Consider the following 72,089-nt stretch of genomic DNA (forward strand, 5'->3'; position numbering starts at 1 on the left):
CAGAGAACATGAGGCCGAGGGCATTCCCACCAATAAGGAGCTTGTCAGTTTACATCACTGAAGGACTAACTCTTTGATCTGTGATGACCTGCTGAATCAGCAGTGAAAAGGCTGCACCTCTCTTAAACCTGTCATACAGCATGACTTTAAATCACAGAACAGAACATGAAGTCACACAGTTCACCACTAAATCAGTAACGCACTCACCCGGACAGTAACAGGAATGACACTTACAGTGCCACATTTCACCTGCACAAAAGGATAATCATAATTATTCTTCTAATATCTAATCCAGATATTGTAGTGTACATCAATAACACATGAATTCAGATTAATATCAGCTCAACAGTAGGGGAAATCGTCGACTTTATTTCTTGTTTGAAAACAAAGCTCATGCCTTTGTGCTTTGTTGACACATAAATGGAGCCTGTGTGAATTTCAAGACCAGCTTGAAGTTTGGTCAAAATCCTTTCCACACCTTCTGTGGTCACCATTTCCCCACTCTGATTCTATTAAATTGGGTTCATAACATTTGCATAAAACTTAAATTCACTACTTGAAGCTTTAACCTATGACATAGATTGGGTTCTTCTGCTAGTTTCCAGCCTCAACAAAAAACATTAAATACGTGATCAGATGCTGATACTACTGGTCCCGGTTTTGAGCACACCGTCACAAAAAATACACATCAACAATGAATCATGGGTCAGAAATTTGCAATGCCAAAACACCACAAGATGACAAAAAGAATGACTGATCGTTAGATCGTTAAAGGTTTAAATTTCCATGTGCTAAATTTGAAAACCTCTGCACAGACTGATAGCAACTAGGCAAACAGTAATGCTAGCAATGCAAAATGGATAGCTGATGTTTAATGTGTTACTCGTGTCACCATTCGAAACATTTATCTATTTATCTAAGTTTTCTACTAGTACTGAAGGAGTCTGCAGACCAGTAACAACACTAACTTGACAATTCAAAGGATCCCAGTGCTCTTTAATCTTGATGTCAAGTCTGAACGGCTATTAAATGCTACAATATCACAATGCAGATTACAGTACACTCCAATAAGCTGGACTTTACTAAAGTGGATGACAACAGTAAAACGTTCATTTGATTTTCCATTTGAATGCTGCAAGGAAAGAGCAGTGCTCCTGAGTACACACTGCAAGGTGATCTACCGGGTACATACTCTCTGGTTTGCAGATGACATTGCAATGCATCATAGGATATTTAGAGCTAGAACAAACTTTTAGAATGGCTGACGAAACACCGAATCAACAGATTTGAGTCTTCCTATCTTAAATATTCCCCAGGGTGAAAGGTCATGTAAGGTAGGTAATACCCTTATTTGATCTGTGTATAAAATCAGTGTGTAGTTGTGTCTCCAGGCTTTTACTTATGTAATTGATCTTAATTCTTCCAACATTAGTATACAATTTGTACTACATTGATTGTCACAATACACTGAGTTTGAATATTGTAAACAAGAAATTAGAATAGTTTACTATTTAGTAATGGGAAATGGTACAGCTTTATCATGACCATTTCGCAATTTATTTGAACTTTTTTTAGAAGCCAACAGTCCCTTCTTGTAAACATTGCACATATCGCAAGGGTTTTGTAGTGTTATGCCTGTTGATACTTATCTCCAGCAGATGTGGACTAAATCTCATTAGTGTGCAAGAGAGGACTGACTGCTAATGTGTCTGTAATGGTTTCATCCAAAGCTGATTTTGTCTGAGTTATTCATTGTCCAGGTATTGACGTGGTCCACAGAGCTGGCAGCAGAGTCCGTGAGGGAGGGGTGAGGACATTTGCTGTTATAAGGGACCTGAGAAGTTTTTGAGGTCATATGTGAACACTGGTAACTTCTGTCTCTCAGTCTGTCTGTTTGTCCATCAGCCGATCATGCTTCGACTACTGAACTGTCTGCTTCTAGCCACTGCTATGCTGCTCTGCAACACCGCCCCCACGGTCAGTGTTTGTGTCTGTGTCCAATTGTGTTGAGTGTGTGTTACAAAAATGATTATAAAAGTGATTATTAACATTTTAAGACCTATACTATGTTTTTATAAGAAAATTGTGCTCTTTACATACATACTGTAGATCTCATTCTCAGTCTGTTGCAATAGCTTTTGATTATTTATTTCAAACTGACCTAATTCTGCCAACAAAATTAAAATAACAGAAACTGACTTTTGGGACTTTTGGGGTGCAGAGCGTGGAGGTTCTGGAAGAAAATAAATAATCTCTATACACAGTATGTGAGAGTAATTAATTTAAATTGAGCTCAATTTTAAGCTTTCATTAAATATTCTTGGGCAGTCAGTCAATTCTTATTTGTTATGATCCACTTTGAAGGCAGAGGGTCACTGTAAAGTCACAATCCCTCACCAGATGTTTACCAACTCCCTGCAGAACATCTGAATCTTCTGGTACACCACAGTTGACAAACTGCTGCCTTATAGCCAACTGCAGCTATTGCTTTCTTTTTTAAAACTCAGCGTAACAGCACGAATGACTAGGCAGCACAGGCCAGTAGACCAAATCGATTTGTGAAGCAGATGTCAGTTCAGTGACCTGCCTGTAGGTGGTTCACTCACATAATGTACCTGCTGCTCTACTTCATCTTGAACCGTACTGTAAACACAAGAGTTGCAGCTCGGAGAGTGAGTGGCAGGACAGACAGCTCACAGAAATTTCTCTCAATTATTTGAGCTGAATAAATAATGCAAAATAAAATCAAATTAAATGTAAAGATACAATCTGAAGTTGACTTGAACCAAAGACCTTTACAGTTAAAAGTAATTTTCACTAATAATCATGTCTAATGTCAAATTTAGTTCCTTCAGTTCAAATAATGTGTAAATGAATAATGTCTCTATATCCATGAACTATAAAGGAAAAATGCAGGCATTCAAATTTAACCAAAAAGTTAGTTAAGAACTGTGTTTATATTCTTAGCTGCACTCTCATCACCAGTATTTTGTCACAAACCAGACACAGCATTTAGCAGCTTTAAGCCAAGTAGGAGTAATAACTTTAACAATTTTTTGGAACAAAAAAGTATTTTATTCATATTTTTGAAGCCTGACTATATTTCCATCAGTATAACCATTTTGTACTTTTACTATTGTTGTCTATCATTTTTGTTATGTCTTATATCTTTTAAGATATATTCTGTGGTGCTGTCACGTTGTTTTCTTGTACAGAGCTCTTTTGGACTTTTCACTTGCTGCTGTTTATAAGAGAGCACTGAATGTCCTCAGTTGTGATTGACCTTTAAATTTAACAAGTGAAATACAAAAGTTTTGTTTTGCTGACTCAGCTGTCACGGCACTTTGAATTCTTGACATGAAGACTGAAAACTGCTCACATATGCTTTTATGTTGACTCGGTAGTTTGTCATGAATGAATTTAGCTTGAAAAAGAAAAGTCAACATTGAAAGCCTATTAATGAAAGCTTACTGTAGCTAATGGTAGGTTTTAAACTTTCAATGATAACGCTCTTGGGCAGGGGGACATTAAAGTGGTTACCTCAGTGAAATGCCTTGTATAGTGCTTTGTTAGTGTATTACTACTGCTACTAATAAAGAGCATTGTGTGGTGATAATTTGATTCCCTATTAAGCTCTAACTTTAAAATGTTGAGTGGCCATTCTCAGATATCCTCTTTAAGACTACATTACAGTTATCATATTTAAGTATTTGTAGTATTTTACAGGATATTAGATGGGCTGAACACTGGACAGTCTGGGTAATATCATGTGTGGATGTGTGAAAATTGATGTTGTGACAATGTGCAGTGGAGGATTAAGTGTAGTCCTGGCTTGTGTCTGCTGAAGGAAAAACATGGGGGCTCAGATACAAAGTGTCCTCTGATGGTGAAAATCCTGGATGCAGTAAAAGGGACTCCAGCTGGATCCGTGCCCCTCAAGGTGTCTCAGAAGGCTGCTGATGGGGCATGGATGCAGATTGCTAATGGGTATGTACACTGTGAAGTATAATGTATATGTCTCTGCCAGCTATATTTTTAATAAGTGCAAACCATTCAGACAGATTTCCTTGTTCATCACTGCAGAGCGACAGATAGCACCGGCGAGATCCATAATCTGATCACAGAGGAGCAGTTCCCAGCAGGGGTGTATAGTGTTGAGTTCGATACCAAAGCTTACTGGAAGAATGAAGGGAGCATGCCATTCCATGAAGTAGCTGATGTGAGTATGAATTAGGTGTCACAGCTCCACATCACCACATGAAGAATTCATGTTAATATGACATTAAATTAGACCACATACCTTTTCAGTGTGCTTACTCCACCCTTGATCTAAGATTCATCTCCAGATCAGGCTGTATTCCAGTAATGACCACGCAGCAGGAAATGTTATATATATATATAATACTGTACTGGACACAAAGGCTGAATTGGCTAAACAGACAGGCCACGAGAGGTAACTCAACACAGAAGAGATCAGTAAACAAAGATGGGCCAACAGAAACAGGCCAAAAAAGAAAAGCCTCAGAGAGTCAGAAATGCACCAACAGACATACACCAAAAGAGACAGCCCAGCCAATATACACCAACAGACACAGGCCAGCAGTCCGAGGTAAGTCAACACAGGCCAAAAGACATAGACTGCCAAAGACAGCAACCAGATAGGCCAAAAGAGATGACCAAGATACTCTAGTGGACATAGACCAACAGAGAGGTAGACCAGTGGAGAAAGACCAACACAGACAAGCCAACAGAGATAACTAAACAGAGACTGGCCATCAGAGATGTTCCAACAGAGATAGGCCAACAGAGACGGGCTAACAGAGATAGAACAAAAGAGAAAAGCCAAGAGAGTTTGACTACAATTAGACAGTAATTAGACCAAACGACACAGCCCAAAACAGATAGGATAAAATAGGGAGAGCAACAGGGAAACATCACATTGGATAGATTAACAGAGAGAAGGCCAACAGAGAAAAACCACTGGAGAAAGGCCAAAGGTACAGGCCAGAATAGTTAGACCAAGGGAAATAGATCAGCAAAGAAAGACCAACAGAGAGAAACAAACAGAGGTAGGCCACGAGAGAAAGCCCAACAGGGACAGGCAAATACAGGAAAGACGAGAACAGGAAACGGGGAACAGGAAAAAAACAACAGAGAGAAGCTAATACAGACAGGTCAACAGAAACAGTCCAGTAGTGATGGCCCACAAACAAAGGCCAGAATAAACAGACCAACAGAGGTATGCTAACAGAAAAAGACCAGAGGTAGGACAACAGACATTGACCCCTGTTGGGCTACCAACATTGATACAAAAACATAGACAGGCCAAAGGACATAAGTAATCAGAGATAAAACAACACATGGACCAACAGAAATAGGTCACAGAAATTGGTGAATGTACTGTGGGGTTCAAAAGTGTGAGACCACTTTCCAATTCAAGAGAGCTGGGCAAACAGAGATAGGACAAAAAACAGACCAACCAGGATAGGCCAACACAGACAGAACAAATGAACTAGACCAACTGAAATGGCCCAACAAAGATAGGTCAAGAGAGGTAGGCCAATACATATAAGCCAAGAGAGACAGGGCAACAGAGTGAGGTCAACAGAGATAGCCCAAAAGGGACAAGCTATCAGAAGAAGGCCAAAAAAGATAGAACAAAAGAGAAAAGCCAAGCGAGTTAGACCGACAGTTAGACCAAACAACACAGGGCGATACAGATAGGACAAAAGATGGAGAGCAAGGAAAACACCGAAAGGGTTAGACCAATATAGATTATGCCAACAGAGAAAAGGTAGTGGAGAAAGACCAAAGACACTAGTTAGACTAAAACAGATTAACCAACAGGGAAAGGACACCAGAGTTAGGCCAACACAGAAGGGCAAAGGGAAAATGACCAACAGAGAAAGACCAGCAGAGATGTGCCAATAGAGACTGACCAACAGACATAAGCTAACAGTCGGATTAAAAAGAAAAAAACATTATGACACATACTAACACACAGAAGAGGCCAGTCCATCTGCAAGTGACCTGCCATTAGCCCGCCAACCCCTGGTAATGAGCCCAAAAGTCTGCTATGGGTTAGGTTACCTGTCCTTTTAAACCAAATCACTCTCTACATCACTCTTCAAACCGTTGGCCTGTCAGCAAACAGCTTGCTGCCCTGCCATTCATTCCCAGGAGACTGTTTCACGAATGACCAGTCTATGGGCAGTAACTTAGGAGTTTCTGGAGAAATGTATACATAGCTGTATATAATACAAAAGGATTAACCCAGGGTAAATTTTGTAGCCTCATATTCAACCTCTGCAGTCTGCTTGTGTGCTGTGAGAGCCTGAATGATTATCAGCTAAAAGAGAACTCTTGTAAATAAGTCTATACGAGACCGAACAACTGACTCTGGTGTTGTAATTAGAAGATGGATTTTGTGATTTGCACACTGCTTGAATAGTACACTGCGGTTTCTGCTTTTCTGCTTGCTTATATTTTGGAGGTTCTGGTCATTAGTTTCTGGGTATTAGAAGGGGCTTTTATTTGTGCAAGTATCCTTTGTAGGGTGTGCTGACAGAAAACAGTGACCGTCTGGAACCCCACCTGACTCAGTCTGACTGGCTGCTCAGCTATACAGCTAGTAAATCACAGCCAACAGAGATGTGTTTGATTGGATCCCATATTCAGCTTACACACATTCTTGCAAGGTTTTGCTGCTGAGGTTGTTATCAAAAGTCATCAACCCAAAGTAATGTCAGGTACTGATTTTTCAAAATTGTTTCAGAAGAGCCAATAATGAATGTCTCATGAAGGGTAGCCTGCCACTTAAAGATGGGACTTTTCCTTATATCACTTGTGTTGCACTGTTGACCCATCTCTTGTCGCTCTCTGTGATTAAAAACATGGCAGGCACGGCACCACAGCACACTACTGATTTCAGGTCAAACATCACAGTGTCAGAATATATGTTTACCATTGGCAAAAGTATCAGACAAACACATACACAGCATATTTGACTCACTTTATATAATGTCAAAATCCATTCTTGTTTCTTTGATGGAGATGAATCATGTCCTATAATGTCCCACTGTAACTACTGCTGTGATAGCTGCTGTGATGGCCAGTTTGCTTGGTTTTTCAAATAACTCAATCACTGCTAGCTAATTAGAAAAACCTGCTATACCCAACATTAGCCAACAATCTCTCCCTGTCTTTCTATTTAAATCCATCCATCCACCTTTGTTTTTTGTGCCTTCTGCTTATCCGGAGTCAGGTGACAGCAAGTTAAGCAAGGTAGTCCAGATGTCCCTCTCCCCAGCAACATCTTCTTGTTCCTCCTGAGACGTTCACAAGCCAGATTAAATATTTAAGCTCTCCAGCATTTTCTGGGCCTAGCTCAGGGCCTCCCACCAGTTGGACATGCCCTGAAAATCCCTAATGGATTGTGCCCAGGAAGTATCCTGGGCACGCCCAAACCACCTTAACTGGTTCCTTTTGACATGAAGGAGCAGCGGCTCTACTCCAAGCTCCCTCCGGATGTCTGAGATCTTTACCTTGTCTATAAGGGTGAGTCCTGCCACCTCAGGGAGGAAAATCATTTCAGCTGCTCATTTCTTGTGGTCTCTACCCAAAATTTATGATCATAGGTGAGAGCTTTGTCTTCCGGCTCAGCTCCCTCTTCACCACAACAGGTATAATGCCTGCATTACTGTGCACCAATCCGTGTATGAATTTCATGCTCCCTTTTACCCTCACCGTGAACAAGATAAATAAATTTGGTCATGTGAGGTAGCAACTTGCAGAGAACCATGGCTTCAGATTGAAGGTGCTGACTCTAATCCCAATTACATCATACAAATAAATAAATGTTATTAACTAGCTACTGTTTGTTGGGAGGCCAGAGAATGACTAACTTCATTCACTTTAGAGATTCTTATCCATTCAGAGTTTCACATGACAGTAAAAGCATCTGGTGGTTTGCTTTTTTTTTTTTTAAATAAAAGGAAACCAGTTTTCCAAGACCTCATCAGTATTGCTACAATATTGTACCTGTTTAAATATGGGGATAACTTCTCACATTTGCATAAGGTAACTCATATTCATGAAAGAAATAGTTACGTGAAGAATTTAAAAAGAGCTGAGACACAGGTTCATACAGAGCCCCTCTAGTGACATGGTCAAAAAAAAAAAATTGTGGCCACAAAGTAGCTATAACATGCGCACGAAATACTAATTCATTCGCACGAAATACTAATTTGTGGCCACGAATTAGGTATAACGTGTGCAGGAAATACTGATACGATTAACATCATTCCTAGACAACTGGGTAAGCAAATCGAGCGCATCCTCTCTAGGGTCAAAGGTAGAGGCATTAGAGGGGCTAAAGCGACATGATGGACAGGGACGGTCTGATAGAATTTTATTTTAGGCTGGGAATGAGCTACAAAATTTGTGGCCACGAAATAGGTATAATAAGCGCGTGAAATACTAACTAAAACTATTAATATCATTCCTGGACAACTGGGTAAGCAAATCGAGTGCACAGTCACTACAACCTACCCCATGCGCAGATTATTGCAGGTTGTAGAAACTGGGTAAGCTCGATTTGCTTACCCAGTTGTCCAGGAATGATACTAATAGTATTACTTAGTATTTCGCGCGCATATTATACTTATTTCATGGCCACAAATTAGTATTTCGTGCGCACGTTATACCTATATTGTGGCCACAAATTTGTATTTCGTGTGCACGAAATACTAATTCGTTATATCACGTTATAGCTACTTTGTGGCCACAATTTAATTTTTTTTTTTACCATGTCACTAGAGGGGCTCCGTAGGTTCAAACTCTTCTGATGTCAGAAAGGTGTGGAGGGGTTTCAGTTCTTAAGGAGTATACTGGCCCTTTAAGACACACTGTGTAACTTGTGTGAAGGATTATCTTCTGTTTTCTTCTGTGATCTTATCTTGAAGCCTGACAGTAGTACATCAAGACAGCTGTGTAGTTAAGAAAGCAGCAGTATTCACATTTGCATGTTCAAGCAGCTGTTTGCTATTTTTCGGCACACTGGGGAATAGCAAACAGAAAAATAGCAAAAAGCAACTGCTGGCCAAAAGTTGCCATTGTTTAACAGCCTCTTTCTCTTCATTATTCACTTTGACTGAATTATCTTAATTGTCCATTTTTATTACATTATCTTGATTCAGTGTTTCTGTATTCAACCATGGCGTCTTTTACCTTCAAATGCTGTTGCAGCAAACTGTATTTTAAATTAAACTGAATTCTTTCAAACCTTTCAGTTAACCTTCATTCACATCAGTTATGTTGCTTCTAACTTCAGTTTAATTTCTGCTCAGACATGGTTTTCATAGATGTATGCATTATGAGATGGGTGGAGTCAGATAACCAGAAGGATTCAACTCCACTGTTTTTTTTAGTTCTGGACTTTGAAGGTTAAATTATCATCTGACTTGTATTTCTCAGTGGCATTATGTTCCACTGTATAGGTTATACTAAGTGTAAATGTTTCTGTCTCTGAGCCTATGGTATCGTGTCTGTGTATGTGTGTGTGTGCAGGTGGTGTTCGAGGCCCATGCTGAAGGTCATCGTCACTATACCCTTGCCTTACTCCTTAGCCCGTACTCCTACACCACCACAGCTGTGGTCACGGATGCACACCAGTGAGACACATCAACACCATGGATATTTATAGTCTGGTTGAGGTGTCAGGAGAGTGAGCTGCATTAGACAGGAGATTGTTTTTTTCCTCTTGTCAGTACATCTTGTGTGCTGATCCAAACCAACACTTTATGTCTCCTACTAACAAATATTGTGTGTATCAGAGCCTGATATATCTTACTCCTCTCTGCCATAGAGGTCCATTGTTGTCCAAAAACCATTAAAAAAAACATCAATGAGCAACTCTGTTGCAGTGGGTGACATGCTCCTTCATTACCATGAATACAAACACTGTACATTATTCTGACTCAGTCCCCCACACACCACCCCACTGCCCAAAATACACACTAAAGCAGGAAAGGTGGATTCATCCACCACTGAAAATAGTCCCCAACAAATGTGCTCCAGTTTGAAATAGTTTAGTTAAAAACTACAGTGCACAGCTGTTTGAGGAAATTACTGAGCCTTCTTAAAAATGAAATTATGTATTTGTGAGGTGTTTTTAAAGATTTATTTATTTAACATTGTTGCTGTTGTTGGTGTTTTTTATGGGATTTGTTGACAGTGAAAAAAAAATACAGAAAGCCAGTCTTGCACCATTTAACACTGACTTGAGCTTCAAAGCTACAGTATCATTCCTTTCATGTGAATCTGTATTTTATATAAATAGTTGTGTGTTACAGTATTTGTTTTCCTACACAGACTGAAGCAAATCAAGCTGTTTTTCTCTGGGAGATGTTTTTAAAAACAAACAAAAAAACAAAACAAAACAAAAAACAAAACAAAACAAAAACAAAACAAAACAAAACAAAACAAAACAAAAAAAACAAACAAACAAACTGAAAATGTCCTCCAGTACCCTATAACCTATAACATCACTGAATTTCATGCAGGTCAAGGTTGTCAAGAAAAATGTGAGGGGTGGGTTGTGAGTGGTTGGTTGGGGAGTGGGGTTCGGCTTACAGAGGATCAACATCCTACTGTGATGGAAGTGATGTGGTCAAACATCCAGGGGAAAATACCTCTGTGATTTCTTCTGTTTCACTACCATTTTTAGGTTTCATGAAGCACTCAGGACATTGCTAAGAAAATGTCTCTGCTATTGGTCAGCCATCAAAAAATACCAAACACTGTGGCCAAAAGCAACACCTTGGCAGCCTTTTATTTGGTAACAGCCTGATGGAGACTGGATGTTTAATGCCTATTCCGAGATCAGTAAAAAAAAATCTGATAACAATATATCAGCTGATTTTCCACCTTGTAATGGAGCTTGAGAGTTCATTATTGACCTTGGAAAGAGCAGTTTGACAAAAACTATTTCTTAGCCCAAGGTCAACTTGCTGGGAACTTTCTGGGGTTTTCAGCCATATCTTGTGGCCTTCATCAGTGGATGGTATTTGTTCAGCTGAAATGAAGATGGTTCAGTTGTTTTGAAGAATCCAACTGATACTAGAATTTGACACCCCTAATGGGGAGTTAGAAATTTTGATAATATAAAATTATTTAAATTTTACATAAACGGGCAATGATCATTTAATAAACACTGGAAGCTCCAGAACAACTGTTAATGGACGTTGTGGTGCAATGTTTTTCCAAATTTCTTGAAACATATCTTTGGTATTTCAGTTAGGCCAGTTCTTGTTATTTGTTGGCTGCCGTTTAAAGCAATGCCAGAATATCTGCAATATACTAATATCTGCTGATTTATCCTAGTGTGTATCTCTGCAGACAGGCACCAGCACTTAGTGGACGGGGTATTTCCAAACTGGATGGGATAATAAATCATGGATGAATCAGGAGAACTGGATAGCGGACTCAAAGCTACTGACCACTGACTTGAATGAAAATTGCTCACCTAGCACATGAGCCATAATAGTTTTCTAGTGTTTCTAGTTTTTTGTTGTTATTATTTTTTTTTTTTTAGATTTTACATTGATAGGACCTCACACAAATAGAATCACTTTTAAGAGCTCCAGAAATGTATAATCTCTCCTAATATTAAAAATTCAGAATATAAAGTCATAATCCATCCTATGGAGTTGGAGGTGTGTTTTGTTGTTTTTTTGTTAGAATACCACAAGTGTGGCAGCAAATTGACAGCAAGGCTCAGTGGCGGTGCCATATCCAGTTCTCTTAATAAATATTTGCCCTTAAAAGGAAGTTCTTCCAAGGATAATCATTTAGTTTAAAGAAAAACAGAAGTTTGTCTATCATCCATAATGTACATATTTCAGCAGCATGAAACAACATATGTGGACGGGGCTTTATTTACTATCAGAATTTAAATTAAATGCCTTAAATGTTATTGCAAGTGGCCATAGTTTAGGGAATAGGTGATGCAATACAAAGCTTAAGACAAATATGGAGATGGGGAGCTGCAGAGGACTGCAGAGATATCCCTTCTGATTTATCATTTCTACTGTTATCATGTTACAAGCAATCTCCATCTGCAGATGAAAAGGCCACAGGATATGGCTGAATGTTCTGGTATATTTAAAGTATTTTGTTTAAAAAAAAGTATTTTAATACAGATTCCTTAAGTGTGGTTCATAAGGAATTGTATCGAGAAGAGAATTCTGCAGTCGATAAATAAACGTGTCACTGTCTTTAATGGACAAACTATGCAACATCAGCACTGTTTCTAAGAGACTCCAAACATCTTTGGTATTTCTGAATCCACATTATTGTCTGCCAGCATATATGTTGATACTGATGTATCTGTGATATGTAACTGGTATACTTTACATTGACTTACCAGTCACATTGTAATTATTAACATATTTGAGAGTCAAAGACATTTTCATAGTGTCAGAAGTGCCTGATGAACATGGAAAAAAAGACCACAGTGCTGCACATGATAATGAAAAACATTGTGGAAACATCCTTTTCACAGGGATACATATGTCATAACATCAGCATAAACACATCACATCATCTCTCTGATCAGTAACTCCTCACCAGTGGAAAGCTGCCTGCAGCACTGTTCATAAAAGTAAAGCCTCTGTGTATCTGCTCTGGTCATTGGTGACCAGGGCCATGGTGACTCAAGGCTATAGAAGAGGTTTAAGGATGCAGTTCTTTGTGGATTAGCCTCGTAGCTTCAGCTCCAAGTGAGTGGGGCACCTGCAAATTGGATGGGGCTAGCATGGATTTCTTAGTAAATGAGATGAAATCTCAACTTCTGACATGCAAGAAATGGAAAATCCTATACCTCATTGCTTGTGTATGTGGGCAAAAACTTCGTTGAACATGATCTGCAGGCAGTCAACAGTGGATCATGACACATGATCTCAAGGCAGCCATAAACACTGGAGTGGACAGACTGAGCAGGTTTCATCACGTCTTGCAAATTCATATCATGAACATACTTCACACTCCTATTTGACTCGATATTAATATGAAGGGGCAAAACATTGACAATTTAGGAAAACAAAACTATTTTTAATGTCTTCAGTTTGAATGTAAAGAGAAGGGAAAGAAAGAAAGAGCTCAAGGCACAAATAAATACTGCAAAATGGAATACAGTTGTCTAAAGATGAACAAATCATTGGAGCTGTCTTAGATATTTCTGACAGCCGTGTGATACAAAGGGCTGATGAGATGAGTGGAGTCGACCTCAGCTAGCACCAGGAACCCACTGACGCTGACACCCAACACACCCAAAGCAAAGGACGAATTTAGAAAACTGATCACAAAGATTATTTTCCCAGTTTAGAACTTGGCAATTTGGACCAGAGTTTTGGCTTTGGCCATGCAAGACAGATACTAAGCAGATCCAAGTGGATCCATAATGGCATATGCAGAAGGTTGATGTCAGGTGTTACATGCTTACTGCCCTCTCCCATCATTTCTGAACTCCTCATGATGATGGGAAAAACAAACTCTCTACATTTACTTTGACACTGCTCGCTGCATAAAGCAGAGAGAAGAAAGATAAAGCACAACATGTAAAAGAAGTATGTAAAAGAAGCCTCTGTTAGATATAGTCAGTTTGTCGCATTTTTGGTGAACCCCTTGACTGGCATGCCTCATCATGCTAAGTGTACCTGTCAAGTACTACTCTGCCTGTGACAAATGATGATGTATGTCTTCTGTGGCTCTGGGGGACAAAATAACACTGATGATGTCATAATGATGTAATCAGGCTTGGGCTTCAGTTGGAAATCTACATTAATCGGGCATAGAGGGTCAGACAAAAGATTCTTTGAGTTGCATTATGGCAAGTGCAGGTTTCAGTGCTTTCAGAGTTTGGTGCCAATATTCTTCAGTTCGAAGCCTTTATTATAGTCATCTGCACAGAGTAATACTGGATCACAGTTGGCAAAGAAACTTACTAAGAGACTACAAGTCAGGGTACTGAAACCTGTGATAATTTAATTTTCACATTTTTTTTAAAAAAATTGTTTGTTGTAAGTTGCCCAACTTTTACTGAAACACAAGACTAAATTGCTGGGCTGCTGCTTTATACCTTTTAAAAATGCTAAATTATTCTGTGCTATCAAACTGCACTGTAAATACTGGGAACAGTCACATCTAAATTCAGGTGGTTGCAAAGAAAAATAAGATACCTCAGAAAATGGGCATGGAAATACAGAGTACACCATGGTTTGTAATGTCCATTTTTCTAAGAGCATTATTAAGGGTTCATGTGGGAGACAGGTGCAGAACTGTAGAGGCCAGGTCCCCATGGACTGAAACGTGGGGCAGGGGATGGTATATGTTTTTTGACAGGTGATGCGAATCAAAAAAAAAGAAAAAAAAATGTTAGGGGAGACTGTGTAAACCCTAAACTCTGTCATTACATGGCTCTGTATACTCCCTAGCCAGCTGACTGCCAAGAAGCCAGGTGAGTGGTCAGGTTATGTGAGCCACCTCTTAACAACCCTGCAGGTTACTTGCATCACAGCCCGATCATAGCTACTCACCCATAAACAAACCTGATTTCTTCTCTTGTGCAAAAAAAAATGTGGTACTACACTAGGAAAGCATAGCACAAGATAATCATTAGATAAACCAACATTGTTGAGAGTAGTACCCAGTTCACGCACAGGACAGACCATGTCTAAAAGAGGTTAACTTTGACACAGTGTCAGAATGACTCCGGTCTTCTGGTGAACATAAGATAAATTCTATTGGAGCGCAGGGTTTAGCTGCATCTGCTATTGAGGAGGACAAAAAAAAAATTCTGTAAACATACAGGCTACTCCAACCATCACTGCTGCAAGGGCTTTTGGGAGGGGGAGGCTTTGGGGGTTAGGGTATATCATTGGTTATATCCACCGTGGCTTGACAAAGGGCCATTCTCAGAAGACATCATCTGTGTGGGGAATCCCGGGTGTACTGACTGACAAGTAATGCTTTTAAATCTATGGAAAAGAAATTTGAAACATTACTCTGGCCATTTCATACCTGTGCCATATTTGCCATCTGACCTATCCATCTGCTGTCAACAAAACTGCATGCATAATTTGCCTGTGTCATACATCCAAGTGTGCCCCTCCAAATATTAACAGTATACACGTTTTCAACACACTTGTTCTGTAATGGCAAGTCATCAAAGTCAAAAACCCAAAAGCTGCTCTGTGAAAAGTGGTGCAAAATGAATACTAATGGTTCTGAGACCTTGGGTGAACTCAAAATCAAGACACTTGTACATGTCTCATTACAAAAACTTTGAACTTTGAAACAAGACGCGTTTTTAGTAGCCCACTAGTACTGACAGGAAACACACAATGAACAGTATTACCGCAAACTGTATACTGTGTGATATTAGCCATCATAGAGGTTCACTGTATAGCACATCAGATGCATCTAATAAAGTCTAGGTCACCAATATCGTGACTGTATCAAACCTTGAGGCACACAAGAATACTCAAAGAACTACAATGTAAATAGAAAACAATTTTGCTTTCAGGTTATCTTCTGATTCTTTTCTCTATCAACTGGTTTATTATTTGGCCAATAATGTTACAATTTTCCAAAGAAATTACTTCAAATTGGGGTTTTTTCTGTCTGACAATGTAAAACAAGCAGAGCCATATCACTACAAGAGTCGTCCATCTGCTGCCAGTCTTTTTAGCAGCTGCTCTGGAGCTTTTGATCACATGATCTTCATCAGCAGACACATTTTTTCCCAGTTGTCTGTCTGCTAATATCTATCCATCTATAATTCCACGGAAACAAGGCAAATTTGTGGTGAGTTGGTTTGCAACATTTTTTTTACTCTTTTTAAAAAATGAGACCATTTGGTTCTAAAGTTCTTACACCTTTTTGGTCACCGAAGCCCAAGTGGACCACCAGTGGATGTGTCTCACAGTGAGATGTAGAACCACCATTTGGACTGAAGACCAAATCACACAGTGTACAGGAGAGCCTCTGAGGGACTCACCATGAAGCAACTTAACAAGATGAAATAGTCTGATGAATAGTTTGATGGAACAGAAAATACAGTCCAGAGCAAAAATGGAGTTACGATTTAACATCACAGGGCATACAGTAAAAGAAAATGTCCAAACATACAATTCATGGTCAAATTCAAAATCTGGAGATATAGAAGATCATCTTAACAGTGAATATCTGGTCAAAATAAATCTGCCTAAACATTTTTCTCCAAACTTTATAGTATTCAGAGATTTAAGAAATGAAACTTTTGACATTTTGTGCCATTCAAGAACAGCAATAGTTTCAGCTGTGAAGAGCTGACACCAAGGTTCTCTCATTCTGGCCCTTCTTACTGCCTCACAATTTTAGAGGAAAAAAAAATCATAACACTATAGTCCAGCCACACACAGCATCCAGCCCAAATCGCCATGCTTCAGTGCATGGTACAGTACAATGAAGAGCTTTATCACATGGTCCAGCACTAAATCATTAGAATAAAAATAATTTTAAAAAATGTAAAAATAAAAATACATCTGAGACAAAAAAATATACTCACAAGAGACGATGAACCTGCAATAAAGGATGTTGTGTGAAGACACTCCTGCTGTAATGGCTGACCCTCCTCCTTGTACAAAGTCAAGGAGGATGACTCAGTCAAGTCCTCCTACTGAGGAGCAGCTCTATTTTTTCACACAGTGCAACTCAAAGAAAAAAAAAAACAAAGCAAAACAAAAGGCAAAATTAGAACTATACACATTTCCAAATGATGAAATAATTTATGTTGTTTGAAAAGAACAAAATCTGATAAACGTAATAAATTAAGGCATGCAAAAGATAATGCCAAATCTTGAGATTTGGATACTTGTTTTTTTTCTTTTTTTTTTCTTTTAAAGCCAAACATCCTATAGAAGATCTTCCAGTTAGGAAGAAACCACTCTCTCTTATTAAATCCTCTGAAAGAAGGTAGCTGCCAAAATAAAATTTCAAACCCACTGGAATATCACTGTAATTTGCCCAAGCATTTAAAAGGCCCATATTTACATATTTGTGTTCTGTGTTCAAGCTTTTTAGAGCCCAGTATTTACATACATGTTCATGCGGATTCAGCAGCAGTGCAGCAAAACAAACGGAAATACTTGAGTGACATAGACAGGAGTGCTTCTTCAAACATCCCGAATCAGAGAAAATAAATAGCACGTATCAAAAAAAAAAAAAAAAAAAAAAAGTACGTCACAAATATTAATGTTGACCTTGCTCAGATTCCTCCTTTTAGGAATACTGTGGCCTAACAAAATGATATGTATAAAACAAGTGATAGTAGAAATTGAGACAAGAACTTGTCTGTTGGCTTGTAAGGTGGCGGTGATACATCAGAAGTGAAGCAGTGCGGAGCCGAGCAGAGGGAGCTGTGGTTCTGCCACATTAAGGCTTTGCAGTAAACATGAGAGCTGAGATGCTGCTGCTCCCTCCAGCCTAAACCAAGACTCATGTCAACTGTGTTTAAACCAGCACGGACATAAAGACATGCAGCCCCCCACCCCAAACCACCAAAAACACACACACACACACACACACGTACTTTTATCTTTGTGAGGACACCCACTGACATTCCCAAGCCCCTTTACCCTAACATTAACCATCAAGACCAAGTCTTAACCCTCAAGCAGCCCTTTGAAGGTGTGTCAGAAAGTGAGGACTGGCCAAAATGTCCTCATGCCGTCATGTCTAACACTCAAACTGGTTCCTCACAAATATAGAAGTACACACGCAGAGACACAAAATATCAACAGGTCACTTTGAGAGACTTGCCACTGCCTCTTCATTTTTTCGGTTTCTATTTTCTTCTTTTCTTTTTCCTCATCAGGATTTCTTGGCAGCATTACATGTTGCGCCTCTTCACCCCTCCCAGCTTGTGCCCCCCCCATATAAGCCGTGCCGCACCACCACTCTGCCTGTGAATAGTTGAAAGGGGTGCGAGGAGGCCAGGGCCGAAGGGGAGCTCTTTCAGTTGGGGATGTGGAGGAGGGGGTGGGTGGGGGTAGTTCAGTAGTCTGTGATAGGGGCAAGCTCAGGATACAGGTCCACCGTGATGTTCTTGTAGAGGCTGCTGAGGGAGACGTGGGGGCTGTAATGGAGGTTGTTGAGGCCGTCCAAGTGTTGCCGCTCTTTGGAATACCTCAGCAGTTTATATCTACAAACACAGAGTCACACAGGTTTTATTATATTTATCCACTCCACCAGCCCTGCCCCTACTCCCCTCCCACAGGACATACAGCTATGGCTGCTTTGATGTGCAGCTTTCTGTGGGATTTATGACACTCTGCACTCATACACAAGCAAGTTTCAGAAAATTCAAGCTCTGGATTACCACTACTACTGTCTGTGGCACTAGGGTCCTGGTGGTTCCTACTGAAGATGTAAATCTTTGGCGAAAAAAAAACCCAAAACATGTATGTCTTAAAAAAAAGGTTCAGTAATTTCCTAAAAGATTTGACACTGTAGTTTTTAATCAAAGAAAAAGGAGTAAATCTAATCAAGTCTTGTTGATGTATTGCGTGGGACAAAGAGTCAAAGTCAAGTGCTGTGTCTGCATGTTCATAGTAATGAAGGAACATGTCACCCAGTGCAACAGTGTGGTTCACTGATGTGTTTTAATAGTTTTGGGACAACAATGGAGCTCAAAACACAACTCAAGATGCCTTTCAGCAATCCTTGCTGCTGCTCACGCACACTTTAATTTTGGCCAAATTAGCTCACGCCTTCTGTTGAGTGCAAAAGGTCCTGAACCTGGAACAGCTGATTTGGCTATATTTGCCCTCATACACCAATATTATCATTAAAGTTCCAGATGACACACCACAGCTTTAGGTTATCTCCACTCACATGCACAGTACGGAGATAATCTGATATTTAATGCCTCAACCATGCCACAATCATGGCAAAACATCACTGATAAATTATCTTCCCTGAAACTGGAATTAAGTTCCATGCACCCTATTTAATGAAGAGATTATTTTTTGTGGAAAAAAGGGTGTCTGGTTAAATGCAGTGTGTAAATGACATAGCTCAAGTGAAAGAATAGACCTTAACATAGATTCTTACCTCCCAAGGAACTGCACCTCTCCTCTGTGGTGGTGGGGAATTGACTTGTACTTGCCGATCTCTCCCTCTGGTCGCGTGACATTCAGACCAGCATAGTGAACCCTGAGGAGAAACCAGGATGCATTACTACGTACAGCATTGGCCCAACATGTTCCAACCTTGACTGATTGCGCCTCTCTCAACCCAGAGAGAGACAGAGAGATGGGAAGGGGGAGAGGGAGAGAGAGAAGTAGACAGAGAGAGAGAGGGGGGATGGGGGCAAGGGGGGAGGGGGGCAAGAGGGGAGGAGAGAGAACTTGGGACAATGCAGGATTAAAGACAGCAGGATTAAAAGTAATGAGAGGACAATAGCATGATTAGTAATAGGACTAATAGCAATACAAACAACAACAATAAAAGAACTAATTGATGGTAAGGCTAATAATAGGAATAATAATAATAATAATTAATGAGACTAGTAATGGGGACAGTAGATCCACAGCAGCAGATCCAGATTCTACAGCCCCGAGGGCAGGTGAACCTGCAGAGAATGACAGCAGAAGAGAAGAGAGGGGAGAAAGAACAGAACTACGGGAAAGGGAAGAAGTTCAGTTAGTAACATGTATTAAAGGGACATTAATACATGTTACTAACTCAACTTTCACATGCTTTGGTTGGTCTGATGCTGTGAGCATGGTTAACAGTCACCAGTCACCAGTTAAAATGGATCCTCACATGGGTCTCAAGAGACTGATTGTGATCAGATCTCTCTTCCCAGCAAATAAATGCAAATAAATCCATACATCATTTATGTTGGTGGTGGTATGTTTTAACTGGTCGGGAGGAAGAAATGCATTTCCCGTGCCTAGTCTCCCGGAATTTAAAGAAGAAAGACAGAAAAAGACAGAAAAAACAGTACTATTTGCTGTGGTGTATCGTCCACCTGCTGCTTACTCAGAGTTTTTGTCTGAATTCACTGAATTTTTATCTGATTTAGTGCTTAGTACGGATAAAGCAACTATAGTGGGCGACTTTAATATTCATGTCGATACCCACAATGACAGCCTTAAGACTGCATTCTATTCAGTATTAGACTCAATTGGCTTTTTACAAAATGTCAACAAACCAACTCACTGTTTCAATCACACCCTTGATCTTGTACTGACCTATGGCATAGAAGCTGAATATTTGACAGTATTCCCTCAGAACCCTGTTTTATCTGATCATTCTTTAGTAACATTTGAACTTACAATAATGAACTGCACAGCATCTGGGAAAAAAATTAGCTACTGTAGATATTTGTCTGATAATGCTGTTATCAAATATAAGGAAGTTATTCCATCTTTATTATCTCCGTTGCCATGTGCCAGTTTTACAGAGGGCAATGGCCTAAACTTTACTCCAGCAGATATAGACTATCTAGTTGATAGGACTGCTGCTTCATTGCGTTCAACCCTTGACTCTGTTGCCCCTTTGAAAAAGAAGGTCAGTAATCAGAGGAAGCTAAGTCCATGGTACAATTCACAAATACGTACTTTAAAGCAGATATCACGAAAGCTGGAAAGGAAATGGTTATCCACTAATTTAGAGGAATTCCGCCTAGCCTGGAAAGACAGCTTCATAACGTATAAAAAAGCCCTTCGTAAGGCAAGAACTGCCTATTACTCATCATTAATAGAGGAAAACAAGAACAACCCTAGGTTTCTTTTCAGCACTGTAGCCAGGCTGACAAAGAGCCATAGCTCTGTTGAACCATGCACCCCCCTAGCTCTTACTAGTAATGACTTTATGAGCTTCTTTAGCAACAAAATAGTAGACATTAGAGACAGAATCCATCTTATCCTGCCTACAACTGTTAATGATGTAGGTATGTCTAGAACAGAATCTTTAGAAATGTCTGCCAGTCCTGATTTGTCCTTAGACTGTTTCTCTCCCATAGATCTCGCTGAATTGACTTCAATAGTTTCTAAATCTAAATCATCAACATGTCTTTTGGATCCTATCCCGGACTTCTTAAAGATGTTTTGCCTTTGATTGGCACTAACATATTAGATCAGATAAATCTCTCTTTGGTAACAGGATATGTTCCACAGGCTTTTAAGGTTGCAGTTATCAAACCTTTACTTAAAAAGCCTTCTCTGGACTCTGACATTTTGGCAAACTATAGACCTATATCCAATCTCCCCTTTAATTCTAAAATTCTTGAAAAGGCTGTTGCAACTCAGTTGTGTGACCATCTACATAGGAACGGTTTGTTTGAAGTTTTTCAGTCAGGATTTAGAGTTCATCATAGCACAGAAACAGCACTGGTGAAAGTTATCAACGACCTTCTCATAGCATCAGACAATGGACTCGTCTCTATACTTGTCCTGCTAGATCTTAGTGCTGCATTTGACAATATTGATCATAGTATCCTATTGGAAAGATTGGAACATGTTATTGGGATTAAAGGAAGAGCACTAGGCTGGTTTAAATCATATCTATCAGATAGATACCAGTTTGTTCATGTTAATGATGATCCCTCCATATATACCAGAGTAAGTCATGGAGTTCCACAGGGTTCTGTGCTTGAACCGATATTGTTCACCTTATACATGCTTCCCCTAGGCAATATTATCAGGAAGCATGGAATAAATTTCCATTGCTATGCATATAGTTACTCTGGATTGCATTAATTCAGCCTCCAGTACGACTGTGAGAAACCTTGGAGTTATTTTTGATCAGGATTTGTCCTTTAACTCACACATAAAACAAGTCTCTAGGACCGCCTTCTTTCACCTGCGCAATATCAGTAAGATTAGGAACATTCTGTTGCGTGATGCTGAAAATTAGTCCATGCTTTTGTTACTTCTAGACTGGACTACTGTAATTCCCTATTATCAGGATGTCCAGTTAACTCTCTAAAAAGCCTCCAGGTGATCCAAAATGCTGCAGCGAGAGTACTGACTGGAATTAGCAAGAGAGATCATATTACTCCTGTACTAACTTCTCTTCATTGGCTTCCTGTAAAATCCAGAATTGATTTTAAAATCCTTCTCCTTACATATAAGGCCCTCAATGGCCAGGGTCCTTCATATCTTAAAGAGCTGATAGTACCATATCATCCCAACAGATTGCTTCGTTCTCAGAATGCAGGTTTGCTTATGGTTCCCAAAATCTCTAAAAGTAGAATGGGAGGCCGAGCCTTTAGTTATCAGGCCCCTCTCCTATGGAACCCACTGCCAGTTTGGGTTCGGGAAGCAGACACCCTCTCTAATTTTAAAACTAAGCTTAAAACCTTCTTGTTTGACAAAGCTTATAATTAGTTCTAGTTACAGTTTTAGTTATTATGACTAAACATACAGTTAGTCACAATTATCTCTATAGACACTGTTACAGTTAAGGATATAGCCCTTAGTAGGGCTGGCCAGGCAACTGAATCATCCCCTAGTTATGCTGCTATAGGCCTAGGCTGCTGGGGGACATCCCATGATCTACTGCGCACTTCTTCTTCTCTCCCTTTCTCTCCTCAGACCCACTCTCAAATTTATTAGCCTTTATTACATGTCATTAACTCTGTGTCCTCTCTGTCCCGTAGTCCTGTGTTTGTTTCTCTCTGGTCGCTCTGTCTCTGTACCTTTCTGCAGGTATCTCTGGCTCCGGAGCTGCATGTTCTGTGGTCCTGGCTCCACCCACCTGCTGCTGTTTATTGTTTACAATGATCCATTTCTTACACGTTTAATGTTCCATTCTGCTACAGATAAATATTGGATTAATATTCTTTGCAGACTGTAATGTAAATAATTACCAGTCATGACAGCTTTTTGCCTCTGTGCTCTGTTTCCTATTATAACTGTAATCTGCTGAGCATACATTATCCAATAACTGTTCACTAACTGTAATGTAAATGCTGACCCACTAATATTGTCCATTGTCTGCATTATGCTGCATGTCCTTCTCCCCCTCTCCTCCATTCCTAGCTGTCCTGTCTTCCTCCTTTTCCTCCTTTCACCCAGCCCGGCCATCGGCAGGAGGGTCCCCCATCTGAGCCAGGTTCTGCTCAAGGTTTCTTCCGGTTAAAGGGGAGTTTTTCCTTGTCGCTGTCGCCTTAAGTGCTTGCTCTGGGGTCGGGCTCTGGGTCTCTGTAAAGCGCTTACATTCACACCTGTACTTAGAGTTGGCCAGTTGTGATTGGATTACCCAAGTACCTGTAGACAAACACTAAGGAAAATCTCAGGATTTCACCTTTAACCTTTGAGACTGACACCTTCAAAAAAAAACACTTAGGTACACCGTTTTTTAGTAAGACTATGTTTCAAGTCCATTTCCAGTCTTTTCTTTACCATCAAGTCTGGGAAAAAAGCTGCTGTTGACTGCATCAGTTTATGTGGGGAAATCAACTCTTTTCCTCAATGGCTTTCCACACAAAAACACAATCTACTGGACAATTAAATTAAGTGGTCCAAATACATTCTGAATCCACCGTACACTCCCCTTTTGTACACTAACCTGTTCCACAAGTCGTCGTCTTCTCCTCCCCAGCCCCAGAATGCATTGGGAAAGCCATTAATTTTGCGGAACTGCTCCACGGTGAGTCCACTCACACCGCCAAAGAATTCGCTGTATGGAAGACTGGAAATGACAACAAGCATGTGTTAAACATAGATCTACATGATCTGGACTGTTCACCACATATCCAAATTTTGAACAGCATCCCTAACAGCTTTCAAAGTTTGTCAATGCCATAACGCCATGGGACAGTAGAAAACAGTAGAGTAGAAATTTGTACTTGTTTCACTATTACATCTACAGTTGCTTTGCAGTTTACATATTCTTAAAAAATATCTATATTCTGATGACACACTCACATGTACATGTATTTGTCCAGCTTGGCAGCAAAGTGGCGTGGCATCTGACCACAGCCATAGTAGTTTCGGTCATTCTCAGGGATGTGGTCAACATCATGGAAGATCAAGCAGTCCCAGTCCAAGTCCTTCATGGCCTCGAGGAATCCCACATTAAACAGCATGGCTCTATTAAAGGGCTGGCTCCCACTCTAAGCACATAAATACGCACACAAATGCATACATTCAATGAGTCAATGAGCCTGTGCAGCTATTAAAGAAATATTTAAATAAATATATACAATATTTAAATAATTCATATGAAGCCTTGTTGAACGTCAGGGACTTGCCTTTGGTATCCAAAATGCTTTCGAAACTTTATTCATAATATACACAGAGCATGAGCTTCAGCTGAATTTTAGAGCTGTAGGAGGTCAAAATGCTTGACCATACACTGCAGTAAATCACATCGTACACCAACAGACTGTACCTGTTCAATGACGTAAAAGGCAAACTGCAACCGCTGTCTCTGCAACATGGGGATAAGGTGTTGGAAGAGGATGGGGAGATGTTCATGGCGGTTTCTAAATGGAATCAGGATGGCCACCTACAGCACAAATACTGGAGTAAGAATCAACTCATACTTACTAAATCCATCTGGAATCCATTCTCTATCACTAACATTATGTTTAAAAACAAGGTACTCTGTTTGTAAGACCTGTAAAATACATAAACCCACCTTCCAGCGAGGTCTGCAGTCCTGTGGTTTCCAATGGCCTCCAAACTCAATGTCAAAAAACTTGGAGAACTTCAGTTCTATCTCCTCCATAGGGATCTCTGTCATGTTCACTTCCATAAGGCCCTCTTTGGAGAGTTTTTTATTTTCCATGAAGAAGATATTCCATCGATACATCAGCATCACCAAAAAAAATAAATAAATAAATGAATGAATGAATGAATAAATAATCCACTGCACAGGAAAACACACAACTGTTTCAAGAAAAGGCACAGGCCTTCCGTTTTTGGCTTCTGAGGATGCTGTGAGCACTGTGCACTGTGTCTGGTGTAAGAATCAAGGAGCATGTTGCTTTATCTGCCTGTGTCAACTATCAACTTATATCAGTGTAAAATCAGCTACTGCAGCTTAATGTGCTTGCTGCAACTGCTGTTTGGTCACTTAAAAGACAGGGCTTAAATATGACATTTAGAAATGTATTTTATTTACCACAACAACAGATAGAAAAACTGTTATATGGTTATTTCAATTCATTCTCTGTCATCTTCAGTGAGCAAGCAATATAATTACGCTAAAGTAACAAGCATACTGTTGACCTACATCATACGTTGGTCCATTTCAGCTAAATATCTCCACTGTTGTCTAATGAATTAGTCCCTTATTCCAAAACTAATTCTAAAGCAAATTGTTTAATTATGCTGTGGTTATGATGGTATTAGCCTTAAATTAACATAAAAAACGGGTTAATGTTAACATTAGCTTCTTTGGCTGCAGAGCTCAACTCAACATTGTAATCAGCAGCAAAATGGTTATATAGAAAATAGTAACGCAAAAAAACTCAACCTTAATCAGGCTAATTAACAGTCCTGAGCTTGACATATCATCATTTAAGCCATTTAAGATTATATAATTAAGAGATTCTTAAGTCTGCCCTCGTGACTTGAGACTGCTTCTTCCAGAAGCTTTTTTGTTTTGACGTTTTTTAAACTAAGCAATGAAGCAGTAACATCTGGCATGCAGTAAATGCCTCTTAAATGAAAAGAGTCTGAATGAACGATTCACTGAACCCCCTGAAATGTTCCTAGTGTTAGGTACCAGTTTACTTACTCATAGAAGGTAATCGCTCCGGGCAGGGGAGGTTCTGGGCATAGGTGAAGTTCTCTGGAAGATACGTAGTTGGCTGAACCAGGTATTCACTGGAGTTACTGCCATCAGGATAGTCTGCAGCAAAAACAACCAACATCAGTCACGACAGCAGAATACTCTCACACATACTCAGAAAACATTACTATCACACCAGTTTAATGCCTTCAAACTAGGACCTTTAATACTGTATGTGATTTTTGTTATTTTCTCATGACATACCATAAACGTCATTAATGACATTTTATGATCTTATTTGTAACTCAATGTACATAATTCCATGTATGTAGAAGGCATATTGTCATGCAGTTTTACCATACACTTGCAAAATGCCCTGGTGGAAAACACATTTATTCAAAATTTGTATTTAAGTACAGATTTGAGACATGTTAGAGGCCAACCTCTGGCATTTTAAGATACTCTGTGCCAGCAAATGCCTGCACTCATGAGGCTGGGTTGCAAAAAAATGCAGACACATCTGCAAGCAGCCTTGTCAGTGTGGCTGTGGTGGAATGCTTAGGGCTCGAGTTAGTGCTCCCCCTTGTGTTGATTTCACTATTCCACAATCAAGATACTTTGAGCAAACCTGCTTTCCCAGAATGAAGGGAGGCAGCAGTGCACTTGCGTAGAGGAAAAATAAAAACAATAAGCATCGACATTATTACTTTGATGTTTTTTAGAAGATGGTTTAGTTGTACCTACAGTTGTTGTTCTATCTTTTAAATGTTTATATCACTGAAAAGATAAGACTCTCAGCTTTCACATGCTGTGCTGAATGTGCACCACCTTAAATGTAGTAGTTATGTAGGTACGATAAAACACAGAAGTGTCCGAGAAATAGCATGATGGCCAGCCGTGGGGCCATCGGAATTTTAACGGGTTAATATGACCCAGGAAACATTTGCCTTCACACTCGAAAAAGAAACATGACCATATGCAGTCCTGACCTAATCTCAAATGTGTCCTCAATGCATCTTGTGTGCATTCACACCTGTACTTGAGCTATCCACCTTTGATCAGATCACCCAGGATATTCTAAGGGGTGGGTATTGTACTGTTTTTTTTTTTCATTCTATTTTTATTTTAGAAACATTTTCATCTGACCTCTATCTTCCAACTCTTCTGTATACTACGTTTCATTTTCTTTATTCTCCATTGGGAGTTTGACTGTAACCGAAGAATTTCCCTCCGGGGATTAATAAAGTTACTCTGATCTGATCTGATGCATGTTAATGCCGGGTCTGAACAGGGATTTCTAGAGCATCTATTAAGGTTCTAATTAAAATGAATTATTATGATCACTGTCAATGTGACTGGCATTGCTGCTAACCTTGAACTTCTACCATCCCACCACACACAATGGTCAGAGTAGTTGCACATTTGGGAGAGAAAGCAGAAATATAAGCTTTTGAATGTGCCTGAATGTGTTAGCTGAAAGCCACTTGCCAACCTGGGTCTGTGTGATGTCTGTTAATCTTGTGTACAATGCATATGGTTGCATGTAGGCAGTGTGGGCCAGGCTCTCTGGGCAGGATTCACCAGAGTGGCTGCGGACAGCAAGTCCGAGTCCAAGACAACTGCACATACAGTAAAAAGTGTAAGTGTGTATCACTTACCCGTCCCATTGACTGTACTGTTCTTGTTGGTATACAACCGGATCATCTGGCCGATGGTCCTTACATTGTCCCTTAACATGATGCCCTGAGCCTGCACCATGAAAAAGTATGTGTTGGCTGAAAGGAAGACAGGAAAAAAAATTTTTAGTCTCCTTGACTTTTTCCATACTCCCATCAGCTTTATGCAGCATTGTAACAACAATCAGGTGCCCACCCTTACTGCAAAACAAACCTTTACATGTAGATGATGTAAGCTTCAGCTAGAAACACTGAAACAGTAAATGTTTAAACCATTTATAAAAACTACAGTGCAACTAAAAAGAAGGGATGCTGGAACCAGCTGGAACAAAATCAGCAACAGTTAACACTACAACAATAAAATAAATATTAGACAGTTAATAAGCACGAGAACCGACATACTAAATTGCAGAAAAAGATGTGATTTGCAAAAGCTTGTACTGTCTGTCCTTCATTTTGGACTTCTCAGTTTTCTTTGTGGCTCTAAGTTGTTCTGACTTTGGTTGTTACGCTAAGTGGGCAAATAATCCAGATGCTGCTGTTCTATTGGTATGATGAACTATCAGTAATAAATTATGTTCACAGACAGTTTTCAGAACTGATGAAATCTCACTACTTTCTAGTACTTTATTATGGGCAGATGCTAACTAGCATGTTAGCAACATCCACGCTAAGCAAGCTAAATCTGGAAACACAATTTTGTGGCATTTTGGTCTTCAACCACACTGAAACACCTTATCAGTGTAACGGTTGAGGACAGCCAACTTCCGTTGAACAGTGTGGAAGATAGTCTCAGCTGTCCATTCAGTCCTGCCCTGATCTCCAACATCACCCATAACGTTATGTTTTTTTTAAATTCAGTCTTCCTGCAATGCTGCATTCTGCCCACCATTATTGAGAATCTGACAAAAACAACACAAATGCAGCTTAATAACAGCACCTGCATTGCTACACAGCCCTTAGACCCTGTCTGAGCAGGCATACAACACTGTATTTTGTACATGAATTTAAACCAATCTGGAAGTTGTGCAGGAAAAGCTCCAGTTTCAGGTGTAGAAAAATGCTGGTTTAAAATACTGGTGTTGACATATAGCACAGTGACTGATAGCAAACACTTTCAGCAAGACTCATAGTAATCCAACAATACTATTCAGTTATCCTTTAGGCTTCAGGATTAAGATTTTATTCACTGATGAGCTCTCAAACTGGATTTCAAAGACTAAAGAACTGCTAAGGTTTCTGTACATTTAATGTAATTTGATTTTCTGCTAAGTATTCCTTAATGGAGGAGACTTCTGTATAGCCGCAGGATAATGTAACTGACTTGGTAGGCCTTCTGTTTCACCATTCAGCTCTCCCCGATCAATACGTACAAAAATGCACACTAATAGCTAATAATCTTTCTCCTGTTATTCTTTGTGTAAGTAAACAGATTGATAAGAAAAGATTTGTTCTTAATTAATGTAAAGAACAACTGCATAATTTAACTAGTGTCTTAGCACTGGGAAACAGTGAAATCACCACTGTTTCAATGGTCTAACAACAGAAACGGCATACTATCGCATACTGTATAACAACATTTTCCCCCACAAATATATATATGTGTGTGTGTGTGTATGGATGTGTGTGTATCGTGTTACACAACTCTGGTGTCACCCTTCCAACTGACCAGTAGACCAGTGTCTGTGTCAGTGTCTGTGTAATGTGAATGTGAAAATAAGTAAACAGGACAGTGTTTGGGGACGATAAAAGTCTTATCACAGAGCAGCCAGGCAGCCTTGGTTGGCAAACGGGCGACAGGGTTAAGACGACAAGCAGGTCAAAGCAGGCTGAATAGCAGATGCTGCTAGTCCATTTGTGTCCATCAAAGACAAACATTAAACTATTGAATTACAGTAAAATAAAATATTGCCATAATTCCTGAAACCAAAATAGTGTCATACTCACTTCAGAGTCAAAGAAAAAAAGGCCAGGTATTTTTTAAGCATTCTATATCTGCTGGCAGGCTAAAACACTTCAACACATCAATATGTACTCAGCTTTGTCACACTTAAGCCAGAACAAGCAAAGCAAGAAGTTATGTTTCTGAGTCCTCACATTAATTTCTGAGCTGGATGCTGAATGGAACATGGAACGGAACAATCCCAGACTGGCTGAGAATCCCCACAAGCCTATCAGCTGCACACAAGCAGAAAACCCAGGACATAACATACACAAAGCTGCAAAACATTTTGAGCAATGTAACAAGCTAACCTTCAGAGAGGAGACCTGCACCCACAGAGCCCCATATTCACACCTGATGCTGTTTCACAACCAGCTCAGGAAAAAGAATTTTTAAAACTTTCTCCTGCTTACTCTATGATTTGCATACCTGCACCATAACTAACTACAGCCATGAACTCCCTGTAATTTCAAAAAACCTGTTTCAAAACCAACATACATAGTGGTAGTAAGGTGTTGGGCCAGCATGAGCCTCCAGAACAGCTTCAGCAAGTCCTTGTGTCCTGTATGGAAGCATTCACATTTGTAATACTCCTCCACTCATTTCTTTCGTTTCTTCCTTTCTTTTGTCACTCATCTGTATCCTTATTATACTGGGTAGCGGTAAGGCAGCATGGATGCTGTCAATAATTCATACCTGTGGATTCATGCTGGTATGTGGAAAATGTCAACAGTGAATGTCTCACTAGGAGTTATTGTCTTTTGTCAGTTATTTTCTAACTTTAAAAAAGATAGGGCCTATAAACCATGGCTTAAATGCTGATTCCTTAACCCCTTAACATTCCTGCCAAATTTGCAAAAAATGCCTGTCAACTTTCAAAACAAAACAAAGGCGACAAAACGAAACGAAGGAGAAATAGTGGGATATATTTTCAAACTGGAACGATCCAATTGCAATTCTTTGGACATTTCCGGACAAAACAAGACCATTTTTGTTGTTGTTGCTATGCGTGTTGGAACCACATAAAAATAAGCGTTGACATTATTACTTTGATGTATTTTAGAAGATGGTTTAGTTGTACCTACAGTTGTTGTATCTTGTAAATGTTTATATCACTGAAAAGATAAGACTCTCAGCTTTCACATGCTGTGCTGCATGTGCACCACCTTAAATGTAGTAGTAGTTATGTAGGTACGATAAAACACAGAAATGTCCGAGAGCATGTTAAAGCCCCAATTAACCTTGCTAAGTGTAAATGTCCAAGAGTTCATACAGAAAACAGGTGATAACTGCATCTTTGTGATATTTTTACTTCAGTAGCATGTGGCATATTTTTTCCAAATAACTACAATTAGCAGTGAGTACACATATGCAGTGTAATTACCATACATACATTTGTACCTGTGATTATGAGTTTGAAGCCTTTTTAACATTAGACTTCATCACATAATAAGGATAGATGTATTTCGCTACTTCATTACATGAGCACCTTACCTTTACTTTATACAATGCAATTTAGTACAACAAAACAAGCAAAAAGACAAAAGCCAACTCCCACACACACCAAATAAAACAGCCTAAATCTAGAACACAAAACCATCCTGTCTTGGCCATCTTATTTCTTTGCATCCACACCCATGGTGCTAGACTTCATGCCAACTTATGTATTCAGTGAATTTTCCCAGAACTGCCTCCTAAGCATGACCACCACTGATCACCAGTAACAGCCTGCACTACGAGCATACAGTTCCTACTTCCGTACTTTCCTCCAGCACATGAATACCACAGCAACTACCTGAAAAAACATTAAATCACCTTGCATGACAAAAAGCAAACAGAAACATACCCAGCCTACCATGTACAAACATAGCATCTGCATTGATGCCCAAGAGAATTTAAATATTAGCACTCAAAAGCTTTTTTTCTCAATATTTTTGTGGCAGTTGCAGTTGGGAAAATGTCTGTAGCCATATCTGACTGCTCAAACATCAGGATCTTGTCAACGGTCGTATCATACGCATCACATTGAGCTTATGTGTGTACAACCAGTATATGATGTACTTGGAGAGTTTGACCAGAGTCCCAAGATTGCTATGATATCGTTTCAGAAACTCAAAACTCTGTGGTATATATGGAGTAATTCAACTCAAAATGTGTCCAAGAAACTGAACACATTTGGAGATGGTGAATACTGGGACATTTTGACCGGCTCTTCAGTACATGTAAACATGTAAATTCCAGTCATGGACTGACTGAAATCGCCCATGTTGCTGTGTAGCCACTATTCGCCTGGGTAGAACCCCTGTAATAACATTAGCAGTAATGCACACAGTTCATTCATTCACAAGTCTGCTGTCAAACACCAGGTGAAATGCAAATCACGCATAAATACAATACAAGAAAGAAACATTTCGGTAATATTTCAATCTGCTTGCCACTTGGAGACTCAAATTTGCTCTTTAACATCGCAAAATACATGGTCTGGGGTGTACTTTTTAGCTGAGTGCTAGTTAGCCTGTTAGCAAATAGTTTGCAGCGCTAGCATGGACTGTGACAGCAGCTAGAGCTTGCTGAGTTGGAGGAAATAATCCTGGCGTAATCACATTAACTGTTACCTTGTAAAGTGTTTAATGTAAACCTCTGTTTACTAACCTATTCCAGGAGCCACATAAATGAAGTACAGACAAGTGGTGGACATGGAGAAGAAGAATATGAAGGCCAGAAACGATCGGTTGGACATTCGCAACAGCCGCCTCCAGTTCACCATTTTGGCTTAGGCCCGCTTCCCCTCCGGCGATATGAATCCCATAAAATACTTTTTGTAGTTAAAACGTCCTTGAATTGATAGACAACAATGTCAGTGGTGCGGTCATGGAACAACCCGCACCGTCAAAGCCCAGAGGTGCAGCGCGAAAAAAGCTAACGCTAGCGCTGGCTGGCCTGCTTTCCCCTGCCAAGAACTTTCCAGATGGAAAAAGCAGGCCTATAACGTTAGTATCAGGCAACTGAGAACATCAAGGAGCATCGCCGGTCGGGCATACTGAAACCGTAATACTACGAGCTAAGAGCTCTGCAGTAATACTACTTAAGGATACTCATGATAGTCTTCCATGGTTGCGGTATCGCCAGGCTTTTATCGATAGCACTGAAGGTTGGTTACTGAAGGGGGCAGGACCGTTCTCCCTTCTCCCACACAGTCTACAGTCGGCCTGTGCGATGTCTCCGAAACAGTCGCAGCACTACCTTATCAAACCGTGCACACAGGAGTCCAGTCATGCCACCAAGTGTGTCCACACCGTTTTCACAAATTCAACACACAAGTTCGGGGTGATATGAGAACTTGTATCTCTTCAACAAAAGAGATACAAAGTCTGCTTCCTTTCCATTTTTTGCTTGCATTGCAAAGGCCGTTTCCGGTGGGTGTAACGCCGCCCGTCCCCCGCGTCGCTATGGAAACGTGCAAAGAGGCATGGTGAAGCGAGTTCCTGTAGCACCTTTCTTCCCCCCCCCCCCCCCCCCCTCCTCCTCCTTCTTCTTAGTATTATTATTATTATTATTATTATTATTATTATTATTATTATTATTATTATTAGGAGTAGTAGTAGAAGTAGTAATATTAGTATTATTAACTTTCTTAACCATATATTTGAGTACGGAAGAAGATTAGAGCCACATTTTCAAAAAATGTAGAATTACAGTGTATAGCTGACATTCTCTGACAGTATCCGAGATTAATGTCAGACTTTAAACTCAGAATTCTACATTTTTTCAGCCGGCCCGAATCCTCCTCTGTATTTTACCAGCAAAATTTTAATCCAAATAATAAAATGTAATTTTAAATAAAGTGCTGGACTCCCACGAAAATGAATGAATGAATTAGTTAGTTAAATTTAATAAAATGGTTTAAAAGTGGAAGAAACTTCAGTGACCAATATATGTATTTTATAGTGTGTGGTCAAACTGGTCCGCAGGGGTTGGAATCATGGATGGAGATAAGCAAGAGATGAAACAAATCACCCTTAAAGGGCCAAAGCACCTATAGTGTGCAAGCCAGCATACATCAGTACAAAAATGGACATTCAATATACAGTATACTTTATGAATAAAATGTTATTCTTTGTGTTGCAGATGAACAGAGAAACAAAGATAGACTTACTGCATCCAATCATTTAGGTCGATAGTTGTATTTTTTATTGAAATTATGCAATATTGGCACAGGTTACAAGGAATATGGTATTAGAAAAAGCAAAATTCTGACAGCCTAAAAGATTAACAATCACATGCCCAAAACAGTTTAACTCTGCTTTTGTAAAACATTCTTAAACTTATTTTTACGTGAGTTCTAATGGTGCTATTTATTACCATTTATGTAGGTTATGCTCAGGTGATTTCATACAAGTTTGATAATTAATTTTGAACATAAAGAAAGTGTAGTTTGTCTGTTTACAAGTGCTCATTTGTTTATTCATTTATATACTTTTCTTTCTTCTTTCTTTAAGACTGTTCAGGTCTTTGGAGCACAAATTCTATGGCTGTTTCCTAAAATGTCTTGTAGGTTTGTTACTCTTCAGTGCATCATATTTGACAATCTATCAATTGGTTTGTTTATGCAGAAGTGTGTGTGTGTGTGTGTGTGTGTGTGTGTGTGTGTGTGTGTGTGTGTGTGTGTGTGTGTGTGTGTGTGTGTGTGTGTGTGTGTGTGTGCGCTTAGGGCTCTAAAAGCCCATGGCTACCCCTATCCTTATCAGATGAATTTATGGTGTATGCTTTAGTTTTTGTCTGTTTGTAAATGGTAAATGAACAAACAAACAGTTTGTTAGACAAACAATGCAGACAAATAAAGTGTACATAGATAAATTTACTTTAGGAGATGAGTCAGTTTGACAGTTTGTGACATCCTCACAGACCAGTATAAAAAGGCTTCAAACCAGTCTTTTTTTTTCAGTTAATCTCAGATAGCCTCACAATTCTGGGAGCAGAACTCCTCTCATATACCAGAAGCTTTTCTTTCCCTGACAGAACATTATATCCCTAAAACCAATTTAAACAGATAAATAGTGTCTGGCCTCAGTCTATAGGAGTTTCTCTGGAAGCACCATGTTAAGAATTTGCAGCAGAACCCTGGTAAGTAACAAACCTCCAGTATATCCTGCTAGTTTACAATGTCCATAATATATCTTACTGAAATTAAATAAGCTAGGTAACATGGGTACAAGTATTTGTTTATTCTTGCATTATACTAGTATTTAAATGTTCATGTATTTGAGTATATTCTTGTGTCTTGCAGGTAAAGGTGGGGATGGTGAAACCCTGTAGCTTGGAGAAATTCTGTCATTTAGCCAAACAAGTATCAGCTACTCTTGTTGCTGGCAGAAGCCTGTCTCAGCAGAGTGGACTCCCCAGTCTGCCTGTCCCACCTCTAAAACAAACCTGTGAGATCTACCTCAGCATGCTAGAGCCTATTGTGGAGGCAGATGAACTGAAGCACACAAAAAAGTTAGTGGAGGAGTTTCTGAAAGATGGAGGGGTTGGAGAGAGACTGCAGAGAGGCCTGGAGAGGAAAGCATGCAGCACTGAGAACTGGGTGAGTTCAGCAACTACACCAACAGCTGTAGACACATTTACTGAGACACTGATGTGTCCCAAGGGTTACGTCCTGATATATTCTCTGTTTATTTAGTTACTGATTTACAAAATGAGCAGATTATTTGGCACACAGCTGCTGAGACTAACCTTTAGAACATTCTGCCAGTGATGGAGAGATGGAGATCCTCAGGTTTAGAAAATAAGTCATAGTTGTCTTAACTAAACAATAATGTAATGATTTTGACTTAACAACATCTGATCACAGTTAAACTTCATGGCAGAAAACATGTATCTCCAAACATTTGATTTTTAGTGATCTACCATAGCCACCATACCATCTACCACGATTTACCAATTCAAAAGCAAACAAAATTAATTAAAGCATTGAACAACCACCAATTGTAAATTTCATGTAAATGTAAATGTAAATGTAAAAATATGTTTGTCACATAAGGGTAACTTCAGTAGGTGGCAGTACAACTGTGACTAGATATTGACATGTAGATGTGTTCAGGCCTGGACTCTCAGCAACCATGACAAGTCTGGGATAGACTGGACAATCTGAATTAGAGTTACAGCAACTTCTTGTTAGATTTTTTTGAGCACACCACATAGGAATTTCATGTAAACTTCGCAATTTTGCACTGCAAAGGTCTTAAGATATCATCTACCAAATTAGATGCATTCATAAAATGAAAACTGAAAACTTTATCCCAACGTGACCCTGCTTTTTGTGGCACTTTGGAGCGCACTGCCCATGCCCGAGCCCAGTCACTTCAGAAATTTGCAGTTTTTGCCAGTTCTGACGTGTATGCCAGTTTTCATACATTTTCAAGCACTGAAAGCCTCTCAGAAAAGCATTTCCAGTGGTCCAGTCTAGACTAGACTAAAATCTGAGTGATTACGCTGAAGCTATGCAGAGGAGGGTCTGATTCACTGGAAAAATTTCATGCCATACCATTGAAGGGATGAAAAACATGAGATAGAGAGATTGTGTTACTGCTTTTGTTTCATGTAATCAGGAACCAATGTGCAGTTTGTTTTCATCCAGACATTTTTCGAAATTTAAGACAATCTCTAAAACATTTTTGCATGAATTAGATGCAACCTGAAGTCCCTTTCCATTTAATAAACTTTATGTCTATGTGGCACTTTGTGTTTGTAATGTTTGTAGTTAACAGAGGATTATGTGAAGTTTGAGTATCTGGACAGCCGGAAGCCTCTGGTGGTTTTTTCAAACATTGGGTCAGTTCTTCCCCCAAGGGACATCAGGGATAAGCAAGGACAAATAAGGTAAAAACACACACACACACACACACACACACACACACACACACACACACACACACACACACACACACACACACACACACACACACACACACACACACACACACACACACACACACACCTATATTTGCCTGTGTTTTGATAAAACTGTTTGAAGGTTCCATTCACAAATTCAGAGGCAGCTTTTATCTGAATACACTTAAATGCATGACTCTTCAGCAATGTAGGACTACATTACACCCTGTCTAATTAATTCAGGGGGGATTCAATCACGCATCAAACCCTTGTAGTCTTCAAACTATTTGTTGTTGGCAATGTTGTGTTGTCAAAATATAAAAAATGATAATAAGCAGTTTTTAGAAACTTGAGGTGTGTAACGGTGTAACTGTTTTTTTCATGGGACGCTGAATGCAAGTGATAGTGGATAATGTATTTTTCTAGTTTGGCCACATGATAGTGCTGTTGTCTTGCAATTAAGAATACTACAATACTTGCTTCTAAGAATAAATACAGATATCTATCTATCTATCTATTCAGCAGGCCTGTCGGAAAAGGGTGAGGGGTCATCTCTCATTCCTTTGAACTGTTAAAAAGCTGTCTGGCTAACTTCCAAACAACAAAAAATCAAAAAAGAAAGGGCTAAATCTTTCTTTGATATAATCAGTAAACATTCTCACTGACCTACAATTCTGTACAGCTTTTTAAATTCTGTCCTTGAACATTGAAGCATCCATGGACATCTGTAAGATAGTATTGATGCTTTCCACTGAAAAACTGAAAAGATTAGATCACTGTTTTCTCCTCCTCTCTCTGACACCCTACCCAATACCAACAAGATCTTGATCCATTTCAATCAGCATCCAGAGTCCTCCACAGCATTGAAACAGTCTTGTTAAAGGTGAAAAATTATCCTTGATCTGTTTCAATCAGGGTTCAGAGCTCTCCACAGCACTGAAACAGCTATTAAAGGTGACAAATGATCTGTTAATCTCTGTTGGCTCTGGGGGATATGACATCCTGGTTTTGCTAGATCTTAGTGCTGCCTTTTCCTATTAACATTGGTTAATGACATCCTTTCTCAGTGGCTATAGGTTAGTTTTCCTCTATCCCTGTCACCTATGGGGTCCCTCAGGGATGGGCGGCCATTTGCCTCGACCAGTTGGGTTGAGAGAGAGAGAGAGAGAGAGAGAGGAGAGAGAGAGAGAGAGCGAGAGAGAGACAGAAGGAGAAGGAGAGAGAGAGACAGAGATAGAAGGAGAGAGAGAAAGAGAGGGGGAGGGGGCAAGAAGGGAGGAAAGAGAACTTGGGACAATGCAGGTTTCATGAAGACAGCAAGATTAAAAGTAATGAGAGGACTATAGCATGATTAGTAATAGGACTGATAGCAACACAAATGACAACAATAACTACTAATGATGAACTAATGAACTAATGATGGTAAGACTAATAGCAGGAATAATAATAATAATTAATGGGACTAGTAATGGGGGCAGTAGATGGCCCACAGCAGCAGATCCAGACTCTACAGCTCCAAGGGCAGATGAACCTGCAGAGAGCAACAGCAGAAGAGAAGAGAGGAGAGAAAGCACAAAACTACTGTAAAGGGAAGAAGTTAAGTTATTAACATCTATTATTGGGATATGAATGAGAACAGATAGAGAGATGGGTGGGAGCTTGGTGCATGATGGGAAGTCCCCCGGCAGTCTAAGCCTATAGCAGCTTAACTAGTAGATGGTTCAAGCAAAGCATGAGCCACAACTAACTATATGCTTTATCAGAGAGGAAGGTTTTTAGCCTCCTCTTAAACATGGAGTGGGTGTGTGCCTCCCGGACCCAAACTGGCAAATGGTTCAACAGACGAGGAGCCTGATAACTGAAGGATCTGGCACCAGCTGTACTTTTGGAGACTCAAGGAACCACTTGTAGGCCTGCATTCTGGGAGCGCAGAGTTCTAGTATAATAAGTTCTAGGATAATAAGGTACTATGAGCTCCTTGAGATATGATGGTGCCTGGCCATTGAGGAATTTGTAGGTAAGGAGCAGAATTTTAAATTCTATTCTTATATCTTTACATGATGGCATTCAGCCATTGTGCTTTGGCTGAAGAAAAGGAAAGAGGTTCCATAACTCCCAAAGCCTGATGGATGCTCTAAAAGTCTTTGTCCAGAAACAGTACTACATCAACTGATAGATGCTGGAGATGCCACACCCTTCTGTCCGTGCTTGACTGCAAAACAATGAAGCAGTGCACGCTTTGTGCAATAACCATGATGCAACAACCACAAGCAAGGAATTAGTGATTATTGTACTGACTAATCTGGCTTTGCTAGGAGTCTACGAGAAGTTACAGCAGACTGTGTGTAAAATAGTACAAAATAAAAGGAACTACACTTAGAGATATTAATGAATTTCAAAACACATTTTTTTACATCTATAAATGACTGTCAAAAATTTCATAAATTACAAAAATATATTTTTGTATGTTTGTAATTGTAATTGTGAAGGTCTAATGCAAAAGGTTGCGTTAGACCTTCTCAGTTTTTATTCTGGAAGTCACTGTTTCACAAGAAAACACCCTGATACTTCATCACCTTGCTGCTCCACTGCAGTCCAGCTGGTAGTTTTTGGTGGCTCATATGTCCCTGGTGGCCCTTATGTCCCTGTCCCACAGCAAAACCCTCACATTTGAACCAGTTAATCTTTGCAGAGGATACCTGTTCGTATAATGCCAGTTTTGTTTTGGGTGTTTTTCTGACCTGTGGTGAAACCTGTGACATCATCAGAATATGCTGAAAAGCTAACTGAATTTACACTTTTTGAGAAGGTTATCCCTGTTAGACCCTGTCTGAGCTGTTTCAGAAGACACTGTGATTATTTTACCAAAACCAAAAGCCTAAAACATCTTAAATAAACTACTGTAATAAATTCTATAAATTCTAATTTGATCTTAATCAATAGATAACCATAACTATCCAGAATTAAACTCTTCTACTCAAACAATAATTGTCTATTATTGTACAATATTTATGTAAGATAAGTTGTTAAGAGTCATACTAAGCCTGTGAGACATAATGTCTCCAGTGGCTTTGGAGGTAACTGTCTGAAGACAGAGAGATAATGTCATCAGTGTCATCTCGGATCGGCCTTGTGTCTTCAAATTTTCAGTTTTGGGTGACTGACCTGTATAAGGGTTTAAAAGTCAGGATATCTCAGTCTCTCTGTGTTTTTCTAATTTCTTTGTAAAAACACTAAATTGTGTTCCTTCTTAACGTTAAAATGAAAAACCTTGTTTTCTCTGTTTAGGTTTGCTGCTGATTTCACAACAGCTTTATTGAATGTAAAGACAATGATTGACAAGTGAGTACTGATCTTAAAACGTTCTTCTTTTTCCAGACACATAAGATAGCATAATGACAGTTTTATTAACTTCTGTCTTCTATGCATGTTATGGTTTATTGTCACATGAAGTATGAATATGAATATATCTACTGTGATGCTGAAATTGGGCAAATCAATTTATTTGTTGTTTACATCTACAAACATTTAATGACAAAGTTAAATTAGTTAAATTATATATGCAGTTAAATTAAATGTATTATCATTATAGCCTATCTGAAGTTTTAACCGCTGCCTGGAAACAATGATTGAAACAACTCTATTCTATTCTACTCTGATTGCTGAACTTGTTTTTAAAAATTAACGTTGTCTTAAGCCGGAGATATAAAGTCAGTTCTCTGAAGTATTTGAATTTCCAATGTGTTTAAAGTGTTTGTAGAAATTTGTAGAAATTGAGACGTTTGCTGTCGATCTTTATAAGAACACTGTCATCTGTGTATTTCTGGTTTGGATCAATTCTAGTATATATATTTTGCACCAAGCTATATGCAAAACCAGTATTAAAAAAACGAAAATTGACTGTTTTTGCACACCATATGAAAATCCAATGATATACTCATCATCTTTTTTTCATTCAAATGTTCTTAAAAATAGTATGTATGCATCAAACACTATATCATGTGTGATGGCATACTATGAGCTGACTCTATCAGTGCTACCGTCTAACTGGTGTAGACCTTTTTTAATCATGTAGGCAAAGACTACACTTGTTGCTTGAGGGGCATCAACAGCCACAACTGTGAATTATGTAGATTGGCTGGGAAAATGTTTAATGACTGTATGTTTTGCAGTGAGACATTACCAGTTGAGTACATGGGCGGAAAGCCGCTTTGTATGAAGCAGTACCAGCAGGTGATGTCATCCTGCCGTATCCCTGGTCTGAAGACAGACTCACTGGTTTTCCACGGCAAGAACTCCAAACACATCACTGTAGTACACAACTGCCAGGTGAGGGCCACCACATTACTGGTACAAATAAAATTTTAAAGAATTACACTTAGTCCTTGGAGTTAAGGCACTGGCGGTGAACCAGGACTTCCTCAGACTGTGGCCATTCTCAGTCTCTCACACTCTCTCACCTTATATTTCATCTCTACTGTTGCTGTCACATAAAGGCATAAAATACCCAAAATATACTGAAAGCAACTAGGAATAAAACAGTTTATCAGTAAAAGAATAAGTCATACAGTATTTATCAAGAAACATGATTAATCATGTGTAACTCTTAAACATGGGTAAGATTCTTCATTTGTTCTGGGCTGTGTGTAATAAGCAAGCTACTGTAGCTGTCTTTAATCAGCACCAACTCCGCAAGACATAACTTTAGTCTCTCAGGGTTCACGGCAGACTCCCCAGTCTACTGCTGCACATTATTCTGAGACTGTTATTCTCACAACTGTCCTTGAGAGTAGGTGACGTTAGTAACACATAAAGTATACTTCACCCTTCTCATTTTGTTTTGTCGCATTGTTATGCTAAAATCATTTACTCTATAAAGTGAAAACATGCTTTTAGAAATTTATTAAAAAGGAAAAATTGAAAAATCACATTAACTTAAATATTCAGACCCTCTACTGTGACACTTGAAATTTTATCCCTTCCATGTCTTTTGATCATCTTTGATCTTTCGTTCCCGTTCCTTGATTGGACATGATTTGGAAAGACATACTTCCTACAACATGAGGTTGAAGGAACTGCCTGCAAGCTCAGAGACAGGGCTGTGTTAAGGCACAGATCTGGGGAAGGCCACAAAAAAATGTCTGCTGCCTTGAAGGTTCCCAAGAGCATACAGGCCTCCATGATTCTTAAATGGAAGAAGTTTGGAATTTCTTGCCACCCAACTAAACTCAGCAACATGGGGGCAACTATGGCCCAGGAGGTAGAGCAAGTCGACCGGTAATCAGAAGGTCGGTGGTTCAATCCACGGCTCCTCTGGTCCATGTGTTGAAGTGGGGCAAGATAGTGAACCACATATGCCCACCAGAGTGTGTGTGTTAACTAAAGGGCTGTATGCTTAAGCAACAAATCTAGGTGTGCAAAGCTTTTCACATCATAAGGTATAAGGTTTGAGACTGTCATTACTGCCAAAGGTCCTTCAACTGAGTATTGTTCTGAATACTTGTGTCAGTGTGATATTTCAGTTTTACCTTTTCCAGAAATTTAGGTTAGGGTGTCCTGAGTGTCATTGACCTTTGCTTAGATATTAATACAATTTTGCTTTCATGTGTGTCCTCCCCTTGGATTCAGTTCTTTGTGCTGGACGTATACAACAGTGATGGGACTCTACTGACAGCTGATCAGCTCTATGTTCAGCTGGAGAGGATCTGCAACTCCTCACCACAGACCAACATGGAGCCTGTTGGCATCCTAACCACCCAGCATCGTGACATCTGGAGCAAAACCTACATGAACCTCATCAAGGGTGAGCACAACTCTGCTCTCATGCAAGTCCAACAAAAAACCACTAACCTAATACTTAATTAGAGCATGTGAAATAAACTTCTTTTCAACAGTAAGAGAAGTGGTCTTGTGACAGGACGGGGTAAACTGCTATGTGTGTCTGGTGTGGTGTTGCTTACTGCACAGAAGACTGGTGTGATCTGTAACTCTATTTTTGTAGTATTCATTTAAAGTCCAAATTTATTTGCATTTTTTTGGTCTGCTACATCATAAACGTAAGCTCTGTAATTCACACGTCCTGCATTCCCCTTTGAGGAAAAAAAAAATTCTCTAAGGGGAATGAGAGAGTTATTTGTTTAATCACTTTTGCATTAATTAGATGTAATATCATCAGGTATCATGTATGTAGATAGAGAACTTGTTTCCGTACAGCCAATCAAATCTTTCCACAAAACAGTAACATCATTGTTTGTCACTCTGAGCCAGACTGCTACACAACACAACAGCCACAGACTGTGAGCAACAGCGAACATAAGTCTCCTACCTATCTAACTTGCAAATGTGAATGAACATCCTGTCCTGTAGCTTAGCTTGTGGAACAAGCTGCCAAACATTCAACAAGAAAAAGTGACCTACTGATGTCAGTAATCTGTTAGCTAATTAGCTTCTCAGTAAATAAAATAGCACATTAGCTAAAAGCCAAATATCATTTCAATATGTTAAGATGCTAGTAGGGTCTTAAGAACACGCTGTCTGCCAGAGACACTGATGCTCTGCTCCACATGCTGTCAAACATAGACATGCCCCTTCGGCTCCTATCAATTGGTTAGTTCACACAGTGTATCACAGTGTATGGTCACCCAACATGATCATATCCAGGTGGGAATGACCATGTAAAACAATTTACGTTGAACCATGCTAAAGTATGTTAAGATTTAAAGTGAGTATGCCAAAGAACTGTTATTGAAACATGCAAAAATTCCAATTAAGTAATGTGAAAATACTGAGGACTGACTTGGTATACTGATGCTGTCTGCTTACACAATAACATGATGTTTGCTCTGCCTGCATGTCCTTGATGTGTTCAGATAAGACCAACAAAGATTCAGTGTCGGCTATCGAAAGCAGCATCGTCACCTTGTGTTTGGATAAAGCAATGCCCCGTGTGCCTGTTGAGATGTATCGTAACAGTGCCATTCTCCAGATGTTGCATGGAGGAGGCAGCCAGTGCAACACTGGAAACCGTTGGTTTGACAAGGGGTTGCAGGTGAGATAACACATCTCTCTTTCTCTCACTGCTACACCGGACACAGGACACATACATACTGTAAATGTTGGTCCAAAAATGCATTTAGTGCCATAAATATTGCTGCTGTATTGTACTGCTGTACAGCTGATTCATTCTGGTAAAACAACCAGTACTGAGAACTGATAAAACACACCCACATAAAATTAGAAAGATAAAACCACCAATAAGCTGCTGAAAAAAACTTTTCTCTTAGTAGTATCTTACTATAGAAACATCATCAGAACACTGCAGCGACATGCAGGCTGACAGAGTTGTTTAAACCTGTCCCCACTGACAAAAACACCAAAACATCACTACTGGAGAATATTGTGCAACAATCTTTGCTTAAAAGACTACTAAGGATGATGCTTCGTGTTAAAAAAATATGTGATGTGGCTGTTTTTTATGTTCTTGGAGGAGACATGTTGTTTGCTCACACCCTAATCAGATCATATTTCTCTGAATGGTCATCTGTTGGATCTCTGGAAGCCAATCTAGAGACTGCAAACATGGCAAACCCATCTCTCATTACAAAAGGGTAAATAAGGTGGCAACTTATTCACATATAGCAATAAAGTCTAGCTCATTACAGTCAGATATTATTCCATTTGTGAGGGGCCTTATTTACCTCACACAAAGTACAGTACTGTCCATTTCTTGCAGCATGCCACCCTCATCTCTATTCTTCTCCCCAGTCTGTCCTCAGGCCAGATCACTTTTTGAAGGTCACTTTTCGCAAATCTTGACAAACAATTAAAAATAAAAGCCACTGACAGCAACATTTACCGCAATCTTACCTACTTTAATCTTAACCTGAGAATCACAGGTTGTGTAGCATGATACAACCCTGTTTATATCATGCTTTATATACTGCATGTCCTTCTCCTCCTCTCCCTCCATTCCCAGCTGTCCTGTCTTCCTCCTTTTCCTCCTTTCTCCCAGCCCAGCCACCGGCAGGAGGGTCCCCCATATAAGCCAGGTTCTGCTCAAGGTTTCTTCCTGTTAAAAGGGAGTTTTTTCTTGCAACTGTCGCCTGAAGTGCTTGCTCTGGATTCAGGCTCTGGGCCTCTGTAAAGCACTTTGAGACAATTTTGATTGTGGCAGGTGCTATATAAATAAAACTGAATTGAATTGAATTCACACAACGCACCTGATGTCCTTAATATGTTATTTTGCCATCACATTTTTGGAAATCACCACTACTGACCGTTCATGTGTATATAGTGATGTCTAGATTTCCCAGCTAACTTAAGCCATATAGTCAAACAGACATTAACAAACAGACAAGTTGGAATGTAACAGTAATGCATGGTGTGTGTGTGTCTTGTTGTCAGATAATTGTTGGAGAAGACGGGATTTGTGGTGCAAATAGCTCACATGCTGCTGCTGATGGTACAGTCTGTAATGGATTGGGTGACCATGTTGTAGCATACATGTAAGTAGACCAACAATATATGAGCTTTTGAAGGTGTTGGGTGTTTTTGATCTGTTGATTTGCTGAGGCAAAGTGTAGACATAAACTTTAAAATCACAGTTTTTGAGTGAGGGCCCCTGTGTCATCACTAAATGAATTTCCTTCCTCATAAAACATTTGCAAAGTTTCAAATGTATTTATTTCTTTAAGTTTCAAACCTGTATTCTTTACATCCATGTTTACTTGCTAACAGCCTTGTTCTTCACTGTTTTTGCTGCCACATTGCTGCATTTATTGACTCGTCACCACAACCTGCAAATCAATGGAATAGTTTGAAATCACTGGCAGAAATGTGTAACCCATTATACACCTGTACACACATGCACATCTTCAAACAAATGCATCATAGGCTGTATATAAAGAGAGATGAGAGCTCACCAGAAGTGACACCTAAATACCTCAACTCCCTCCTTGTGGCTGGTTGCAGTATAAATCATAAAGCCTACATATCAGGGGATGGGACATGAGCCAAATCCAAATTCAAAGTACATGGAAACAATGTTTTAACCATATGTTTTCCGGCAATATTGTAAGGAATTTTGACCACACTGAAAATGTAATGAAATTCTATAACACACACGGCAGTCTACAACACTATACAAGGCCGATTCAAATACTAAGTAGACAGTCTACAACACCACAGGCAGTGATACAAACAAGTTATTGAGATGCGGTAAACAAGGAGTTAAACAAAAAATTAATGTTACATTATGGCTGATTTCTTCAAAACCAAAATTTAAATTAATGAAGACTGATTATAGAGGTTTGCTCTGCCTCTTAGCATTAAATAGTGTTTCCAAATTTTGCTTGTTTAGTGTGGATGTAGCTAAGATGCTAACAGATGCCACACAGCTGTAGACAACTTCACTTGCTTCAGTGATGACAGCTTACTCTGAAAACAACTTTCATTTTAAGTTTTAGAATGTTAATAGCACTGGAGTTTTATGGTCACTTCCCAGAGTTATTCACAGCATCTGACTGACATTTCATTGAACCAACAGAAGAGCAGCAGAGAGAATCCCTGGACCTAGAACATTTGTACATTTACATAATTGAGGAATGCAAAGAAAAATGTAAAAGTGCAAATTTAAAAATATGACAATAAGAAATGCAAAACAAAGGCCTGGTTTGTGTTTATGTTTGGTGGTTTGCCATTCCAGATATCTTATTTTTTGTTAATTTCGAATTTTTAAATTAACCCTATACAAGTAACATAGAGTTGTTCATACATCATCCCTTGTGTGACACATGCAGTGTCACATGAATGTTTCTCTACCCCTCACATTTATCTGTTGCACTCAAACCCATTGCCAGAGGCTAGTAAGTATTTTTTGTGTTGGCTTGGTCAAGGTCTGTTTAGAAATCAACTGAGAGAGAGGGGTGATTTTTAACACCCATGGTTTTCATGGTGGGCTAAATCAGCTGGTTTTGGTATTTGGGATTAAACAACTGAATACAATCTTGATTGTATTTTAAAACACAGTATGTCAATGCGTATTCTCCAGCTGTGTGTTTTCTGTGTGCACTCCTCAATAGTTTGGGTTCCTATTACACCTTTTCTGTTGTATCCTGTGGATCCTGTCTTAAATGCTAACTTTTTGCAGTCAATGCCTTCCTTGATTTCTTTGGTTATGTGTGAGTCATTGTTAAGATATATAACAATTTTAGACATTATCAGTACTTTCCATTTCCTTGTGCATACCTGCATGTAAGATCCAATCCAATCTTCTTTGAAATACCTCATGTCTCATTTATTTTGTGTTGTGTGTGGAAACAGGAAAAAGCCAAAGACTGTTCAGTCTCCCATGCAGCCTTTGCCCATGCCACAGAAACTACACTTCAACATCACAGCTGACATCAAGAAGGACATTGAAGAGGCGAAACAGCACATTGACAAGTGAGGGTAGCTTCAACTTGCAATAGAGTTACATAGACAACCAGTGACCTGAAACATATAAAACCCAAAGACAAGTCATCTCCATTTCTGTGTGTTGCTGTGTGAATGGTTACATGCAGCAGCAAATCTGTTTTCATACTTAAAATGCAGAGACTACTGAGAATGGGATACAAATTTGAACTTAGAGGCTTAAAAGATGTTCTAAATTCTCACTTTTCACAATATCTGCCACTTAAAGATTATTACTTTACCAAATGAACTATGATTCAGTTATGGTTATGGTTTAGAGAGCTAAAACATTTGGTGAAGGTTGAGGAAAGATTTTGGTTGCAGGTAATAAAAAGACAAACGTTAATTACAGATCTGTGACTGGACATAAACTCCTGTCCCCTGCATTAAAGTCAAATGTGTTTCCACCACCCAACCTCCACACCCTTACTTTCCAACTCATTACTTAAAGAGCACACAGTGACATTTCAATTTGGCATTGGATGTAAATGGTAAAGTGCAGTATCATCCAATAAGAATGTAATTTATAGGAGAACTGGACTTCATATCATGATGTATAACACAGGTGTGACTTTGAGCTTTGCCAAGGCCAAAAAGTTGCTGACCTTTGCAAAGACAGTGATCCCAGATCTAATTGATAAATGGGCCAGAACACACAACATCTTGGAAAAACATTTGCATACTAGGGATACAATACCTAGAACGTATCCCTGGTATGCAAATGTTTTTCCAAGATGTTGGAAAAACAAACTAGTATGCAAATGTTTCCAACATTTGCATACTAGGGATACGTACTAGGTATTGTATCCCTAAAGAGCTGCCTCCTGGAACCTGGATGAATGTTTAAGATGTAAACTCACTGTAAGGTAGTCTTCTTGGGGACTTATAAAGTGGAACAGACAATGTAAGACAGAATCAGAATCAGAATCAGAAAGCTTTATTGCCAGGTATGTTACACATACAAGGAATCTGACGTGGTGTTGTTGGTGCAAAAAACAGACAAATTGGACTGACAAGTCCCATAACACACAAAGTTGAACAAGAAAAAAAGTTTTAATACTAAAATAAGAGAAAGAAGAAAGAAGTACTAAGAGGAAGAAAGTCTGTACAAATAATAATAGTAATAATGTGCAATGTTGCAAAGTAGATGTAGTGCAAAGAGATAATAATGCCATAGGAGCGTTAATATAACGCATACAGTACAGAGCTGAAATTATGTTAATGTAACATAGTCTGTATTGGGGAAATGAGGGTCCGTGCTGTTTGGGGGGGAAGGGGATGGGGAGCTGTGTTCATGAGGGTGGCGGCAGAGGGAAAGAAACTGTTCCTGTGACGTGAGGTTTTGGTCTTGATGGGCCGCAGCCTCCTGCCGAAGGGAAGTGTCTCGAAGAGTTTGTGACCAGGGTGGGAGGGATCAGCTGCAATCTTACCTGCATGCCTCAGGGTCCTGGAGAGATGGCAGATTGCAGCCAATCACCTTCTCAGCAGAGTGGCTGATACGCTGAAGCCTTCCTTTGTCCTTGGCAGTGGCAGCAGCATACCAGATGGTGATGGAGGAGGTGAGGATGGACTCGATGATGGAGGTGTAGAAGTGCACCATCACTGACCTTGGCAGGTTGAACTTCTTCAGCTGCCGGAGGAAGTACATCCTCTGGTGGGCTTTTTTGGTGAGGGAGCTAATATTCAGCTCCCACTTGAGGTCCTGGGTGATGAGGGTTCCCAGGAAGGTGAAGGACTCTACCCTGTTGACTGAGGAGTCACTCAGGAGGATGGGGGCAGGAGGGGCTGGGTTCTTCCTAAAATCTACCACCATCTCCACTGTCTTTGCTGTGTTCAGCTCCAGGTTGTTTTTGGAGCACCAGGACACCTGTTGGTCAATCTCCCACCTGTATGCAGACTCATCCCCGTCAGAGATGAGACCAATGAGGGTGGTGTTGTCTGCGAACTTCAGCAGTTTGACAGACTGGTGACTGGAGGTACAGTTGTTGGTGTACAGGGAGAAGAGTAAAGGAGAAAGAACGCAGCCTTGAGGGGAACCGGTGTTGATGGTCCGGGAATCAGAAATGTGCTTTCCCAGCTTCACATGCTGCCTCCTGTCCGACAAGTCAGCTGAGAAAGCTTGTCCTGCAGCAGAGCCGGAATGATGGTGTTGAAAGCGGAACTGAAGTCCACAAACAGGATCCTGGCGTAGGTTCCTGCAGAGTCCAGGTGCTGGAGGATGAAGTGGAGGGCCAGGTTTACTGCATCGTCCACAGACCTGTTGGCTCTGTAGGCGAACTGCAGGGGATCCAGGAGTGGGTCAGTGATGGCCTTGAGGTGGGTCAGGACGAGGCGCTCAAAAGTCTTCATGACTACAGAGGTCAGGGCGACGGGTCTGTAGTCATTAAGTCCTGTGATCCTCGGTTTCTTGGGGATGGGGATGATGGTGGAGGTCTTGAAGCAGACTGGCACGTGACATGTCTCCAGTGAGGAGTTGAAGATGTTAATGAACACCGGAGACAGTTGATCGGTGCAGTGCTTCGGGTGGATGGAGAGATGGAGTCAGGACCGGCTGCCTTGCGGGGGTTCTGCCTCCTAAAGAGTCTGTTTACATCTCTCTCCAGGATGGATAGGGATGCAGTTGTGGTGGGGGAGGAGGGGCTGTTGGGTTGGAGCTGGTAGGTGATGACATGGGGGATGGTGTCAAGACTGTCCCATTGTCTTTCAAAGCGGCAGTAAAACTCATTCAGTCTGTTGGTGAGGTGTGAGTCGTTGGCAGAGAGGGAGGGCTTTAGGCTTGAAGTTGGTGATCTGCCTGAGCCCTTTCCAGACAGAGGCAGTGTCATTGGCTGAGAGCTGGTGTTGAAGCTTCTCAGAGTACAGTCGTTTAGCTTCTCTCACCTCCTTGCTACTTGTACTTCGCCTCTTTAAACATGTCCCTGTCCCCACTCCTGAACGCCCTTTCCTTCTCCAGCCTCAGTTGTCTGAGTTTGGCTGTGAACCAGGGTTTGTCATTGTTATAATTCACCCTGGTGCGTGATGGGATACAGCAGTCCTCACAAAAGCTGATGTATGATGTCACAGCCTCTGTGTACTCATCCAGACTGGTGGTAGCAGTCCAGAAAACATCCCAATCAGTACAGTCTAAGCGTGCCTGAAGATCCTCCACAGCTTCACTGCTCCACTGCTTTCTCACAACAGGTTTACAGAGCTTTAATTTCTGCCTGTATGCAGGAATCAGGTGGACCATGGCATGGTCAGAGTGACCCAGTGCAGCGCGAGGGACAGCATGGTAGGCGTTACTGACAGTGGTGTAACAGTGATCCAGAGTGTTCTCCTCTCTGGTGGGACATTTAATAAACTGTCTGTATTTGGGGAGTTCGTGGCTGATTTTACCTTTGTTAAAGTCACCAAGGACAATAACTAAGGAGTCTGTGTTAGTCAGCTCCACGCACAGAATCTGGTCGGCGAGCGTGCGTTGGGCCTCCTGCACGTCGGCCTGCGGTGGAATGTAAACACCGACCAGAATTAATGAAGCGAACTCACGGGGCGAGTAGAACGGTCTGCAGTTGATGAAAAAAGGTTTCCAGGTCAGGAGAACAGTACCGTTTGATCACTGTCACATCGTTGCACCAGCTCTGTTGATCTAAAAACAGATTCCACCACCTTTAGTTTTGCCGGATAGTCCTGTGTCGCGATCCGCTCTGAAGAGTTGGAAGCCTGCCAACTGCAGCACAGAGTCCGGTATCAGTCCACACAACCATGTCTCCGTGAAGCACAAAACCGAAGATGCTGAAAAGTCTCTGTTTTTACTCACTAGCAGCTGAAGTTCTTCCAGTTTATTGCACAGTGAGCGCACGTTGGAGAGAAATATTTCCGGGAGCGCAGTGCGGGACCCGCGTCTGCGGAGGCGCACGAGCGCACCGGCGGGTTTACCTCTCCTCCGGCGCTTCACTGCCTGAGCAAAGGTGAGGGCACCTTTGACCAGAATGTCCAATATTCCTGCCAATTGCACCAGAAAAGTGGGAAATAAATCCACTGGAGTTGTTTCTCTTATGTTTAAGAGCTCTTCTCTGGTGAAAGTGAGCCAGGTGTTAAAGCAAAACACTGGGTAAACAAACAAAACAAGACAAAACAATGCGCACCGACACACCGCGGCAGACATCCACGGCGCCATCTTGGAGACACCAGATGTAAAGTTATAAAAAAGAAAAAGACACACATCAATTACCCAGAACAAGAAAGATCTTTTCCATTAAAGTCAATACAGACCAGAGCTGAGTTCCATTTCAATACGACACACTAATTCCAAGAAACTTTTGAGCATTGTGAAGTTCATTTGCACATAGATAAATATAAGACACAGAGATATGGTGGCAAACGTGTCAAACTATCCAAAGAAAGTCTCATTGTTCAGAAATTTCTCCCACTCCCATCACTACAGAATGGCCCAAGACCTGAATCTGAGGGTTACAGTGTTCGAGCACTTTGGAAAAAATGTCCTTAAAGCCCATAAGATGAGCCCCGATGCCTTTGTACAGATGGCTCTACAGCTGGCCTTCTACAGGTGAGATCCTGAAAAGTCATGTGGAGACAGACTGTTTTTGTATATAGGCTTTTTACTCTTCACATTGTCAACAAAGGATAACTAGAGAGCTGCAAAGGTTTCATATAAATAATCTCAATCAGTTAGGCTGTAACAGACCAGTTCCAGTATCAGTAACAGTAATCAATGCAAAGAAGCATTCAAACTAGATGGTTAGCTAAAAACATTGTACTCTGTGTTGTTGAAGAATTTCAATATTTCTTTAGCTGGTCAGCAAGTTTTGCTGCACCGTATGTCAGAGCACCAAGTTTGCTGAAAACATTTTTTCATGTTTTTTGTCAGGATGTACCAGCATTGCTGTGCAACATATGAACCTGCCTCCCTGCGTATGTTCAGACTGGGCCGCGTAGCTGCAATCCATTCAAACTCAAGTGCCTCAGCTGCCTTTGTCAAGGCTTTTGACAACCCCCAAAAAAAGGTATGATAAGAGGGAAACTTCGAAAGCAGTCCTTATGTAATGTGACTTGTGTAATGATGTTCAATGGTTTATGAATAATCATAAAATAACTGGGAAATTTCAGTCTAGTTTCTATTCCCTTTATAGTACTAATACAATGGAGAGTGTTTAATTTTAATTCTACTTGATCTCAGCTGACTATTTGGCAAAGGTGATCCTGCAGTTTCTATGGATCAGTTTGAAATACGGGTTGAAAGATTGGGCTGATTAAAGATAATGCAGCAGCAATAGCACGAGCTAAAGAAGTTTAATTCTTTAGATTGTGCTATTGCTGCTGCATAAGATAAATGACTACATGTTTAATTGTGGCACTCTTGTCTTCCTGTTTTACATAGAACGCAGAGAAGGTTGCTTTATTGGAGCAAGCTATAAAAGAACACAAATGGTACACAAAAATGGTGAGTATCATTCACAGCACCATTCTTAGTTCAGTATAGATGCATTTTATTGTCTGTGTACAGATGCCTTGTTGTTAGAGCTTGTTATAAACATTTTCCCTTTATTCTATCCCATCTCATACCTTCCTCATCAGATTTTCATGAGGAAGGAATCCTTCTCCTTTCAAATGCATTTTGAGAGGAGAAGGATACACACACTATATTTTGGTGAGAAAAAGGAAAAACTAATGTAAACAGAAATCTTGTTTATAAGAATATTCTATTTTCTATTCCATCCTAATAGGCAATCAGTGGCCAAGCCATAGAAGGTCACCTACTGGGTCTTAAGAAGCAGACTTTTGAGGAAAAAATCCCCATGCCTGAAATTTTCACAGACACCTCCTTTGCTAAAGCATTTAACTATCAGATCTCTACAAGTCAGGTAAGGGCCAATGTATGAAACTGCAACATACAATAATACACAAGTAAACCCATGAAAGCACTGTCTCTTTGGATATGATTCAGCATAATACTGATTGTACAGCACACTGTCAGTAACATCAAGCAGCCAGTTTTGCACACTGTGAATACAAAAAAACTTGAGAGGTGGTTTAACATGGTTGTATGTTTTTTTCATCACCAATCTATGAAAATTATGCTGTAGTGCTTGCAAAAGGATTAAACAGAGAGATAAATTGTGAACTCCGTTATCTTAGTCAGTGACATCCGTAGTGTAAATGTGTCTGGTGTTGTGAAGTAAAAATGTGTTTCAAGCCAAGCAAAAGAAATCGGGATGCAGGCACTGGCACAGAAAAGAGAGAGAGCTCTGCTGGAACCTCAGTGTATATCAGGCTTTTTACATATCATATGTATCACTGGCACAAGTAAATACACACACATTGCACAGTCTAATAGACTTGGCAGGGGTTAATACACAGCCTGTGATTTTCTGCTGTTCCTCTTGAGTTTCATTGTTTCTTGTCTACAGTTGCCCCAAAATCCATCTATATTAAGCCTTAAGTTCAGTTTATTGGACTTCATTTAAATTCAGATATTAGACCATGTTTAAATCGAAGTTCAAAATTTTGATGTTCTGCACTGCCTTTTTTGTTTAATTTTGCAGTTTAATTTTACAACTGATTTAAAACACTTACTACTTATTGAAATGAAAGGGAAAACAAGATACTTTTAACATAATGAGTTTGTCATCATGGCAGCCAAACGCTGCTGAAAATGCTTGATAAAACCAAAAAAGAAGATTTATCACATTTCACAGAAACACATCTCGGTGCTAGATGAATAACTACTGCATTCTCACTTCTGTTCCTGATCACTAGGTAATATCTACGACTGGATGTCTACCATGTGTTGGACCTGAAAAGCCCAGGATATACGACGTGTGCTACAGTGTCCTGAGCGATCACATCAGCTTAATAGTATCCCGCTTGGAACCTTCCAATACTTGCAAAGAAAATAATGCAAAAAATGTGGAACATCTGATCCAAGCCATGGTGAATGCACTACTGGACATGAGGTCAATGCTGGAACTCCAAGAGAAAAACGCTGAAGCTAATCCAAACTTAAAGCAATAGTTTGACATTTTGTGAAATTTGTATGTCTAAATGTCTCCAAAGTCTCCAAAGGTTCTCCAGAAGACATACAATAATCTAAATAAATTTACAATTAAGTCTACTGAGCACATTCTTGTGTCCAAGATATTTAAGTCTTCTGACAAGTTGGTCCTGACCACTGTTTTTGCACCCCTGCTGTAATGCCAGAAATATACATATGTATAAATGTATATGTATACGTGCACATACATACACACACACACATATATATATATATATATATATATATATATGTGTGTGTGTGTGTGTGTGTGTGTGTGTGTGTGTGTGTGTGTATGTGTGTGTGTGTGTGTGTGTGTGTGTTACCCCCACATAAATATGTGCAGTTCATTTGTGGAACATTTGAACCCCCTGCATATGTTCAGATTCAAGCACCTCAGCTAGCTTTTGACCCCCAGAAAAAAGGTATGATAAGACATCATAAGATATAATGTGACTTGTGTAATGACTGTAATTTCAGTCTAGTTTCCATTCCCTTCGTAGTACTATTTCACTTACAACTGACAATGGAGATTGAAATTTTAATTCTACTTGATTTCAGCTGCTGCGTGGGTTTTCTCTGGGTACTCCGGTTTCCTCCCACAATCCCAAAAACATGCACATTAAGTTAATTGGCTACTCTATGCGGTGGGGAATCCTCCCCTACTCTAGGTGGAGCTGCTGAGTGCAGCCTTGAGCCAGTCCCGCCTAATGCCTCCTAATCAGGATGTTATATAAGACACCTGTGATCTTTTGTCTCTCTCTTTGCCTCCTGCTCTGTTCCTGTTGTGGCTGTCCAGGTGCTGCATTGCTTGTGAGGGGTTTGATAATAGTTTTTAACATCCTATGGTTAGTTGGTCTGTGACTGTTCTTTTTTTTAATACTTTTTAAATAAGCAGTGTGAACTTGGTTAATGGTGTTTCTTCCCCTTTCTTTTAGGTTCACCTGCACTATTGCTGTTTTGCCCCTTCGTTTGCCCCTTAGTCGTCTTTAGTTTCCCTTTAGTTTGCCCCTCAGTCACTTCTTAGTTTGCCCTTGTTCTGCTCTTTTAGTTGCCCCTTAGGTTGGTCTTGTTTTCCCCTTAGTTTGGTCTTGTTTTGTCCCTAGTTTGCCCCTTTGTTTGCCCTTTAGTTCACCCCTTAGTTTGCCCTTAGTTTGCCTTTGTTGGACCTTAGTTTAACCTTTGTCTACTTGTTTAGATTTATCTTTTACATTTAGTTTTGGCTGGTAGATTTAGTTTGACCTTTTGTTTTTGACTTTTGCCTTGAGTTTAGGCTTCTGTTCCTTAAGTTATTTTCTTATTGATTTCTTTTGTTTGAATTTGCTCCTGGCCAACTGGGTTATTTTGTATTTTTGCTTTACCACCATTGTTCATTTGCTTGCGATTAAATTTTGTTTTGAGATTCTTTCTTTCTAGGCAGAGTGCTACTGTGGAGAGGCTAGGCACCTGTGGTGAGGGCCCTTCACTGAATTGCATGTGAGTTAATACACAGGGACACTGTAGACTGCACCATTTGCTGTGAGGTTGCCATGAGTTTGATTTGCTGCACCAAGGGTGAGTAGTGGTAGCACTCCTGGCACTCCTTTGTGTAGTCTGCCTCTCTGCATGTGTTTTTAACTGAATTTTAAAATCTTAAATATATTGTTCTTTTAACTTGATTGTTGAGGCCTTCCTCCTCTTTTAGTATATAAAATATAATAAAATACATTTTAACTATTTCATTCAGTTGCCGGTATTCTTTTCACCTTTCCTTCTTTCTTTTTCAGCAGTTCTCATCAGTTCCAGTCTTTGTTTTTTTGTGATTATTAAATACATTTATAAATCTTTTAACTCATGTCTCTGCCTCAGTAACGTACCTGTGTGTCTTGTACATTTACTAAGAAGTTTATGCTAGGAATTTCCTGGGGTGCGAGTCCCCAGGTGGCGTTGTCGGTGATTTCAATCCTCTTCTTAGTGCCCCTCGCCACATCTACATTGCCCCTCTGTGTGAGTGTGTGTGTGGTTGTCTGTCATTGTGTGTCAGCCCTGCAGTTGACTGGTGGCCAGTTCAGGGTGTACTCCTCCTCTCACCCATAGTAGGCTGGGATAAGCTCCAGCCCCCCTGGACCCTGGCAGATCAAACGGTATAGAAAATGGATGGATGGATAATTTCAGCTGACTATTTGGCAAAGGTGATTATGCAGTTTCTATGGATTAGTTTGAAATATGGGTTGAAAGATTGGGTTGATTAGAGATAATGCTTAAACTTCTTTAGATTGTGTTATTGCTGCTGTACAGGAATCACACTAAACGACTTTATTTAACTGTGGTCTTCCTGTTTTACACAGAACTCAGAGAAGGTTTCTTTATTGGAGAAAGGCCTTCATTGACAACTGGAAAACTTTTTGGGGAAAACCTGGTCTGATTAGGAGAGACGGCATCCATCCCACTTTGGATGGTGCAGCTTTCATATCTAGAAATATGGCAGATTTTATTAGACAACCAAAGTCATGACAACCCAGAATTCAGACCAGGAGGCAGAGTTGCAGTCCTACACGCTTCTCTGCAGTTTCTCTAGAGCTGTCACCCTCCCATGATTCTTACCATGATTCTTACCATTCCTACCATTCCAACAATTCCCTTTATCATATAGAGACTGTCTGCTTCCTGTCAACAAAAAGTGTATAAACCAAAAAAATGCAAGAGGTGTTATTCATAAAAACCTCAAAAAATTAATACTACAAAAGTATCTGAACCTAAAAACACCACAATTAGATGTGGGCTATCAAACATTAGATCTCTCTTGTCTAAATCTGTTTGTAAATGATTTGATAATGGATCAGCAGATTGATTTATTCTGTCTTACTGAGACCTGGCTGCAGGAGGAAGAGTATGTCAGTCTAAATGAGTCAACCCCTGCTCGTCATATTAATTATCACATTCCTCGAGGCACACGCCGAGGAGGAGGAGTGGCAGCAATCTACCACTCAAGTTTATTAATTAATCCTAGACCTAAGCTGAATTATAGCACATTTGAAAGCCTTATCCTCAGCCTCTCACATTCAAATTGAAAGACAGAAATACCAGTCCTATTTGCTGTGGTGTATCGTCCACCTGCTGCTTACTCAGAGTTTTTGTCTGAATTTTTATCTGATTTAGTGCTTAGTACGGATAAAGCAATTATAGTGGGCGACTTTAATATCCATGTCGATACCCACAATGACAGCCTTAAGACTGCTTTCTATTCAGTATTAGACTCAATTGGCTTTTTACAAAATGTTAACAAACCAACTCAATGTTTTAATCACACCCTTGATATTGTACTGACTTATGGCATAGAAGCTGAATATTTGACAGTATTCCCTCAGAATGCTGTTTTATCTCATCATTCTTTAGTAACTTTTGAATTTACAATAATGAACTGCACATCATCTGGGAAAAAATTAACTACTGTAGATATTTGTCTGATACCTGTTACCAAATATAAGGAAGTTATTCCATCTTTATCTCCATGGCTGGCTGTGTGTGTGTGTGTGTGTGTGTGTGTGTGTGTGTGTGTGTGTGTGTGTGTGTGTGTGTGTGTGTGTGTGTGTGTGTGTGTGTGTGTGTGTGTGTGTATGTATGTATGTATGTATGTATGTATGTATGTATGTATCCCTCTAGCTCTCACTAATGATGACTTTATGAGCTTCTTTAGCAACAAAATAGTAGACAGGGATAGAATCCATCTTATCCTGCCTACAACTGTTAATGATGTGTGTCAAGAAGAGCATCTTTAGAAATGTCTGCCAGTCCTGATTTGTCGTTAGACTGTTTCTCTCCCATAGACCTCGCTGAATTGACTTCAATAGTTTCTAAATCTAAATCATCAACATGTTTTTTGGATCCTATCCCAACCAGACTTCTTAAAGATGTTTTGCCTTTGATTGGCACTAACATATTAGACCAGATAAATCTCTCTTTGGTAACAGGATATGTTCCACAGGCTTTTAAGGTTGCAGTTATCAAACCTTTACTTAAAAAGCCTTCTCTGGACTCTGACATTTTGGCAAACTATAGATCTATATCCAATCTCCCCTTTAATTCTAAAATTCTTGAAAAGACTGTAGCAACTCAGCTGTGTTACTATCTACATAGGAATGGTTTGTTTGAAGTTTTTCAGTCAGGATTTAGAGTTCATCATAGCACAGAAACAGAACAGGTGAAAGTTACCAACCACCTTCTCATAGCATCAGATAATGGACTCGTCTCTATACTTGTCCTGCTAGATCTTAGTGCTGCATTTGACACTATTGATTATAGTATCCTATTGGAAAGATTGGAACATGTTATTGGGATTAAAGGAACAGCACTAGGCTGGTTTAAATCACATCTATCAGATAGATACCAGTTTGTTCATGTTAATGATGATTCCTCCATTTATACCAGAGTTAGTCATGGAGTTCAACAGGGTTCTGTGCTTGGACCGATATTGTTCACCTTATACATGCTTCCCCTAGGCAATATTATCAGGAAGCATGGAATAAATTTCCATTGCTATGCAGATGATACCCAGCTATATTTATCTATAAAGCCAGACGAAACAGATCAGTTAGCTAAACTTCAGGCATGTCTTAAAGACAAAGGCCTGGATGACCTCTAACTTTCTTCTTCTGAATTCAGACAAAACTGAGGTTATTTTGTTTGGTCCCAAACACCTCAGAAACAGTTTATCTAATCATATAGTTACTCTTAATGGCATTAATTTAGCCTCCAGTACGACTGTGAGGAACCTTGGAGTTATTTTTGATCAGGATTTGTCCTTAAACTCGCATATAAAACATTTTAAAATCCTTCTCCTTACATATAAGGCCCTCAATGGCCAGGCTCCTTCATATCTCAAAGAGCTGATAGTACCATATTATTCCAACAGATTGCTTCGTTCCCAGAATGCAGATTTGCTTATGGTTCTCAAAATCTCTAAAAGTAGAATGGGAGGCCGAGCCTTTAGCTATCAGGCCCCTCTCCTGTGGAACCAAGTTTGTGTTTGTCCCAGTTTGGGTTCGGGAAGCAGACACCCTCTCTAATTTTAAAATTAAGCTTAAAACCTTTTTGTTTGACAAAGCTTATAATTAGTTGTAGTTACAGTCTTAGTTATTATGACTAAACATATAGTTAGTCACAATTATCTCTATAGACACTGTTACACTTAAGGATATAGCCCTTAGTAGGGCTTGCAACTGAACAATCCCTTAGTTATGCTATAGGCCTCGGATGCTGGGGGACATCCCATGATCTTCTGCGCACTTCTTCTTCTCTCTCTTTCTCTCCTCAGACCCACTCTCACATTTATTAGCCTTTATTACATGTCATTAACTCTGTGTCCTCTCTGTCCCGTAGTCCTGTGTTTCTTTCTCTCTGGTCTCTCTTTCTCTGTACCTTTCTGCAGGTATCTCTGGCTCCGGAGCTGCATGTTCTATGGTCCTGGCTTTGTATTATGCTGCATGTCCTTCTCCTCCTCTCCTCCATTCCTAGCTGTCCTGTCTTCCTCCTTTTCCTCCTTTCACCCAGCCCGGCCATCGGCAGGAGGGTCCCCCATTTGAGCCAGGTTCTGCTCAAGGTTTCTTCCTGTTAAAAGGGAGTTTTTCCTTGCCACTGTCGCCTTAAGTGCTTGCTCTGGGGTCAGGCTCTGGGTCTCTGTAAAGAGCTTTGAGACAATTTTGATTGTGGAAGGCGCTACATAAATAAAATTGAATTGAATTGAAAATTGAATTGAAAGCTATAAAGAACACAAATTGTACACAGAAATGGTGAGTAGCATTCACAGCACCATTCTTAGTTCAGTATAGATACATTTTATTGTCAGTGTACAGATACCTTTCAGCAACAACAGATTGAACAGAAATTGGTACTGATTACTTTGCAAAAGAGCATGTGAAGAATTATATTGCCCATAGCTGCTTTGCATTTTGGGCTGATTGCTCAGTAAAGCAACAGGTATTAGCTAATACTAAATATTAAGCTACATTAGTTTGACTGTCATATCTTCTATCTAAGTGCAGGAAGTTCTCCCAGGCACTCTGAAACTCTCAGTCAAATTTACGGAGTGTGTTGTGCACATTGGCAAAATAGTAACACTCCCAACACCGTGAGAGCCACTGTTTGGGAATTTAAAAGCTATTTGTCATGTCTCTCATTTGAATAACAGTGACTGAGCCAGACAAGAGTGATTTCTGATTAACATTAAATGCTACAAACCCACTATGCTATCAGTTCTCCTTATTGAACCCCTTAAAAAATATCATTAGGCTCTATGGTGCTGCACAGATTGCAGTTAAGTCAGAATGTAGAATAAAAGTAAAAAAGAATAAAGAGGAGTTTTGGGATTACATAAAGTTTTGTGAAGATGTGCCTGCTTTAAGCAGACAGACACAAAATACAGTTCCTTTCTAGCTTGGCAATAGCACATACTCTACTGCCCCCCTCCTCCCATTGTGGTCCATGTAGAGCAACCAAATACCACACCAGAAAAAGCAAACAACCTATGTGTATATCTGAAAAATGCCAGATTTCCCAATGCAGAACTGTGGTTTTTGCTGCATGCCCGCATGCAAGGTCCAAGTTTTAGATAAGGCATGGAGGGTCTGGCTTCACACCAGTATTAAATAATCACTAATTTCTACCTTCATTGTCTGGCAAAAACTCCAAGTAGGATCAGTTTACTCTGATTTTGTATCACGATAGAAGAGAAAAAAAATCTAAATGACTAAGAGAAAGACGTTAGTAAACAGGGTCAGAAACTGTGGTTCACAGAGCTCATTTGATGACTATGATGTTCTTGCATTGGTGTGGTGTGTAAGGATGAACAGAAGAGCAGCTCTTCCTCAGGTGACTGAGGATGTCAATGCAGGATGTGATCAGACTCAGTAACAACAATCCTTCCACAGTTACATAGAGAGATACATTATAGTTAGACCGCAAAGCAGAATCAGAATCAGAAAAAAACTTTATAAATCCCCATAGGGAAATTCTTTTTTTACTTACACACTCCCAAATGAAAAATGAAGAAGAAATTGAACAGAAAAGATATAAGCTATAAGATATAAGATATATATGTAGCCCCGGTGAGAAAAAACCGAGGGGGGTTAAATAGAGCTGTCCAATAAGAAAGTAAAGGACATAATAATATTAAACTGAGATGAGATGAATGTTGTTTTAATAACAATAAATAAAGTTGTTGTCATAACAATTTATAGAAAAGATCTCTATAACCTTTTAATATAATAAATTAAAATATATTAATAGATTTCTGTTAAAAGGGTTAAAAATGCATTTTAAGTTCATGTGGAACATAAATAGTTAAATATCGCGAGATGTGCATCCTGGGAGTTCATGTGGATTTGTCCGATTGTTTATTGGTCAAGTGTGTGGTCAGTTAGGTTTACCTGTGGATGATTGGAGAAGAATGAGGAAGAGGGGATAACGAAAAAATATAGAAAAAATAAGGATAAGACATGAGGGAGAGGGCAGCGAGGTTAGCATGAGAGAAGAACGCCATGTAATGAGCAGAGTGAATTGTGAGTTTAAGAAGAAATGCCACACGGTTTCTCGATACCTGAGAGTTTATTGAGGCTACTGTTAGTGTGTGTGTTTGTCGCTAGTTGGAACAAGACAAGTCGTCTGGTTTCTCTGAGGACATCGTCGAAGAATTTCGGTGTTGAATTGTTTGCCTGGCTGCACTTCGGCGGTGTGTGAAAACTTCTGCATTTGAACTGAGCTGAGGACTTATTATTCTGAACTGTGAGTGTTCCTGCTGGTTCTTCGGAGCGGAGCAGCTGAGGACCTCTCCATCCGAGTGGGACGGACATCTTCCCATGAATCGTCAGCTGGGGTTTCAGTTTTGTCTTCTCGACGGGAGAAGAGGATCTTCATCGGCCGCAACGCACCCGAGCTTCAAACAGGCCTGCAACGGGGGTTCCCTGGTGTAGTGAGTGTGTGTGTGAGTGTGCTGTGGGCCCACGTTATTATTCAACGTATTTTGGTTATTGAGTGTTTATTGTTAAAGTGTTGAATTATTAAGCTATCCGGCTACAGTAAAGTAAATAACGAAGGATTATAAGTATACAACTACTCGGTGAGGTGTTTTTGATTTCATTCAGAGGTTGATATTTTATTTCTGTTTCCCCAAGGGGGCTGATACATATTTTTTCGGGGTGAATATATATTTTTTCTTATTTGATGTTGAGGGTAACTTTTGTATTGCTGGGGTAAATTTAAGTAAAGCATATCTGTAGCACTTCATAATGTTGTCTGGTGTCAGTTAATATTTAGGTTCAGAGGTAAGTGGCCTCAAGCCTTATTGAGCATTATTAAGAGTAATAAGAGATTACTTCGATCAGGTAAACCTTCGGGTAGCTACCTTAACACGAACGAACCCAAAACCCACCCCGTTGGTCTAGTGTGCAGCGGGGTGTTACATATATATAAAATCCAATAATCAAAAAATATATCAGAAAATATAATAAAATAGAAAAATAGAAAAAATAGAAAAAACAAAGACATCTTCTTTCTTACTTGCATTATATACATGAGGTATGTGTTTTAACTGTTTAAAAATGATGTATACACAGTATACATGAGTCTTTTTTTTTTTAGAGTTCTGAATTATATATCTTGATTGCGACAGGCAGGAATGATTTCCTGTGTCGCTCTGTTGTGCAGCGTGGAACAATGAGTCTGTTGCTGAACGAGCTTCTGTGACTGATCAGCACATGGTGGAGAGGGTGTGAAGGAGAGTCCAATATTTATATATATTTCTTGGCTGGTAACCAGTGATGGTCCACTGCCACTCCACACCTCTCTCATGTTGTTATGCTGAAGTTTCCCCTCCAACATGTTCCAAGTTTCCCCTCCAACATGTTCCATTCTGCTACAGATAAATATTGGATTAATATTCTTTGCAGACCGTAATGTAAATAATTACCAGTCATGACAGCTTTTTGCCTCTGTGCTCTGTTTCGTATCATAACTGTAATCTGCTGAGCACACATTATCCACTAACTGTTCACTAACTGTAATGTAAATGCTGACCCACTGACATTGTCCATTGTCTGTATTATGCTGCATGTCCTTCTCCCCCTCTCCTCCATTCCTAGCTGTCCTATCTTCCTCCTTTTCCTCCTTTTACCCAGCCCGGCCATCGGCAGGAGGGTCCCCCATCTGAGCCAGGTTCTGCTCAAGGTTTCTTCCTGTTAAAAGGGAGTTTTTCCTTGCCACTGTCGCCTTAAGTGCTTGCTCTGGGGTCAGGCTCTGGGTCTCTGTAAAGCGCTTTGAGACAATTTTGATTGTGGAAGGCGCTATATAAATAAAATTGAATTGAATTGAATTTAACTTCTTCCTGTACTTCTCCTTGGCCTCTCTGGTCTTGGATTTCAGGGTTACCTGTATTTTCCGCACCTCCTCTTTGTTGCCAGCTCTGAACGCCCTCTTCTTGTCATTCAGAAAGGCTTTAATATCCTTGTTACCCACGGCTTGTTGTTGGGGTAACAACTGACTGTCCTGGCTGGGACAATGGTGTCCACACAGAAGTTTATGTATCCTGTGATGCACTCAGTGAGCCCATCAATGTCGTCACCATGGGGCTCACAAAATGCCTGTCAGTCTGTCACTTCAAAGCAGCCCTGAAGTGTCTCCTTAGCCTCATCTATCCATCTCCTCACAGTCTTTGAAGTTACAGGCAGACTCTTCAGAATATACTTCTGAATATAGTGTGCACAGGAAATGGTCAGGTCAGGATGAAAAATGGACTACTGTGTGAAAGGGACCTGTTTGCAAGGTGGGTTGCCTCCCACAAGAAACTGGTGGTTCTGTCCTCATACCCCTTCGCCAGGGTCGGGAACACAAAAATGAAAGGGTAAATTATCTTATTCTCTTCCGCTAATTGTCCAGAACCTCTCAACCTCACCTCTCTTGCTTTATCAACTAACTTAACCCGGGCTGACCCTCTATAGTGATTCTCAAAATGGGTTCCAGGGACCCTCTGGATTCCTTAATTGGGTTCTAAATTGGACACTTACAGGTCTGTATCTTTAAGTGTACAAATGGAACCTAATGGAACAGTAAGGGTCTCTTTGGTTCTAGCTATACAGAGTAGAGTTATGAGGGTCTTTGAAATTAAAAAGTTTGAGAACCACTGCGTAACCATTACTCAATGCGTAAGGTAATTAAAAATGTTAAAAAACTTCAAGTAACATGCATATTCTATCCTTTCCAGGTCATGTACACGAGGGCTGTCTGGAAGGAGGGTGAATAAGAGGTGGAGGGTGTAGTTCCAGACAATTCGATCAACAGGAACAAGAGAACCGTTAGATGGCCACATAATATGAGCACCACAAAAACAAGCTCTAAAGGACAAAATTAACCCCCAGGATGACTGGATGACGTTCCCATTAATTAAGATAAGATAAGATAAGATAAGATAAGATAAGATAATAGCTTATAAGACATTTATAAGCTATTAGTAGATATTAGTAGATAGTTAACTAATAATGAACTAAACACTTATATACATAGAATAGAAGAATAGAATATACTTTATTAATCCCTTTGGGAGGTCCCTTGGGGAAATTTGGGTACCAGCAGCAGTACAACACCAAAAAACACAGTAAAGCAGCAGTACAAAGTAAAAAGTAACTAACTAAGTTAAGTTAGTTACTAAAGTAAAGTTACTAAAGTAACTTACTAAGGTGCTGGTATAAAAATGGAATGTAAATGAAATAAAATATAAAAGTAAAATAAACTCTTGAATAATCTTAGTACTAAAATAGAACAAGGGTGGATTCAAATAAAAAATTAAAATATAAAGTATATACAAACATTGCAAACAAACATTGCACTCTAAGAGGTGGAAAGAATAAATTACTGCACATGAGTTATTGCACATGGATAGTATTGTTATTGCCCATGGGTTATTGTACATGAATAGTAGTGTCCGGCAGGCTGTACTCCTTCCCTCTCCCTCTCCCCCTCCTGCCATATTCGGTGTTGTATAGTTTGATGGCTCTGGGGACAAAGGAGTCTCTGAGCCAGTTGGTCCGACTCTTGGGGAGGAGCAGCCTGTTACTGGTCAGGCTTCTCTGTGCACTGATGACAGTGTGCAGAGGGTGACTGGCATCGTCCATAATAGCCAGTAGTTTTTTTAGTGATCTCCTCTCTGCCACTGTCTCCAGGGAGTCCAGCTTCATGCCGACCACAGAGCCCGCCCGCCTGATGAGTTTGTCCAGTCTGTTAGCACACCTTTTTTGGCATGCTGCCCCCCCCAACAGACAACAGCATAAAAAAGTGTACTAGCCACCACAGAGTGGTAAAACATCCACAGGAGTTTTCTACAGATGTTAAAGGACCCCAGTCTCCGCAGGAAGTACAGACGGCTCTGGCCCTTCTTGTACAGGTGATCTGTACAGTATGACCAGTCCAGCTTGTTGTCCAGCCACAGCCCGAGGTACTTGTAGTTGCCTACAATCTCCACCTTGTCGTCCTTGATGGTCACTGACCGTGGTTGTGGGCTGGACTTCCTGAAGTCGATGACCAGCTCCTTAGTCTTGGAGGTGTTGAGCTGGAGATGGTTCATCTGACTCCAGGCAACAAAGTCACAGACTAGGTTCCTGTACTCCTCCTCTTCATCATCCCTGATACATCCCACGATGGCTGTGTCATCTGCAAACTTCTGGATGTGACACAACTCTGAGTTGTAGCAGAAGTCTGAGGTGTAGAGGGTGAAGAGGAGGGGGGCCAGCACCGTCCCTTGGGGTGCTCCTGTGCTGCTGATGACAGTGTCTGAAGTAGCGTCCTTTAGCCTGACAAACTGCGGTCTCTCCGTGAGGTAGTCAGCAATCCAGGACACCAAGTAGGGCTCTACTTGCATCCCCCTCAGTTTGTCCAGTAGCATCGGGGGCTGGATGGTGTTAAAGGCACTTGAGAAATCCAAAAAGAGGATCCTCACTGTGCTCCTCCCCTTGTCCAGATGTACTTGGACACGGTGTAGAAGGTAGAGAATGGCGTCCTCCACACCCACACCTGCCCTATAGGCAAACTGAAGAGGGTCCTGAGCCTGATGCACTTGGGGCTTGAGGAGATTGAGGATGAGCCGCTCCATAGTCTTCATCAGCTGGGATGTGAGTGCCACTGGTCTGTAGTCGTTCAGCTCACCTGGACGGTTTTTCTTTGGTACTGGGACGATACAGGATGTTTTCCACAGGGTAGGCACTCTCCCCAGCTGTAGACTGTTGTTGAAGACCTGCTGGAGTGGTTCACCCAGTTCAGCAGCGCAGGTCCTAAGCAGACGGGAAGGCACTCTGTCAGGGCCAGCTGCTTTCCTCGGGTGAAGTTTCCTCAGTTCTCCCCTCACCTGGTCTGCTGTTATGCGTGGAGGGTGTTGGGGTTGGGGGAGGGGTAAGAGGTGGGGGGAGGGCTGCACAGGGGATGGAGTCAGGGAGGTTGTGTGCTGCAGTGGGGTGGTGTTGACACCATCCCAGACCTCCTTCAGGCGTCTCTCACTCAGCTTCTTCTCCACCTTCCTCCTGTAGGTGTCCTTTGCCTCTTTCAGGCATTGCTTCACCTCCCGCTGTGCTGATTGAATTGCCTCTCTGTCTTTGTTCATGAAAGCCGCCTTCTTCCTGTTGAAAGCAGCTTTAACATCTTGTGTTACCCAAGGTTTGTTATTTGGATAACACCGTACAGACTTGTTGGGGGAGACTGCATCCAAACAGAAGTTTAAGTAGTCAGTCAGACAGTGAGCCTGCTGCTCAATGTCCTCTCCATGATGGTTCAGCAGTACATCCCAGTCAGTGGTGTCAAAGCAGTCTCTCAGAGCATCCTCTGCCTCAGGTGACCACTTCCTGATTGAACGTGTGGTTCTAGACACCCTCTTGACCAGGGGGGTGTACTGTGGCTGTAGGTGAACCAGATTGTGGTCAGACTTTCCGAGTGGGGGGAGGGGGGAGGCTCTGTAAGCGTCCTTCACATTGGCATACAGCAGGTCTATTGTTCTGTTATGCCTCGTGGGACAGTCTACAGCCTGGTAGAAGGAGGCCAAGGTAGAGTCCAGGGTAGCGTGGTTAAAGTCCCCAGATATGACCACAACGCATCAGGGTGCCTAGTCTGTAGTCTCGCAGTCACTGTGTGTATCTTCTCACAGGCAGCTGATGCATCTGCGCTCGGCGGAATGTAAACACCGAGTACGATCACGTGACTAAGCTCCCTTGGCAAGTAATATGGCCGCAGGCTAACGGCTAGCAGCTCCAAGTCCTTACAACACAGTGCCTTTTTCACTGAGACATGTCCCGGGCAACACCAACGTTTGTTCACATAGATGATAACCCCTCCACCTCTGCTCTTCCCGCAAGCGTTCGTGTCTCTGTCGGCTCTCACAGTAGTAAAACCCGGTAGATCCAATTTAGTGTCTTTGTGTAGCCTTTAGCTTCGCTCCTGCCTTGCAGCCTCTGAACTTCCTCCTCAACTCTGCCGGCATGTTGTGCTGCATTTCGACGTTGGTCTTTAGTGCAAAAAGTTCCTCTCTTGAATAGACGAGACGGCTGTTGCATGGCAGTGCCATGTTAGAATGCAAAATATCCATAGGATACGTAAGAAAAAGTAACATAAAAATAACGATAAAACAGTTAAATAGAAGAAAAAACGCTCGGGTGTGTAGGAGACGCTGGTAAGGCAGCCGTCTCCTACAGCGCCGGAAGTTTAACATTCGTAAATGATTATTAAAACACTTATTACTTAAGTTACAAGACATTTATAAACTAGTAGTAGATATTGAACTAATCATGAATAAACCATTTTTATACATTTGTAAATGATAAAAAAACCATTTATAACTAAAGTTGTACAACATTTATATATGATTTAGACATTATTAAAAATGCTGTGCCAACATTGTTTGTACATGATTTATTCATCATCAACTATCATGCATCATCTAGGGTGCGCTATAAATATCAGTTAGTAATTGTCTTCTGCTATGTGTGTGTGTGTGTCTGTATGTGTATATAAGACCCCCTCCTGTATATTTTGCATTTCTTTTACAAATTTATTTTTTCCTTTATAGAGTGTATTTATTGTCTCCTTGTTACTGCTGCTACAAACGAATTTCCCCACGGGGATTAATAAAGTATCTCTATCTATCTAATTTTCAATATGATCAACCTTATTAGTAAATTATTGGTGAAATAGTGTAGATGTGTTAAAAAAAAACACTGTACCACCATTTGTTTATTAATGTTGACAGATGATTTGTTAGGTATTCATAAAAAATCTATAAATGATTTGCTGATGTTATGTCCCTTAATCTAAAGTAAAGACTATTCATTATTTACATGTCTGTTAATGTGCCACCATTTGTTTATTCATGTTTAACAGATGATTTGTTACGTATTCATAAAAAAAATCTTAATCAAATCGGACCACACAATCATTGGACCATTTAATCGGTTTGTGGTGTTTTTGGTAGTTTTTTTCCCTTTCGTCAGCTCTCTCAATATACTGGCCAAACCAGGCATTTTAACAGCTCAGAAAAAATTAAACCTCCGCCTACATTTGAATGCATATCAAAGAATGAATACTGCGGTCAAGCCAGCCGTCTCTCCTTTTGGCGAAGTCAAGCCAGCTGCTCCAACATTTCAAGTGCTCCCGTGTTACAGACTTTACGGAAAAGAGACGGATGAGGTTGAGAAAGTCAGCGTTAGGATGCTACAGCGTGGACCAACTTCCGGTTTTCAAAATAAAATGTGGGTTATTGAAAGGCAATAAAGACACGTGTGAGAGTGATTCTGTACTGTTTTTGAATCATTATGTCACATGACCTAGAGGCTATGGAAAAAAATTGATAATATTTATCAAAAATTGATGATCAGGAGTGTTAAAAAGTAATACAAAAAGGTGTATCTCAACCAGCCAGTGTAGTACTATAATCCTGCACTCATTTTGTGTCATTAGGTCACATGACCTGGAAGCTATTGAGCTAAAATGCTAATATTTACATAAAAAAATTAATATAAAATGTCAAGAAAGTAAAAATTGAATTTAAAAAAAGGTGTATCTCAACCAGCCAGTGTAGTACTATGATCATACACTGATTTTGAGTCATTTGGTCACATGACCTGGAAGCTATTGAGCTAAAATACTAATGTTTACATTTAAAAAAATTATTAAAAATCTCAGGAATGTTAAAATGGAACAAAAAAAGGTGTATCTGTACCAGCCAATGTAGTACTATAATCCTGCACTCATTTTGAGTCATTAGGTCACATGACCTGGAAGCTATTGAGCTAAAATACTAATATTTACATTAAAAAAAAAACTTATTAAAAATCTCAGGACTGTTAAAATTGAATTAAAAAAAAGGTGTATCTCAACCAGCCAGTGTAGTACTATGATCCTGCACTGATTTTGAGTCATTAGGTCACATGACCTGGAAGCTATTGAGCTAAAATGCTAATATTTACATTAAAAATTTAATATTAAATGTCAGGAAAGTAAAAATTGAATAAGATAAAGGTGTATCTCAACCAGCCAGTGTAGTACTATGATCATACACTGATTTTGAGTCATTTGGTCATATGACCTGGAAGCTATTGAGCTAAAATACTAATATTTACATTAAAAAATGTATATAAAATTTCAGGAATGTTAAAATGAAATAAAAAAAAAAGGTGTATCTCAACCAGCCAGTGTAGTATGATGATCCTGCACTGATTTGGAGTCATTAGGTCACATGACCTGGAAGCTATTGAGCTAAAATGCTAATATTTACATTTAAAAATTTATATAAAATCTCACGACTGTTAAAATGGAATTAAAAAAAAAAAGGTGTATCTCAACCAGCCAGAGTAGTACTATGATTCTGCACTGATTTGGAGTCATTAGGTCACATGACCTGGAAGCTATTGAGCTAAAATACTAATATTTACATTTAAAAAATTATTAAAAATCTCAGGACTGTTAAAATGGAGTAAAAAAAGTTGTATCTCAACCAGCCAGTGTAGTACTATGATCATACACTGATTTTGAGTTATTTGGTCACATGACCTGGAAGCTATTGAGCTAAAATACTAATATTTACATAAAAAAATTAATATAAAATGTCAGGAAAGTAAAAATTGAATAAAAAAAGGTGTATCTCAACCAGCGATGTAGTACTATGATCCTGCATTGATTTGGAGTCATTAGGTCACATGACCTGGAAGCTATTGAGCTAAAGTACTAATATTTACATTAAAAAAATTATTTAAAATGTCAGAACTGTTAAAATGGAACAAAAAAAGGTGTATCTCAACCAGCAGTGTAGTACTATGATCATACACTGATTTGGAGTCATTAGGTCACATGACCTGGAATCTATTGAGCTAAAGTACTAAAATTTACATTTAAAAAATTATTAAAAATGTCAGAACTGTTAAAATGGAAGAAAAAAAAGGTGTATCTCAACCAGCCAGTGTATTACTATGATCATACACTGATTTTGAGTCATTTGGTCACATGACCTGGAAGCTATTGAGCTAAAATGCTAATATTTACATTAAAAAATTAATATAAAATGTCAGGACTGTTAAAATGAAAAAAAAAAATGGTGTATCTCAACCAGCCAGTGTAGTAGATAAGATAAGATAAGATAAGATAAGATAAGATAAGATAAGATAGACTTTATTCATCCCACAACGGGGAAATTCAATTGTTACAGCAGCATATAGAAAAAGGTAGAAAACGGCAGTAACAGAAAATATAAAAATAACAATATACAATCCAAAAACACAAAGGAGAAAAACAAAGGCAAAAAGTACTCAGGTTATAAATATTATATACTATATACAAAAGGTGCTTGAGTCTTTGTAAAGAAAGTGACTGGTGATGTATGTAAACATAAAAACAGAATTATGGCAGTGCAGAGCAGTAGTATATGTAACATGGTTTCATTATGTGTTGTCATTGTACAACCTCACAACTGTTGGGATGAAGGACCTGCGGTACCTCTCCTTCTTACACCGCGGGTGTAGGAGTCTGGAGCTGAAGGAGCTGCTGAGGGACCCCACAGTGTCATGTAGGGGGTGGGAGGTGTTGTCCATGATGGATGTCAGCTTAGCCAACATCCTTCTCTCCCCTACTTCCTCCACAGAGTCCAGAGGACAGTCTGGGACAGAGCTTGCTCTCCGTATCAGTCTGTTGAGCTTTCCCCTGTCCCTGTCTGTACTGCCCCCTCTCCAGCAGACAACAGCATAAAAAATGGCTGAGGCCATCACAGAGTCATAAAAAGTCCTGAGCAGAGGCCTGCACACTCCGAAGGACTTCAACCTCCTCAGCAGGTGGAGTCGACTCTGTCCCTTCTTGTAGAGGGCATGGGTGTGGTCAGTCCAGTCCAGTTTATTGTTTAGGTGAACACCCTAAACCCTAAAAGCGCAGGGACGTGTGAGTCCCTGCGCTTAACTCCAGGGACGCTTAACTCCCGATCTGCATCCACGTTTCCTCCTTCGTAGCTCCTGGGGGATCTCCGGTCTCGGTCCGGTACTATGATCCTGCACTTTTTTGGAGTCATTAGGTCACATGACCTGGAAGCTATTGAGCTAAAATACTAATATTTACATTTAAAAAAATTATTAAAAATCTCAGGACTGTTAAAATGGAAGAAAAAAGGTGTATCTCAACCAGCCAGTGTAGTACTATGATCCTGCACTGATTTGGAGTCATTAGGTCACATGGCGTGATTACTCAAAATCAGTGCAGGATCATATTTAATTCTTAAAAATCAGTGTTTGATCATAGTATTGTAAGGGTTAGAGTTAGTACCCTTAGCTACAGTCATCTCTTGTATCACCAACCGGAGGATTTTCTGTTGGATTTTCAGTAGATCTACCCAAGCACCGTCTTGGGTAGATCTACTGTGTTCCTTAATCACGAAAAGAAGCCCTACAGCAACATGGGAAAAAACATTTCGGCAAGTGATGTGGCACATCACACATCTCCTTATCACTCCGCCAAATAGTCCGACATTAATAAAGACAACAATAAACAATAAACCTGAGAAATATTAAAAATCCCCCCAAAAAATCCTTACAAAATTAATCTCATCTTACAGTATCTAACTTATGATATTGTATATTCTGAATGCTGAGTCAGCATTCATACCAATAAAAAAAAGGACTTTTCAAGTATCATCAATAGCCTTTGTTGTAAACCAGTAGATGGCGCTAATGCAGATGAACTTATAAAACAATCCAAGTGGGCTTGAGCAAGGTAAACATCTATCACGTCTTACGTGTTTGTAAATTTTCTTGATGGGTCGTTTTAAGAAAGG

General features: G+C 40.0%; 3 protein-coding genes across 5 annotated transcripts; 2 read left to right on the forward strand and 1 right to left on the reverse strand.

Annotated features, from left to right (window-relative positions):
- Window positions 1-1,846: 1,846 nt before the first annotated feature.
- On the forward strand, window positions 1,847-10,166 carry ttr (transthyretin (prealbumin, amyloidosis type I)). Its single transcript, XM_041039642.1, has 4 exons — window positions 1,847-1,977; window positions 3,848-3,987; window positions 4,084-4,219; window positions 9,568-10,166. Exons 1-4 carry the CDS (start codon window positions 1,912-1,914, stop codon window positions 9,673-9,675), a joined length of 450 nt encoding a protein of 149 aa, XP_040895576.1. The 5' UTR covers window positions 1,847-1,911; the 3' UTR covers window positions 9,676-10,166.
- Window positions 10,167-10,469: 303 nt separating this feature from the next.
- Window positions 10,470-32,812, reverse strand: b4galt6 (UDP-Gal:betaGlcNAc beta 1,4- galactosyltransferase, polypeptide 6). Of its 3 annotated transcripts, none has more exons than XM_041039640.1 (9): window positions 32,653-32,812; window positions 27,450-27,566; window positions 25,798-25,911; window positions 24,694-24,818; window positions 24,445-24,561; window positions 23,979-24,166; window positions 23,620-23,742; window positions 19,153-19,254; window positions 10,470-18,241 (listed from the first exon to the last, which is right to left on the reverse strand). In XM_041039640.1, the coding sequence occupies exons 2-9, from the start codon at window positions 27,547-27,549 to the stop codon at window positions 18,094-18,096; spliced, it is 1,017 nt and encodes a 338-aa protein (XP_040895574.1). In that variant the 5' UTR covers window positions 27,550-27,566; window positions 32,653-32,812; the 3' UTR covers window positions 10,470-18,093. The 3 variants fall into 3 exon arrangements, with proteins under 3 accessions (XP_040895574.1, XP_040895573.1, XP_040895575.1); XM_041039639.1 differs by having other exon boundaries at window positions 32,062-32,812; XM_041039641.1 differs by lacking the exon at window positions 32,653-32,812 and adding an exon at window positions 29,908-32,030.
- A 1,587-nt stretch (window positions 32,813-34,399) lies between these two features.
- On the forward strand, window positions 34,400-53,812 carry LOC121182949 (carnitine O-acetyltransferase-like). The gene is made up of 14 exons (XM_041039638.1): window positions 34,400-34,533; window positions 34,697-34,993; window positions 36,170-36,288; window positions 39,589-39,642; window positions 40,473-40,629; window positions 41,929-42,103; window positions 43,170-43,348; window positions 44,704-44,804; window positions 46,621-46,740; window positions 51,173-51,295; window positions 51,617-51,752; window positions 52,127-52,189; window positions 52,473-52,610; window positions 53,506-53,812. The coding sequence occupies exons 1-14, from the start codon at window positions 34,507-34,509 to the stop codon at window positions 53,758-53,760; spliced, it is 1,944 nt and encodes a 647-aa protein (XP_040895572.1). The 5' UTR covers window positions 34,400-34,506; the 3' UTR covers window positions 53,761-53,812.
- Window positions 53,813-72,089: the final 18,277 nt, after the last annotated feature.

This window comes from Toxotes jaculatrix, chromosome 6, assembly GCF_017976425.1.
Source record: "Toxotes jaculatrix isolate fToxJac2 chromosome 6, fToxJac2.pri, whole genome shotgun sequence".
Classification (NCBI taxonomy): Eukaryota; Metazoa; Chordata; class Actinopteri; family Toxotidae; genus Toxotes; species Toxotes jaculatrix.

Excerpts from the sequence above, each read along its gene's own strand:
- b4galt6 (XM_041039639.1), bottom strand. The coding sequence starts at position 32,176 with ATGGTGAACTGGAGGCGGCTGTTGCGAATGTCCAACCGATCGTTTCTG. Across the intron at positions 24,819-25,797 it reads GGAGCGATTACCTTCTATGA|AGGGCCTTATGGAAGTGAAC; the intron begins GTAAGTAAACTG and ends AACTCTCCAAAG. Across the intron at positions 24,562-24,693 it reads ACTGCAGACCTCGCTGGAAG|GTGGCCATCCTGATTCCATT; the intron begins GTGGGTTTATGT and ends TTTGTGCTGTAG.
- LOC121182949 (XM_041039638.1), top strand. The coding sequence starts at position 34,507 with ATGTTAAGAATTTGCAGCAGAACCCTG. Across the intron at positions 36,289-39,588 it reads GATAAGCAAGGACAAATAAG|GTTTGCTGCTGATTTCACAA; the intron begins GTAAAAACACAC and ends TTCTCTGTTTAG. Across the intron at positions 43,349-44,703 it reads GGTTTGACAAGGGGTTGCAG|ATAATTGTTGGAGAAGACGG; the intron begins GTGAGATAACAC and ends TCTTGTTGTCAG.
- ttr (XM_041039642.1), top strand. The coding sequence starts at position 1,912 with ATGCTTCGACTACTGAACTGTCTGCTTCTAGCCACTGCTATGCTGCTC. Across the intron at positions 1,978-3,847 it reads TCTGCAACACCGCCCCCACG|GAAAAACATGGGGGCTCAGA; the intron begins GTCAGTGTTTGT and ends TGTCTGCTGAAG. Across the intron at positions 3,988-4,083 it reads TGGATGCAGATTGCTAATGG|AGCGACAGATAGCACCGGCG; the intron begins GTATGTACACTG and ends TCATCACTGCAG.